This window comes from Microcaecilia unicolor, chromosome 4, assembly GCF_901765095.1.
Source record: "Microcaecilia unicolor chromosome 4, aMicUni1.1, whole genome shotgun sequence".
NCBI classification, from domain to species: domain Eukaryota; kingdom Metazoa; phylum Chordata; class Amphibia; order Gymnophiona; family Siphonopidae; genus Microcaecilia; species Microcaecilia unicolor.
In genome coordinates, this window is record NC_044034.1 from 213,617,584 (window position 1) to 213,689,672 (window position 72,089).

Here is a 72,089-nt window from a genome sequence, read left to right on the forward strand (position 1 = left end):
GAACAGTGGGGCAGCCTATGGGGCACTGTAGTGGACTTCAGGTCCCAGGCACACATCTCACCATAACCCCCTTATTTTGTATAGTGAGCCCTCAAGGAAAAGAGAAAAACCTACTGTATCTTACTGTACACCACTACAATAACCCTCAAGTTTACAGGTGTCACCTATATGTAGGTACAGTACGTATTTAGTAGTTTTTGGAGTGCTTGTATGTTCCACCACAAGTGTACCAGCTAGAGTGGGATATGGGCCTGGGTCCCCTTCTCTACAATTCACTGCACCAACCACTAGGCTGCTCCTTGGACCTGCCTGCTGCTCTAACAAGAATAGCCATCATATCTGAAGCTGTCATAGAACCTGGTATGTACTTTCACTGTCACATCTTAAGAGGGGGGAGGGGGGGTCTGTGACTACTGGGGAAGTAAGGGGGGTTATGCCCTAATCCCTCCAGTGGTCATTTGGTCCTTTAGGGTACCTTTTGGTCACCTGCCCATGATTGAAACAGGCCTAGCCAAAAAGGTCTTCATTTTAGCCCTAAACATTTTCATTTTGTTTCATTATTGCAGAAAAACATCTATTTTTTGGTGCCATGTCCTGCCCAAAACATACCCCTAACACGTCCCCTTAAAATTTGGATGAACTGTGGAGAAAACATCTAAAATCTGAGTGATGAATATCGCAACTTAGTCATTTTTGAGAGAAAAAAGTCCATCTTCCACCTTATGATGTTTTTGGGTGGTTTTTTTGTTTTGTTTTGTTTTGAAGATGAGTCCCACAGAGTCACAACTACCAGTCCATGAATGCAGTAGGGGACGTCAGGATCTACTTGCCCTGAAAAGTTTGACCTTTAAACTACCTTCCAGAATGCACAAGCTTTTTCCTCCAAGTGTATTTCTGAACAGTGGCTGTAAAAATCCCATTCCATAGTAAGACTGCATCACACATGGCTAATCCTCAAATGAGAACAAACGGCCACAGCTCCCAATGACATCATTGTTTGTCTGAATGGAGGAAGAGAGGTTCAGGAAAACAAACTCAAATGATGTCACCTATGTGAAGGTTTGTTCTGTTACTTTTCAAATTAGATTTTGAACATATGTTACAAAAACATAAAAGAAAATGCTTACTCAATTAAAAGAAAATAATATAAAATATTGCAACTAGTCCACTTCAAGGAGGATACAACATAGATAAAGAAATACAACAAAAATCCCGGTGACATTATCTGAAGAGCTTTCTACCATCTATAATAACCCAACTCTACTATGGAACGTGGCCAAAGGCGCATGGTAGCAGGTGTGTGCCAGAAGGGGCATGACAAAAGAGGCAGGTCCTACCCCTTTGGAACCACTACTCTGCCTCAGTAAAAAATCTGGTTCAGCAAAATCATCTTTAGTGACAGGGCTAATGGATCAGCATGTGCATCATGTTTCCAATCTTCCCTCTATGAGTGTTGCAATATATCTTCCCACAGGCATCGCTATCATTGGGTGTCTGAAACACACTCCCCAACCTGTCTCTATATGGGAGTTAGTTGATCCCCTAGAGGAAGGGGTTGTCCTATCCCATCTTCCAGAAGTTCATACTTAAGGAGAGGCTTCTCCTGTTTCCCAAGATTTAATTGTAAACTCTGTACTTTTGCCTGCCCCGGTAAATTTACTGTTTGTTGCCTGCTTGAGTGACTTTGATTTAAATATGGCTTCTTCTGCTCCCACTGGAGATATTTCCCTGCTGTAATGAGAATGGAAAAAGGAATTTGATACAGTTGAGCAAGTTTACTGAGGATAGAACTGCAAAACTGACAGTTTGTTCTGACAGCACGAGTTCTGTGCTAGAGAGACACAAGTCCTGTAGTCTTACCCACCAAGACAATCCACCAATCATCTGTGATTCAATGGAAAAACCTTCTAATATTATTAGAAGATCAAATTTTAAAACACTGAGAGCAAGGAAAATAGGTGAAACAGAACAACAATTTAAAAAATACTTTAAAATAAACATTCAAAATACATTTTAAAGTATTTTTAAAATTGTTGTTCTGTTTCATCTATTTTCCTTGCTCTCACCCTTTACCTAACTCTTTCCACTTCCAGCCACAGAAACTGGTAAATTTTGTCTCAGGTAAGTCACTTACCCTCCATTGCCTCAGGGGTCCTTTACTAAGGTGCGTTAACTGATTTAGCACGCTCTAAGGAGCGCATGCTAAATGCTAAGAAACTCATAGGAATAAAATGGGCTTCTTAGCCTTTTGCGTAATCGTTAGTGCTTGTGAAATCCATTAGTGCACCGTGTTAAAAAGACCCCATAGACTGTAAGCCCCCAGGGACAGAAAAATACTTACTGTACTTGAATGTAACTCACCTTGCGCTACAACTGATAAATGGTGTGAGCCAAATCCAAAATCTCTTCCCTTTCCTCCTCTTGCACAGCTCAGCTTCTTCAGCTCACAATATTCTTGTGTCCTGCTCAGGAAAGTACTAGAGTAGGAGGCCAGGGAGTTCTTTGGAGCCTCTGCAGTTAGGAAGCACTGCAGTCCTGCTGGCTGGGGAAGGAGGGAGCATTATTCCAGCCAAAGTGAAGGGGTTAGACAAGATGGTGCAGAGCAAAGTTCCTCAATCCAGTCCTTAGGGCAGTGGGTTTTCAGGATATCTACAATATGCAAATCTATCTCATGCATAATCATTGTGGCTACCCTGAAAACCTGACTGGATTGGTGTGCCCCGAGGACTGGTTTGCAAAGCACTGGTGTAGACTCCTGGCATGTATCATGCCAGTTTAAGCTCCAATCAACAAACTCAAAATTATTTGCAGCTAAATCTGCTGCATGTTACCCCAAAGCATAGAAAACTTTCGGTGTATTATTGCATGCTATCCCAAAGCATGTTCTGTCTTTTGGAGACCCTCCTTGGAGCAGCCTCAAAACACAGTGGCTAAGTTCATCATTACAAGTGGTCATAGACAGCCTACACTACAGTGCCCTTGCTTTGTCAACGGTATCCGTTACCCATTAACCAACTGATGAATGTCAAATGATTTATTTCTTAATGCTGCCTAAAATCTCTGAATCTAAACACTGAGGATTGGTTGGGACATTAATTCCCAGATTGCTATTTTAGGTTTTGTCACAGAGCTCAGTCTTCACTTAGGCTTAAACCATCTGGGCCTGCAAACAGCGATTTCTGTGGAACCAGGCAAAGCAGAAATTTGAAATCACCAGTAGAACATACTAGCAACGCCTTCCACCTGCATGTAGAATAGAAATGTTCGCCCCGGGTATGCTGTGGAGCTGGTGTGCACCGCATGGGCCCAAAAAGTGAATAGCTGGTCAGATAATAAGCATCTTGGAACTAAAGCTACCTCTGAGCCACCTTGATGTGCCATCAGAGGTTACTGAGACTTCAAAAAAAAAAGTAGGTAAAAAAAAAGACAGAAAACAGAAATAAATAAAAAAGGTTTTTAAATAGTTCATTTGTCAATATCAAAAGGAACAGAGCTGGGCTCTCATGACTTCACCATACAGCAAACTTAATGACATCGGAGCTCATTTTTCTGCATTAATTTCTGAATACTCGTTGTTATCAATATGTAATGTGCTGGAGGTGGGGGAGGGAATAGTTGTGACAAACTGTGATTGGGTGATACTGGTTTATCACGATTCAAACAGGACAATAAAACTGCATGAGCATGTCAATAGCCAGCCCAGAACACAATTTGAGCACAAGGCCAGGCAGGTCCTTCTCTAAGTCCTACTTGTAGCCTGGGCAAATTAAAGAATAGGGCATGATCCTGAGACATGGCCACCACCAAATGGTAGGAGGTTGACCGGGTTGGCAGAGTGACTGTCCTTGCAACCGCTTCTCAGCGATGGCGATCGATGGCGCCTAAATGTCTGCCCAAATGGACTTTGGGCAACAAGCGAGAAAAAAAAACATTAACTTTGCCTGAATAGAGAAAAATTTCTGAGTAAGTAAGAAAATGTTTTGCACATGCCAAAGCTGAACTCTGTTGAAAGGACACCCATGAAATCACCAGTTCAGAAGATTTAAGAAAGTGCAGTTTATTAAAACCATGTACAGCAGCCAAAGTATGGTTTTACTAACTCGGGGTGAGCAATGCCACATGTCTGTGATGTAATGCTCTGGGTTTCTACAGAATCTGAAAAGTTCACTTAAAAACAGCTATGCCCTTTCTGTGTACTATGCAATATTGCAAAATCACCTACAGCAAGAGAGGTCACCCAGGAACCCTAAAAAATTCTACTACCCCTCTATGACTGGTTTAAAAAAAGACCCTAGAATGACACAAACTATATGATACAGGAATGGGATGGAATTATTGTAAGAGATGGTATTTAAAATAGCACAAGAAATATGGGCCAATCAGATCCAACCAGAGCCTAAGGCAATAATAAAAGATTATTTTACCAGCATGGCTACCTTTGAGATCTAGAAATGTATGGCAGCTCCTTCAATTTTTTTTAAATAATAATTATAAAATTTGAATTGATAACAGGATGCATATTGCTAACTGAAATACTGTGTAGTGTTTGGTTCTATAGGGTACTGCCGACCAACTGAAATCTGTCAAGATGTGGCTTTCCTTCTTCTAGCCCACCCATGGGTTAGGTGACTAGGAACAATTTCAGTACTAAGCCCTTCTCACCCCCGCGGTGGATGGCACCTATTTTTTTTACCTGAAGCTCAAACAAAGACCCGATCAAAGCACGGAGGCAGAACCAAAACAAGAAAACCTTTCTCCCTAAATTAATAGCATTTGGAATTTGAGACGAACTACTTGATTGAAAAGTTTGCTCCCCCCACCCCCCTTTGTACAAAACGAGGCGGGACCTTGAAGGCTCATCCTGCAAGGTGATTGGCTGGCTTGCTGAGCTTTTGGGTTAAAGTAGGAGGCTAGGGGGGGTTGTATAAAAGAAGAGACTGGGAGAGTTTTCAGCCTGTCTCCTTATAAGCGGAGCAGCTTATTGAGCTCACTGCTGTAGCTTGGGTGAGTGGAAGTGATTTTTTTTTTTTAAATTAGTTTTTGTATGTGTGTAATCCACCCCCTCAATTTACAACGCCAAGCAAGGAGGCAGCAGTAGCAGAAACAAAAAGGGAAAGGACAAGAAAAACCAAACCACACAGAACAATCCAACAACTATTCAAGGAATTTGTCAATTACAAAACGTACGAAAGAAAAGAAAATGGAACAGCAACAGAAGTGCACAAAAGAGAGGTGTAGAAGGTTATGCACAAGAGTTCCAGTATGCCGGCAGCACGGGACTAGCAGTTCAAAGGTAATTTATTTATTTATTTGTTACACTTGTATCCCACATTTTCCCACCTATTTGCAGGCTCAATGTGGCTTACATAGTACCGTAGAGGCGATCGCCACTATCGGTATGAACAAATACAGAGTGAGGTTCTGGTAGAGTAAAGTTCATGCGTGACAGACAGATTTATTTTTAACTCATTTCGGACCTGGGGATTGGAGGCGAAGGGGTGGCATTGTGGCAGTCTCTCTATTTACACCCTCAAAACATCTTCTGAAGATTTCCAGGGGTTCTTTTACTGGACAAGAGCCGATTATATTTTCTTTTAAATATCCATTTGTATTGAAAGCTCTCTGCAGTGTGAATTGTGTATTTTAAGTTCGGATCTGCTCGCTTTAAGGGAGATGTGAGAAAAAACAGCGGAGAAAGTGTCGCAAGTGCATAACCATTTGAGACTAGGCTTTTTCAGAACTGGTGACAAAAACAACCTTCCCCCTTCAATTCTCTGTATGTTACACTTCAGGGTAGGGATCGGTAACACGTGAAAGTTTGGGGGAAGAATATTCGGTGACTTTAAGATAGCGCTGAAAGCGTTCGATATTTTTAGAGAAAGCAGAAAAGGAGCATTTCTTATACATTTGCTTTTCAGCGTGCAATCAGTAGCCATGAAAAATAAGAAAGTTTTTTTTCCTTTAATCTCGGAGCATCTAAGCCCCCCCCATATCCCCCGAGCTTCTAGTAGAATAAGTAGTATTTATGCACAGCCGATGTAACAGCCTAAGTTTATTTTTACATGTTGTTTTTGGTTTGGCTTTTACATGTTGTTTCTTTTATTTGCATGTTTGTGTGAGAGTGAACCCTCTTCTACCACAGTTTGAATCCCTCCAACCGGCAAACTCCTCAGGAACCTCCGCCTTATGGCCGCTAGGGGGTGCTCAAATAACAGGCAAAAACGAAGTAACATTTCAGAAAAGCCTGAAACAGCAGATTTTGTTTTCGTGTTGTCAATGCTGCAGCCAGAAAAGCTAGCACAGGTTAGAAGAGAGAGATCAGCAGCAACACGAATATTACAAATTGTTGGGTTTTAAACTGCTGCTGATCGTTATATTAAAAAAAACAAGTTTTTTTTTAATTTTCTGGCAGGGCAGCCCGATCCTATATTTAAGCTCACCTGGTTATCAGCTTCATGAAGGTGTTTTTCACTCCTTTGAAGTCCAAAAAGATTGCTTGTGTGACGTGAGCATCCCGAGAGCAGAAAAGCAAAAGGCAGCTCGCGAGAGATCCCCTCCCCCTCCAGACTGCTGAATCTCCCCGATCGGAGAGCTGGTGCCACAACCGCTTCCTTCTCCCGCTCCTTGTGCACTCCTGTACATCAAGTCTTGCAATGTCAGAAAATCAAGATCGCAACCACCAGTACAAGCATAGGGCGAGAGACTGGGCGGTAGTAACTACCCGAGAGCCTCATGGCCTCGCTAGGAGGGCAATAGTGTTCAAAGCAGATTAAAAATGACTTTCTACCCTACAGGCACGGTAACCGAGGGAAGGGGAAGAACGAAGAAGCTAGTCAATATCCTCCGATCTGATGATGTGACCCTGCCTTGTTTGACAGAACTGGGCTTTCACAGGCCAGGACACACTCTGACGTCGTAAATGCTTTGGGCAGAACTTGAAAAGATCCAGTGCCAGTGCTTTTCCTTGCAGGGGTAGATTTTCATAAGTTTCATGGCCTCTGGCACTGTAAGTTAACAGCTAATAACCGCTGTCAGAGCATAACTAGGCTTGAAATCTTGGCAGTGACAGCATTGCTCTTCTATATTGTACTGTATTCGGAACAGGCGGGAAGCGCACATACACCGCACACCATTTATTGGGGTGGGGGGTGGGGTAAGGCATGCCTGTGGCTCCTTACCAATGCCAGAAGTCATTGATCATGCCCCCCGGGGAGCGCTAGGGACCCTGCGGTCCTTCTCAGCCGGCCGACACGTTAGATGTGGAGCACACCGGGTCGCTCATCCTCCTCCTCTTTTGAACTGCTTTCTGACCCTGTCCGCACATGGTACTAAGAGGGATGGAGTAATGTCTAACTAAGGTTAGCTGCACTAAAGGGCTGGGGGAGGGAATACATGATCTGGCTCTATTATCTATCCCAGCCATTACCCCCTTATCGGACGATCCTCCCTCCCAGTGTCCAGCCAAATCCGGATGGCCGGCGCATGGTTTTTATGTCTCTAGTTTGCGCTTTACTACTGTAAAGGGGCAAAAGTGAGCGAAAGCTGAGAACCCATTAACCACTGTCCCACAGGAAAAGAAGAGGGGGAAATAGCCGAGCATAGCGGAACGAGAGAGACGGCGCTTCTGTTACTTGCTGTTTCCTCTATTTTATTCTCATTTCGCCTTGCTTTTTCTCGGCAAGAGTTGTTTTTTTTTTAATTTTTTCATTTAGAGAAGGACTTGGAAACGATATTGGCACTGTACTGAGCATTAGGGAATTGGGGCATGTGAGAGGAGTAATAAGCCTTACAATCCATAACTTAACTGTACTAGCAGATGTTTCTGACTTTCTCTTTCATAATCCTGGGTCTGGCAGCAAGGCAGCTCTTGCAACCACTCCAGCATAAAAATACAGTTGACTTGGATGCGTTTCTTTATTAGTTTTTTTTCTTTTCTTTTTTTTTTTAAAGTCAGTGTTGCTGCTAAAGAAACATTTTTTTCAACTAATTCAGACACAGTTGTAAATTTGCAAAACATTGGGCTATCCCATGTTTATTATTTCAATTGATTTAATTCTTGAGAAGTTTCTGAAAACATGGCCCACCAGAAAAGTGGGGAGGGGGAGGGGTTGGGAGAGGAATGCATACACAGGCTACAATCACCCTATAAACACCAGGAAAACTGGAATCAAGCACCCGAGGTGTTTTTATACACAAGAAAGCAGGAGGTAGAACCACAAGGATAATGTGACTGCTTATATTCTATGAGCACCACCACATACATCTAAGATGAAAATTCTTTGCAGGAAGTGAGCAGGAAAACTTGGAATAAGAACAGAGGGAGGAACTGAGCCAAGGAGAGTTGATACTTTGATTGTTATGGGCAGTACTGCTTCTCTGATGCACAATGCTAACTAGATTGTTCTAGATACCCACTTGGCAGTCTTTGGCCCTGTTGCTTCCTAGTTTGATCATGATCCTAGACTTTCTTTTTTTTTTTTTCATTCTCTGTTGTTGTTGCTGCCCTTGTTTTAAAAATAAATAGGCCTGCACTTTCTAATTATGGTCATTCCTCCTGGATTTTTATAATCTCCTTTCCTCAGTCTATTCTCCAGTTGTCTGAGCTGGTTTCATACTTTATATGCATCGCTGTGATGTCTGCATGAGTTTGTAGAATGTGTTTACTTATTATGCTTTAAACCAGTACATTTCAACTTGACAGGTAATGGAAGTCGAGTACCATAAGTAATGTGCATAGGCCCCTTTGCATATTTGCGCTACCCCTTTATGGCGAGCATATGGATTGAGGGAACTATAGAATGGACTAAATCATTCTGGTATGGTACTGCTCCCCTCCAGGAGTGATCATGGTGGTACAGTCCAGGAATTGGTGGGTGTGTCCACAAGAGATTCTAGTGAGTCTGCTTGGGAGTTGGCTTGGGGTGAGAGAATAAGAAGGTTCTGCCTCTCAGCAGAGCTCTGGGATGGGGGTGAGAAGTACAGTCTCCTGTTCCTGATTGTCTTAAGGCTGCCTCTTCTGTCTGGTGGTTTGTGGTGGATGCATAGAACCATGCAGGGGAAACCTTGTGGTGGTGTTTGTAATCTTTCACTTGATGAAGCTGTTTCTAAAGTGTCCTAACTCAGAATGTGGAAAGGAGACATGGAGATAGCTACCCAATCGGTGCTTAATCCAGGAGTCCATGAAGGGAAAGGAGAAAGGGAGTGTGAAGAAGAGATACAAACGGAAGGAGTATCAGGTACCAAAAGGGCCCTTGGGGAGTCGGAGAGCTCAGTGAAGGCGCAGAGGGAACCCAAGTCCAAAGGAAAGGAAAGAGGGTATCACAGAGGTGTGTGGAGGAAAGGATCTGAAACCCTCTTCTGCATTCTGTACTTATATGCTGTGAATCTGCATTGAAACCTGCTGCCACTGACTGCTTACTTAAATTTATTCAGTAAAGACTCTTTTTTTTTTTTGTAACAGCATACTCTGATCTGAAGTGACTCCTTTAACATATGTATGCCTTGAAATAGAGAATTTCTGCTCTACCCTTCCTCTCTGGTCAGAGAATCCATGCCAGGTCTTATCGTGCTCAAAAAAACCTTTTTCCAATGTACAGAATGGAAAAAGTCCTACAACAAGCAAAAGGGAATGCACCAAGTTCTACCCATCGCATCCTAACCAACATTTCTTACCATGTATTATGCTGACTTGTTCTGTGTATATTATTGCAAATAATTCCCATTCAGGAGCTAGATTCCCACACCACTGAGTGATACAGCGGTGAGTCGGGGGAGGGGGGTTGACTATGCATATAACTGGAGGTTAATATCTTGAATCCAAGTCTGTTGTTTCACACTTGCAGAGCATGGCATGTGAGGTAGCTGGGATAGAAATACATAGCTCAAAATGGTAGACCAGATAGCTAATATGCAAACCAGTTTGTTCCTTTTTTTTTCTTTTTTTATGGAGATGTAGGACTGAGTCAGGCACGAAAATGGGTGATATCACTGTACGTTACCAGAACGGAACACACACACACAGATGAGAGGGTTTTTTTCTAATGTCTTTAGTATTTCCGACCACACTAAACTAATTGCAAAACACTAAGGAGAGGTTGTGAACACAACTATACATGCACACGGCATATAGTATTTGAATTGTGAACCGAAGACAAGCACCCACAAGCTTATGCAAAGTACCACTGGATCTTAATGTAACTGATATAAGGAACAGGTGTATTGAAGTTTCTGAGAGATGAATGTGCTTTAAAAATCAACATTTTTTTTAAATTAGCAGATTGGGTCATAAGACCTAGGAGTAGTCTACCATAGAGGAACTTCCCATGTATTTGCCCAACCAGTTATCCCAGTTACAGAATATGTAACTTCCTCTTGAAGCCGTTTCTGCAGTTGCATTATGTGTACACATATCTTACCTAGATTTTAAGTGAAAGATAGAGTCTAACCGTTCTTTTCAGTCTTTACCTCTTTGTGCCCACTGATATTAACATAAGTACATAAGTATTGCCATACTGGGACAGACCGAAGGTCCAACAAGCCCAGCATCCTGTTTCCAACAGTGGCCAATCGAGGTCACAAGTACCCTAGCAAGATCCCCAAAAAGTACAAGATCCCAAATAAGTATAGTACATTTTATGCTGCTTATCCTAGAAATAAGCAGTAGATTTTCCCCCAAGTCCATTTTAATAATGGTCTATGGACTTTTCCTTTAGGAAGTCATTCAAACCTTTTTTTAAACTCCGCTAAGCTAACTGCTTTTACTACATTCTCTGACAACGAATTCCAGAGTTTAATTACACATTGAGTGAAGAAACATTTTCTCTGATTCCTTTTAAATTTACTACTTTGTAGCTTCATTGCATGCCCCCTAGTCCTAGTATTTTTGGAAAGAGTAAACAAGCAATTCGTATCTATCCGTTCCACTCCACTCCACTAATTTAGCTGTTTTTTGTTTTCTAGTTTAGTTTAAACATAACTGTTAGGATAAAGGGTGACACAAATGACAGTTTGTGACCTAGAAAGGATATGCATGGGTTTAATAACAAAGAAATTCTTAAAATATAGAATTTGCTCATATTGTTACTGAATAAATTTTCCATATGTCGGTAGGTTCAGGAGCTAAATACCAGTTATAAGAGGGCTCTGGGAATTAGGCTGGGGTAGTTTCACTATATCTCCACTGAAGGAGTAGAGTTCAGGGTCTCACGGCCTCCATATCGGCCTTTATATAAGTTGCATGCTCACAAGTGTACTGTGTCTTGACCGTAATTTTCCATCGATTGAGAAGATATGAACGTCAACCTGTAGATATTGTAGCTCAGCTGATGGCACTTAAGAATCTTTGAACTATGTCAGAGGAGGGGGGGTACAATATTTGAGTCTTGAATAAGATGTCTTGGGCATTTGGGGGGGGACATAATAACATAAGAATAGCCATACTGGCTCTGACCAATGGTCAATCTAGCCTAGTATCCTGCTTCCAGCAGTGGCCAATCCAGGTCACAAGTAACTGGCAGAAACCCAATTAGTAGCACCATCCCATGCTACTAATCCCGGGGTAAGAGTGGCTTCGCCTATGTCCATCTTAATAACAGACTATGGACTTTTCATCCAGGAACTTCTCCAAACCTTTTTTAAAACCCAAAGAGTTCCAGAGCTTAACTATTCTCTGAATGAAAAAATATGTTCCTCCTATATATATTTCCTATATATAGTACTGAAAAAATCAGTGCTGAAAAAAATCATGCTTAGTGCTATTCTATAAACCTCGCCTAAAGTTAGACGCAAATTATAGACCGGGTATGCCCATCCCCCTGACTAAAATGTAGGCACAGCCATTTACGCCAACTAAAATCTGGTGTAAATGTACATGCCTAAGTTAGGCATGGATCAGGCATATTGTGTAACACTGTGCATAATTTTTAGAAATGCTCATGCCCTCCCATGGCCATACTCCCTTTTGAGATCCATGCTTTGGAATTTATGTGCACAACTTTACAGAATACACTTAGAAAGTTGCATGCGGAAATCTAATTAGTGCCAATAATTGCTTGTTGTCACCCAATTATCGGTGCCAAGTGGCTTGTTAATCAATTTAAGTTGCATGTGCAGTTTGGCTGCAGTGCTAAATTTGTGTGTGCAACATTAGTCGCCGTATATAGAATTCTTTCCTTTGTGTTCCACGCTTAAATACGAAATCCCCAAATGTAGCACCTCTTTAGGTCAAGTTGCAGGCTATCAAGAGCACAGAAATCCTTTGCGCAGGCAACATCTTTGTGTTAAAGGCAGAAAAAAAAATAACCCAAAGCTTCATTTCATTTTACACATATTAATCCACTGAAATAGGGCAGTTAAAAATGTTTCCTACCTATACATGCTAGGGATGGGCAGCCAGAACATTTTTGTTTCATATTGTTTTCTGTGTCATTTTCAGGAATGTTTTATTCATTTTCGTTTGGTCATTTTTCATCACCAGAGCAAAGTTACCGAGTGTGCATTATTTTGAAAGAGGGTGCACTGGACAATATTCTATATATGGTGCTTGAAAAATTGCCACCGAAAATAGGCATATTCTGTAAATCACACCTAGATTTAGGTGTGGCTTATAGAATACACCTAGGTGGGTTTATCCAATACTCCTAGTGGCCATGCCTGCTCCTAACTCTAGGCGCGTCCATTTACAGAAAGCAAAACTTGGCATAAATACTGGTGCCTACGTTAGGCACGGATCAGGTGTATTGTATAATCCTGCATGTAGATTTTCAGAACGCCCACGGTCTGCCCAGTCCATGCCCGTAGCCATGCTCCCTTTTTGGCAGCACGCATTAGAATTTACATGCACCACTTTACAGAATAATAGCAGGTTGTGCACCTGAATTCTAATTAATGCCAGTGAGTATCAATAATTACTTGTTAAGTGGCAATTATCAGTGCTGATTGGATTGTTAAGTAATTAAATTGCATGCGCAAATCCAGAATATGACTGGATTTGCGCACACAATTCCAGTCAAGCTATATAGAAACTGGGGTTCTATGTGCAAAAAGGGCACACGCTTTCTGAAAGATTGAGCAGTGGTTGCGCATTCGTAATGGGTGCCCTCTTTGCAGAAAGTGTGCATTCTTCTGAACGAATAAGCACTATTACCGGCAAATGATAAAATATTAATTTTCATGTTTTTCTGCTTACTTTCATTTGAAAACATGGGCTATGTCGTTGACATTTTCTACATCGTTGCACATCCCTAATACATGGTACATATTTCTTTACAAGAAAACACAATATAAGCTCAATTTACTGCAATATTTCTTATGCTGGTCTGTCTTCCGTTCTGCTAAAGAAGCTTCAGTCTATACAAAATACTGCAGTCTGTCAGTTTCGGCCATATTACACCGCTTCTTAAACACATCACTGGTTACCTATCTCATATTGCACACAAACAAGATCTTTATCCTTAACTCATAAGATTCTTTTCTCCCAGATCCCATCTTATTTATCTGCTTTAATAGTTCCCTATATGCACTTTGCGTTCTTCTACCAGTCATCAACTGACCATTCCAGCGCTTTTCAACTGACTGGCCAGTCTGCCTTTTCATTTCTTAGCCCTTCTCTTTGGAATTCTCTCCCGTTTACTCTCTGTTCTGAGTTTTTCTATGAATGCTGTAAAACTGATTTGAAGATTCATTTGGTTATAAAGGCCTTTGCTGAAACCTTTTAGGGGTATAGGCATCCTGTCCTCTGCTCAGTGCAACTGAATCTCTGTATCTATTTCTATTACCTTTTGTTAATTTCTTCCTTTTCTATCACACTTTTTTATTTTCTTATTGGTTGTAGTTCCTTTTATTGTTATTTTTAATTGTAAACCGCTTTGTTTGTTGTAAAGTCGGTATATTAGATTGTAATAAACTAAACTAACTACACACTAAACAAATGTAACTTTTGAAAAGTACCTTTGGTGCCAGTTAAAAAGTGTGTAGTCCCTTAATTTTGAAATGAAACTGGTAGTGATTTTGATCCTACATTAATTCAGTAAGTACTACAGGGGATGCGAATGCACAGACACAATAATAGATTTTGTGTATGCAAACAGGTATATAGAAATACAGAAAATGCTGACTGAAAAGAACCACATGGTCTACTCAGTCTGTCAGCTGTACATGTGTACTGTGCTGTTCACAAGTCTTACGTGTCTGTTGTCCCCCATCTTTCACCTCCACGGCAGCCCTCCTCATAAATATGTCCTGTGTGCTTCAGTTCCGCCAGTGCCTTGGTTGCCACAACCTCCACTAGAAGAAGCCTCTGTACCAGGTGTCCACCACTCTTTTGATGGAAAAGCAATTTCTTGCACGCTTTTTGAGCTTCCCATCCTTTGATGTCTAATGATGACTCTTTGCCCTTGAATTTTGTACTGTATGGAAAATGCTACCTCTTGGTACTTTAGTGAAGCCTGTTTAGTTATTTAAACATTTCCATCATATTCAAGGTTTGAAACGTCCCAAGTTGCCTAGGTGCCTGAAATTTGGGGACTGGCACTTGATGGAGGAGATGCTGCTAGGGCAATGAAAAGCTCCAGGGCTGCCACTGGCAGGGCCTGGGCCACTGAGAATTGCAGGAGTTGCCACCAGCTGGGCTGATGCTATGGAGGTTCAGAATAGCTGCAGATGAGAAGCCCTATTGCTGGGCTGAGAAGTAGTTGAGGGAGGGTAACGGGAGAGAGTGCTTGACATCCATGGACAGATGGAAGAAGGAAAGAGTGACTGGAGGGGAAAAGACAACATAAAGTAAAAATAAAGCAAAAGAAACACCCACCCCCAGCAAAATATAAAAAAGAACAAAAAAAAGGAAACACAATTACCTGGCTCCTAAACATTTCAACTTTTTATATGGACACACACAAAGTAGAGAAGGGGGCTACATTTCCACTAGATTATTTGTTGACATTGAATTCCCATTATCACTGCACTATTCATGGAGCTCCCAGTCTACTTTCAACAATACATTTATCTCACTAATTTAATTTTGCATTACAATTCAATTATTAATCTGCTTTAATGCTGATGTGGGCTTTTATGTTTAGTTAGAGCAAGTAACAAATTTCAAGGTATTCAGTTGCGAATTCTGTTCTTCCAGGGGATTTAGACACTTGCTTCCTTCAGAAAGCATCATTTGTATATGGAATATCGTGAAACTGGGCACTCTGTCTTGCACATTACTTACTTAGGGCTCTGTTTAGTAAGCTGCGCTGTAGGTGCGCTAGCATTTTTAGCGTGTGCTAATGCTAGAGACACCCATAGGAATATATGGGTGCCTCTAGCTTTCACATGCTAAAAACGCTAGCACGTTTTATTAAACGGGGCTCATAGTGTGTATGTGTGCTTATGTTACACTGGATATATAAATCAAAGAGTGAGCAATAAACTGTTTCAAGCAGGTTTAGTCATTCCCCCTGACTTCCCTCCCTTCTCATTTCCAACACAATACATGCTGACTCTGATCTGGGATTACGCTTTGCCAATAATGTCCAGTTAGCACAGTTTTTTTATTTAGACTCTTGGCTTGGTTTGCTGATTGTGCTCCAGGTTGAAAAGCAGTTGGGAATAGAGGGGAATGGGTTGGAATAGAGGGGGCGGGGGTTCAATGTTTAACATACTGGACTTTCAGATTGTTCATAGCTCTGTCAGCTGGCCTCTACGACTCTTAAGCCAGATTTGTTTTCCTGCTCTTTTTTTTGTGCTTTGTAATAAATTTATGTCTACTTTCTAAGCTACTCTTCAAGTCTGTGGTTCTTCTGCCTGTTACCCCCCCTGTAGGAGCACCATTCCCTCAGTTGTTCCATGTTTCTTACTTCAGCTTTTCTGAGCTAGAGTAATTTCCCCCATAGAGAGCATCCCTATAGACACAATAATAAAATATATACCCTTAAGAAACAAAACATTGTTTTAGAGGAGATAAAAGGTATTTGCTGGATACATTCATAGTTTGCAAAGGAAACTGAACTTGCTGGCAAGACACTTTATGAAAATACATCACCCCCTGCTGTCTGCCTCCCTCACAGCCTTGCAGTGAGGCTTACATCCTGATTGTGATGTCCTGTGCATGTGACAGCACTCAGATGAACACTGACATCATTCACTTTTAAAGACAGAGAAAGCAAAAATGATCACTGAGATTTATTAATATGGAGACTGGTTTCCCTTTCTTTGTGAAGGAAGAGGCTCTGAGACTTTAACAACCTGGTGACTATCTTGTTGTGCATGGAGTGCCAGAAATTAAAGGTAATAGGCTTATCCATATTTGAGACCAGGAAGAGAGAGGATGAGTTTACAGGTATGGGAACAGACCAGTATGGGCTTCAGCTTTAACCCTTAAGCAGCCATTCTAAGCCCAGTCCTTGGGGTACACTTAATCCCATTGGGTTTTCAGGATATCCAAAATGAATATTCATGAGTTCAATTTGCATGCAATTGAGGCAGTGCATGCAAATCTATCTCATGTATATTCATTGTGTGATATCCTGAAAACCCAATAGGATAGGTGTGCCCTGAGAACTGTGTTGGGAATGTCTCTTTCTGGGGTCAGTATTCCCACCCCATGACAGGAATAAAGCCTGTTCCTCATTCTTAGACCAGGGTACGTTGGTACAATATCATTATCTCATGTATTCCTAGTGCCTTGTTCTTGCTTTGGGACAGACAAGGCATGTACTTTGCACTGACAACTGGCCACCCACCAGCTAGCTATGCTCCTGCTTGTTCCTGGGCAGGTATCCCACTTTGCAAGCTATTCCCTGGTAATCCAGGAGTTACATAGTTCCTGGAAATTCACCTATAGACTAAACACACACAAAGGTTGTTAGGATCATTGTCTAATCACGGACACAGGATCCCCTAATGAATTCTGGGCTAATTCCACGTGGCCAGAGTGTGAAGGAAGAAGTAGTCCTCTGTCCAATGACACTGTACATTTTCTCTTTTATTATGAACCGCATTGGATAAATGCGGAATATAAATGGTGAAATAAACTCCCAGTGGATACTGGGAATATACAGTGCTTCCCAGCCTTTCTGAGGACAGTGTTATAGCAACACTTACAGGCTAGCTTAAGAGAAAGGAAGTAGCCCGCCTTCCACCTGTCAGTTCAGGAAAAGAAATCTTACTGTGGAAACCTGTTTTTTTGTTGCAAGTCGAGAAATCTATGTGCCTATGTAGCCACTAAATGAAGACCGCAGGAGGCGTGGTTGGAGCAATGGGCTGGGAAACCAGAGCTCAAATCCCAATTTCCCCTCACTGACACTTTGAGATCTTAGGCAAGACTGATTTCTTTTCCCTCACCTGAATACTTACCTGCTGCTTCTCTAACAGGAAGCCTAAAGTTGCATTTGTGTGTACATGTTAATAGAATATGAATACGTTTGTGCATATACTCCCAGATAGGCAGCATGTTGCTGCTTGAGCCTGTGAGAGCTTGCTTCTCAACCTTGCGTCTGTGTGTGTTACCAGCGCAGCATGTGCTGCTTGTGTTAGTGTGGGTTCACCATTACCCCTGTGTTCACTGAATATTCCTAGGCAGTGTGTGGCTGCCTTGGTATTCTGCTTGTGAGTGAGACCTACACAACGTGTTGCTGTTTGTGTCTGAGTGGGCTTGCCCTTAGTTTTGGGTTTTGTGAGTGACCCTAGGCAGCGTGTTGCTGCCTGGCTCTGTGTGGGCTTGCCTTTAGCCTAGTGCTTGCTTCAGCCCACGTCTTGTATACTTTTCCTATGGGTGTCTTTAGCATTTAGCACACACTAAAAATTCTAGCGTGTCCTTAGCACAGCTTAGTAAACAGGGCCCCTTAGTGTGGAAATGCGAGGGGGCGTGCACATTGGTACAGCTCTTAAATCAGAGAGACCTTTGCAAGCCATGCATCTTCTTGTGCCTCATACACCAGTATTGCAAAGATAGCTGGAAAAAAGCAGTAAAGTGCATGGCCCATGTGCCAGCTGTAGGTTGCAATTTACCATGGAAGTGATGTAACATTCAATTAAAATGACTGTATATGGATTTTTTTTTACCCCTCACAGGCAATGATCACTGAATTATTGCACTACCAGATGTGCAGTAATGGTGATGTAACACCTCTCCTGACTTCTTTCTAATGCCCCACCATAGCCTAAACCTCCCATTAAGAAATGTCCTGCAGCATTTATTGCATCTTAAGTAATAATTGATAAAGATTTTGTTTTGCTTTGCACTCTTCTGGCTTAGCTGCTAATTTCCTAAAATGATATTCTGTAGGTGACATGGCACAGCATGAAAAGTCCATGTTAAGGAGGCAATACAAAGAAGGGAAAAGACACGAGACCATGGGATCTGAGGCCATGACATAAGGTTTAAAGGGAATAGATGGAGGGATACCATTAGAATATATTCATTCACAGGCAGGGAGCATGGAACAACCTTTCAGCAACAGAATTCAGGACAGCTTGGGGTAAAGGTGGAGGACCCTTAATAGCAAAGATGTATGCCGGAGAAAGGAAATTGGGCAGATTGGTTGGCCCTTATGAGGGAAATTCTATAAAATAAACATTGACATTTTACCCGCTGATTATGCAAGTAAATGTTTAGAATAATGGCATTAAATACCAAAAAACTGCCTAAGCACTATTTTGTAATTAATCGTGTATCTTAGAACATAAGCACTGTCATACTGGGAGAGACCAAAGGTCCATCAAGCCCAGTATCCTGTTTCCAACAGTTGCCAATCCAGGTCACAAGTACCTGACAAGATGCTAGAAGTAAGGAGTGGATTTTAATGGCTTATGGACTTTTCTTTTAGGAAATTATCCAAACCTTTTTTAAAACCTGCTAAGCTAATTGCTTTTACTACATTCTCTGGTAACAAATTCCAGAGTTTAATTACACGTTGAGTGAAGAAATATTTTCTCCAATTTCTTTTAAATTTAGTACTTAGTAGCTTCATTGTGTGCCCTCTAGTCCTAGCATTTTTGGAAACAATAAACAAGTGATTCACATCTACCCGTTCCATTCCATGCATTATTTTATAGACCACTGTCATATCTCCCCTCAGCTCTCTCTTCTCCAAGCTGAAGAGGCCTAGCCTCTTTAGCCTTTCTTCATAGGGAATCGTCCCATCCCTCTTATCAGTTTCGTTGCCCTTCTCTATCTTTTCTAATGCCGCTATATCTTTTTTGAAATGCGATGACTAGAAATGAACACAGTATTTGAGGTGCAGTTGTACCATGGAGAGTTACAAAGGCATTATAACATTCTCATTTTTGCTTTCCATTCCTTTCCTAATAATACCTAACATTCTATTTGCTTTCTTAGCCACCATTGCACACTGAGCAGAGGGTGTGAATGTATCATCAACGATAACACCTAGGTCCTTTCCTTGGGTGATGACTCCTAATGTGGAACCTTGCATCACGTACCTATGGTTTGGGTTCCTCTTTCCCACATGCATCACTTTGCACTTGTTCAGAGTAAATATCATCAGCCATTTGGATGCCCAATCTCCCAGTCTCTTAAGTTCCTCTTTCAATTTTTCACAATCCTCTTGTGATTAACAACTTTGAATAACTTTGTGTCATCAGCAAATTTAATTACCTCACTAGTTATTCCCATCTCTAGATCATTTATATTATGATAGAAAGCAGCGGTCCCAGCACAGACCCCTGGGGAACCCCACTATCTACCCTTCTCCATTAAGAATACTGACCATTTAACCCTACTCTCTGTTTTCTATCTTTTATCTAGTTTTTAATCCACAACAAGACACTACCTCCTATCCCTTACAGAGCTTGTACTTTACAAACAGGTGTACACAAAGGTGGAGTCTAGGTGCAATGTGGGCAGGATTCCCACACGCATAACTTATTTTATTCTATTTAGGTATGAGCACAGATTTGGGCACGGGCCAATTTAATGGCTTAAGGAGCTGATTAGTGCCAATAATTGGGCACTAATTGCTATTCTATAAAAATGTACTCGGGCATGGGCAGGTCAGGGGCATTTTTAGGACTTGTGCACAGTGTTGTAGAATTCAGGGGATTTGCACCTAATTTAGGTACAGGGATTTACACCAGGGTTCAGTTGGTATAAATCCTTGAGCCCAAAATTGAGTGTGGATCCTGGGCGCGAAGTGCCCAATCATTTATAGAATAGCACTTAGCGTATATATGTATATTTTTTGTTTGTTTGTTTTTTTGTTCCCATTTATAGAATTGAGTCCTTGGTGCCTCTTTCACCATAATGATTTAGTTTTTACATTCTCTTTGCTGCCCCATAATTTGTTTTCTAGATTGGGCTATATATTTATCTTTTAATCTCTAAATCTATGGTACAGAGCTGCCAGGGGGAGGGGCAAGATTCCTTAGGAGGCCCGGTGCCAGGGTCTGTCTCTCTCCTGCTCCTGTTTGTCGGGACCCGGGTGATTGCATTTCCTCCCCTCACCCTCCCCACTGACAGTTTGAACTTCGTGGGTGTGGCTTGGATCTCTTTCAGGGAGAGAAAACTAACAACTTATAGCAGCAGCTTCAGAGAGCATTTTCCATCTCACAGATAGGCTGCAGAGAATACCTTCTCCTGCTTTAGACTTAATCCTACCCACCCTACCCCTCTACCCACCCACCCCTAGAGTGACATGTCTTATATAACCTCCCTATCAACCCACTCATTACTTTACCTCACCCATTTCTATTCTTCTATCACCTTCTCCCACTACTCCAACCAGAGTTACACCTAATCACACTGACCACCCTTCAACATCTTCTGTCCTTCTGTGACTGTTCTCTTGTGCTTGACTGCTTAAATATTTTAAATTTAAATGCTTTACTTTTTGTCTATTAGATTGTAAGCTCTTTGAGCAGGGACTGTCTTTCTTCTGTGTTTGTACAGCGCTGCGTACACTTTGTAGCGCTCTAGAAATGTTAAATAGTAGTAGTAGTCAGGTTTTCAGAATATCCGCAATGAATATGCATGACATCGGTTTGCATACACTGCTTCCATTATATGCAAATTGATTTCATGCATATTCATTGTGAATTGTTTACCACATGTCCCCGTTTTATGCAGTGGAACCTAGTTACTAATGACTGCTTTGATATTAATGCATGCTAATGAGGTAGCACACTTTGTAAATGTGGGCTTGAAAGGTCAAATGGTACATATTATCCCATTTAATACTTGACCATTTATTTGACAATTCCTCTTGCTATGGGATTTTTTGATACCTGGGGTACCTATTCTCTGCTTTCTCAGGACACCAGTGTTGAGCTGAATCAAGGGATTATCATTATGGGCATGGGGTGTGCCATTACTAGTTACTGCCTGTAAAGCTTAATAATCAAATACCATTAATGCAGAAATGTTTATTTGAAACAGACTCCTGTTCAATCTTTCCAGATGTCTTTTATGAATACCACAAAGCAGAGTAGAGCTCCTCAGCTCCCTGCCCCCCTAGTGGGAGCAATTTTGGTAGCTGCTGGGTCCCCTTTCTTCACTGTTAAGGGAAAAAGGGGTCCAGCTGAGTAAGAGGTTATTTTTAAAAGGGTAGAGAAGTCCTTCCCACCCATTTCGATTTAGATCGTAAAGTGATTTTGTTATATCTCAGAAGCAGTTCCCTGTTGGACATTTAACATCAGTGGCAGCAGGACTGCGTGATGGCATCAGCAGAAGTGGACAGGAGGACAATGACTAATATACAGGGCAAATTCAGATTTCATAAAACCACAGTGGCAGGGATGAACAAAAGCCCAATTATATGGCACCAGGTGTTTAGTGAAGGTGATGGTGGCTCATTAGACTATGTAGAAGATTAAATGTGAAGTTCAACCTCCTTTCTAATTAAGGTGTCCTAAAGAAGATGCACATTGCCACTGAAACATTTTGGTTTCTCTTGGCACCTCCCTGCCAGCCTCTTTTAATGATTTGCTTGTTTGCTGGTCTTGTCCCAGGTCAGGATTTAAATTGTGGTGTTAGAAGGGTGAGAGGCTGTCTTAATGATTAGATGGCAACACTAGTAATTGGGAAGAAAAGCAAGTGCTGGGCAGACTTCTATAGTCTGTGCCCCAATTGTGGCTGGACAGATTTGGAAGGGCTGGAGTGGGACTTCAATAACAACTTCAGACGTTTTAGAACAAGGACAGTGCTGGGCAGACTACTATGGTCTATGCCTTGAAAATGGCAAGAACAAATCAAGATCAGGTATACATATAAAGTATCACATCATACCTTTATGCTATGAGTTTCTTGTTGGGCAGACTGGATGGACTGTATAGGTCTTTATCTGCTGTCATCTACTATGTTACTATGTTATATATTATTATACAGGACTTAATTTGTAGACAAAAAGGAAGTCATACATAATACTTCAGTTGTGGATTAATAGGAAGTTGGTATTTATACATACGTGGAGGGGAATAATCGAACGGCGCTGGCGAAATACATGGCCGGTGATGTATTTTGGCGGCGCCGCAAACAGCTGGCCAGACCCATATTTTCGAAAAAGATGGCCAGCCATCTTTTGTTTTGATAATACGGTTCCGGCCAGCCAAATGTCTTGAATTTGGCCGGGGTTTGAGATGGCCGGCGTCGTTTTTTAGCGATAATGGAAAGTTATGTCAGCCATCTCAAACCCCGGCAAAATTCAAGACATTTGGCCATGGGAGGAGCCAGCATTTTTAGTGCACTGGTCCCCCTCACATGCCAAGACACCAACCGGGCACCCTAGGGGGCACTGCAGTGGACTTCAAAAATTGCTCCCAGGTGCATACCTTACTTTCCAGCTTATAATCAAAAGAGAAAAATGCTTATATTTCGAATTGGGAGATGGGCGTTTTTCTCGCAAAGGCGCCCAAATTGGAATAATCGAAAGCCGATTTTGGGCATTTCCAACTGCTCTCTGTCGTGGAAACGAATAAAGTTGACGGGTGTGTCGGAGGCGGGACTGGGGCGTGGTTATCAGCTGAGGAGAGATTGGGCGTCTGTAGCTGATAATTGAAAAAAAAGGTGTTTTTACCGCGAATTTGGTTCATTTTTTTGGACCCTTTTTTTTCACGAACAAGTCCCAAAAAAGTGCTCCAACTGCCCAGATGACCACTGGAGGGAATCGGGGATGACGTCCCTGGACTCCCCCAGAGGTCACTAACCCCCTCCCACCAAAAAAAACCCCACTTTAAAAACTTTTTTCCCAGCCTGTATGCCAGCCTCAAATGCCGTACCCACCTCCATGACAGCAGAATGTGTTCGATCCTCTTACAGCCTTTCCCTGGGTCAGATGTGGCTCTCCGATGCACTACAGGGTCACATCAGCATTGCATTGTGGTGGGTGTAGGGTATTGGGCTCCGTGATTTCATTAGCTTGTGTTACAGTCTCACGATGTTGGTAGTTGGTAGGCTCTTCTCCCATGGTGCTTTTCCCCCTGCCTACTGGGTCAGAGTGTGCCCTGTTGTGTTTCCTGTTGCAGTCCATGTGGTAGTGGCCATTTTTGTTAGCCAGTTTTAGTTCCCTTTCCTGTGTTAGCCACGTTTAGACAACTTGGTTCTTACCTTGAATGTGGCTGAAAGAGGGCATTGTATAGCATTCTGCCAGCTCTGACCTACTGCTAATCTCAGTACCAGGGAGACTCGTTGCCAGTGGGGCACAACCTCTGCAGTTAACTGAGAGTAAACGTGCTTATTCCAATAAAGGACGTTTTCGGAGAGATTAATCTTCAGGTGTCAACTGGTGCGCCAATGTTATACAGCAGCAACACGTCCTAGAGGCCTGCGTGTATGCAGGTCCCTGGAGCACTTTTAGTGGGTACCGCAGTGCACTTCAGCCAGGTGGATCCAGGCCCATCCCCCCCCCCCCACCTGCAACACTTGTGCTGGTAAATGGGAGGCCTCCAAAACCCACTGTACCCACATGTAGGTGCCCCCTTCACCCCTAAGAGCTATGGTAGTGTTGTACATTTGTGGGTAGTGGGTTTTGGGGGAGGGGGGTTGGGAGCTCAGCACCTGTGGTAAGGGAGCTATGCATGTGGGAGCTTTTTCTGAAGTCCACCGCACTGACCTAGGGTGCCCAGTTGGTGTCCTGGCATATCAGGGGGGCCAGTGTACTACCAATCCTGGCCCCTCCCACGACCAAATGGCTCGGATTAGGATGTTTTTGAGCTGGGCGTTTTTAGTTTCCATTATCGCTAAAAAAAACAAATGCCCAGCTCAAAAACGTCCATTTTTTCGAAAATACGGTTCGGCCCGCCACTTCACGGACCCGTTCTCGGAGATAAATGCCTATGGAGATAGGCATTTGCGTTCGATTGTGCCCCTCTATGTGTGCTAAGCCCCCCAAATCCCCCCCAAAACTCACTCTCCACAACTGTGCACCATTACCATAACTCTTATGGGTGAAGGGGGGTACCTACATGTGGGTACAGTGGGTTTTCGGGGGGGGGGGGGGTTGGAGGGCTCCCATTTACCACCACAAGTGTAACAGGTAGGGGGGGGGATGGTGAAGTGAAGGGATAATAAAGGTGACACCGAAAGCTAGATGGATGCTTGGGTGCATAGGGAGAGGAATGGCCAGTAGGAAAAAGGAGGTGATGTCCCTGTATAAGAGGAGTCTGGTGAGATCTTATTTAGAACGTTGTGCACAATTCTGGAGACCGTACCTTCAAAAAGATATAACAGGATGGAGTTGGTTGAGAGGGCAGCTATTAAAATGGTCAATGGTCTTCATCATAAAGTGTATGGGAACAGGCTTAAACATCTCAATATGAATACTTTGGAATAAAGGCAGGAAAGGGGAAATATGATAGACATTTAAACACCTATGCAGCATAAATGCACAAGAGGCAAGTCTTTCAATTGAAAGGAATGGAACGAGGGGGCATAAGATGAAGGTGAAAGGGGATGGACTCAGAAGTAGAGAGCTGCACGGCTTCCGTCCCCGCGGGAATCCCGCGGAACCCGCAGGATTCCCGCGGGGACGGAGGCAGTTCCTGTGGGGTTCCCGCAGGGATGGAACCAGTTCTGCGGGGTTCCCGCGGGGACGGAGGCAGTTCCTGCGGGGTTCCCGCGGGGATGGAACCAGTTCTGTGGGCTTCCCGTGGAAGTGTAAGCTGCACCTGCACCAGCCTCTCATCTACCAAATACCAATTTATTTGAGTGCTGTCTCCTCCTCCTCCTCTTCTTCCTTGCTTTAACAGCATAAATGTGGAAAGTCTTCCATTAAGGAGGTGGTAGAGTCACAAATGATGACGGAATTCAAAAAGGCGTGGGATGAACACAGAGGATCTCTAATTAGAAAATGGAAGTTATATAAAAGCTAACCTTAAATGGCTGCATGTGTGTGGCTATGTCAAGTGACACTTAGATGGCAACTCTGGCTGTGATGAACTAGAGCTGATACCTGGCAGACTTGTATGGTCTGTGTCTCATACATGGCAATCTGGTGTAGGATGGGCTGGAAAGGGCTTAGACAGCAACTTCAGTGGCTGGAACATGAGGACAGTGCTGGACAGACTTTTACGGTCTGTGTCCCACAAATGAGAACATGAATAGGCTGGAGTGGGCTTCGATGGCAACTCCAGCAGTTGGAACATAAGGATGGGGCCAGATAGACTTCTGTGGTCTTTGTTCCAGAAACACGAAAGAAAGACCATAATCAAGTATATAATATCACACTCGTTGATTTAATGATGAATTGATCATGAGTGTGACTATTGGGCAGAGTGGATGGACCGTTCAGGTCTATTTGCTGTCACTTACTATGTTACTATTAATCCTCTTTGCTCCCAGGCTGGTGCACAGACTTCAGCTCTGACACAGGCACGAGAATCAGATGTCACCTGACCTACTGGCGCGTGCATGTGGCGGCCTCTCAGCACTCACTGCCAGTGAATCAGAGACAAATCTTACATGTGCGCACCAGAGTTCCAAGTTCAAACTTCCGTTCCTTTGCTTGCCTACAGTGCTGTGGCTCAAATCCAGAAAGAGACTGAGGGAGCTGACTGGAACTTTCTATGTACTATTAAATTCTTACCGGGATGGGTGGGGATGGGTTAAATTCTTACGGGGATGGGTGGGGATGGGTTAAATTCTTGTGGGGACGGGTTGGGATGATTTAAATTTTTGCGGGGATGGGTGGGGATGGGTAAGATTCCAGTGGGGATGGGTGGGGACGGGTAAGATTCCAGCAGGGACGGGCGGGGATGGGTAAGATTTTTGTCCCCGTGCAACTCTCTACTCAGAAGTAACTTGAGGAAATATTTCTTCACAGAAAGGGTGGTGAACTCTCCCAGTGGAAACAGTGGAAATGAAAACAGTATCTGAATTCAAGAGAGCTTGGGACAAGTACATAGGATCTCTAAGGGAGTGCTAGAGAGAGTAGATGGCATGGATGGGCAGACTTGATAGGCCATATGGTCTTGTGGGAGCCTATTTGACAGGGATGCATAGTTGTCCATGTTCCCTGCATAAAACAGATGCGTTCTTAAGAAATATTTTTAAGGTTCCTGTCATAAAATTGTGCCTGTATAGCTACCTAGCTAGTTAGCTTGAAAGATGACTTTTAACCTTTGTTTGATTGGCTCCCTAAGGGCTCCTTGGAGTTGTAGGGCAGCAGTTCAATGGTTCATCTATCATTTTAATTGTTAGACTGACTATTTACGGACTTTGTACCATGTAAGATGACAACAGTTTCAGTAGTTCTCAAGCTTGTCCTCAAGACAGAGTCCTCCTCTCAATCCCATCAGGTTTTCAGGAATTCAAAATGAATATGCATTAGATCAGTTTGCACATACTGGATCTCAGCTGCATACACATTGAAATCATGCATATTCATTGTTAGATATTCTGAAAACCCAACTGCCCCTGGAATACTAAATGCAAGTTTGAGAAGTTCTGTTTTAAAGAGAAATTGCTGACTGGAGTTTTCAAGAAAGGTGGTCTTGAATTAGCCATAATCTCCTGTTCTTTGCCTCTCATGCTATTCAGTTATGGTACACTTGGTTCGGTAGTTAGTATTATGTGACTTTCTACTTTAATCTACTAAGAGTATCTGCATTAAATCCAGTATTCATAAGAAAGCATATGGACCACTGTTGCCTCTACGCTGAGTGGGAGTCCTCCAACTTCACTGCTGTCAGTGGAGAATGGTGCTTCGATATTGTGTCTTCAATTGCTAGGGACAGGCTAGTTCCCCAGAGTCTTGCAGAGCTTACCTGTCCCTCGCTATTGAAAATGTGATAGTGAAACAGCAACCCCCCACCCCCACCACTACTGGCAAGACTATAGATGGAGGACTCCCGCTTAGCTTAAAGGGAACAGTGATATGGACATAATCAAAATTCATTTATTGTAAGTTATTTTTTTCAGTTGCTGATTTTTAAGAGAATTGTTTAATTCTTTTATTGCAGTATTGAGGTATCTTTAGAACATTGTACTACTCACTTCATAATAAAGATAATTTAAAGTGTAGAATTCTAGCAGTTGTATTCACTGTGCCTTCAAAGCTGAGCAGGAGACCTCCAAATGCATTGCTGCCAGTAGGGGGTGCTGATTCAATATTGTGCTTTCGATCACTAGACACAGCCAAGTTCCTGGGAGTCCTACAGAGTTTTTCTCTCCCTCACTATAAAAAATGTTATAGTGAAACATTGACCCCCACTGGCTGGTATATATATAGAGGAATCCCACGCAGATTATAGGAAACAGTGATTGTATTGGTCCTGGGAAAATTGGATTCTTGATGGACTGATCTAGTCTACTGGATCATCAGAAGAATGATCAAATGCCAGTGCAGTGCATGAACTTATGGAGTTCACAGCATATCTGTAGAAGGAATCTGTGTGGTCTCACAAACTCATTTTTGGACCATTTTCATAACCTACAAATAGCCCATTTTGAAAAGGGACTGAAGAGGTATTTTGAGATACTCTCTTGAATACGTAGTATAATGAAAACAAAGATGATGAGGTTTTCTGCTGATTAGCCAAACTTGACTTGCACATTGGTATCATTTTCATGCAATAAAACTGTTTAAGCAGGTTGAAATGTAAATTTATGCATTTATAGTTCTGAAAATAATCAGATATTGTCTGAAATTTACCAGGGTGCTGTGGTACTTTTAAAAACATACAGACTTTTTTTTCACACAATGCATAGTTAAGCTCTGGAACAGAGAATGACACGGAGGCAAAGTGGGTTCTGTCTCCATTCCCACCCCGTACCCTTGGGCTCTGTCCTCATCTGCAGAAGCCTCAAACACTTATGATTTTATATTTAAATCTTTTTATTAAAGTATAAATTTTATTAAAGTATAAAAAGGAACAATATTCTGTGCAACTGTTCCTTTTTATACTTTAATAAAACGATTTAAATATAAAATATTCTGTGCAACTGTTGTGTATAAATTACAAATACATAAGTACATAAGTATTGCCATACTGGGAAAGACCAAAGGTCCATCAAGCCCAGCATCCTGTTTCCAACAGTGGCTAATCCAGATCACGAATACCTAGCTGCTCGTTGGAGGGTGGCCAATGAAACGCCGATTTTTAAAAAAGGTTCCAGAGGAGATCCGTGTAATTAAACTTCGTCACCCTTCTCTGCACCTTTTCTAATTCTAAGTCATCAACAATCTCAGAATTCAATCTAGCTCTCAAGTCTTCCACAGTCCTTCCTGCAATAGAAGATGTCTTCTTAGAAGATGAGGTGGTTGCAGGATGTACATGATCCCCCATGCAGATTTTGCTAGTTGTGGCCAGCATGTTTGTTTCCCCCCCCCCCCCCCCCAAAATCAAAATATCGTTGTAGGCATCACTCAAACATAAATAACAGTCCAGTTCATTAACAGGCTTCAGAGTAGAAAATGACATGGGATAAAGTTTGTCCTCATCTCCATGGCTCTGTCCCCGCCGCATCCCCTTGGGATCTGTCCCCATCTCGTCCCTGCAGGAGCCGTCCCTGTTCCCATCCCCGTGGTTACCACGGGTCCCCGTGTCATTCTCTACTCTGGAACTCATTGCTGGAGGATGTGGTAAAAGCAGTTAATATAGCTGAGTTTTGAAAGGTTTGAACAAATTCCTGGAGGAAAAGTCCAAAAATTGTTATTGAGTTAGACCCGGGGAAATCCACTACTTATTCCTGGGGTCAGTAGCATGACATCTTGCTACTTCTTGGGACTGCCAGATATTTGTGACCTGGATTGGCTGCTGCTGGTGGCAGGATACTGGGATAGATGCACCTTTGGTCTGACACAGAATTGCAGCTCTTATGTTCTTATGAGGTTTTCTATGTAGTTGCTACATGCTATAAACACAGGGCTTTAGAGTCAGTGACAAAGCTGACAGGAGAAGCTTGTAAAGACCTGAAGATCTCATTCCAAAGTGGCTCTCCTCACCAGTAGAGTTCTTTAAATCAACCATACCTCCTTTAAAGCACAGCTGAAATTCCCCGTCAGGCCCTCGGAAGTTCCATAGCCTTCATCTGTAGCTTTCCCTGTTAAGAATTTTAGAATGGCCCTAAACTGTAACTGCATTCAATTTTTTCATTTCTGTTCAGTGTATCTTTCACCGTTTCTACACCCTTCCTGGTCAGTCAATAGAAACTCACATGCTACACTGCAGAAAAGATGTGTGACTGTACATTGGAGAAAGTTGAGAAGTGTAGTGGTCATATTTACATGGCATCCTTAAATTGTCAGAATGATTTTAGTCCCATTTACTTAGACTTACAAAGTTTCATAGTAACCTAAGGAATTTTGTAAATCTGAGTGCTTTGAAAATGAGATCCTTTGTCTCTCAAATTTCAGCATTAATCAGTATTTGGGCATTGCTGTAACAAAACATAATTTTTTTAAAATATGTTTCCCTTTGCTCCTTATTCCTCTTCTATTGTATTTTGTGCCTGGGTGATCTAGGGTTTGTAAACTATTTTCCAGCATATTGTGCCTACATTTGCATAGAAAACAGGGATGGTCAGGGTCAGTGAAGAGCAGACAGAAGCTTGTAAAGAGTACAATTTCATGTGAAGTTGCTGATAACTTCTACCCTCATGAAACAATCTTATCAAACTGTTTTGTTTTTTTCCTGGAACTTGTGCAAGAACACTAGATAAAAGTCTGAGATTGGAGCCCTGGTGTGGTGGTAGGTTTCTGCTAAACAGGCCATTAAGCAGTAACTGTGGCAAAATGGCCTGTTAAAGAGGCGTTAACCACTAGTTTGTTAATGAATTGACTCTCCACACCCCTCCACCCTGCTTTAGGATGAGGCAGAGGTTATTTGGAGAGGATTAGAGTCTTTTCCAACAAACCACTCTAACTTGGTATTGAAGTGCATCTGAGGCTGTCAAGTTGAGTCACTTTGCACCCTTCTGTAGACCTAAAGCAGAGGAAAGATAGACACAGAAAGCCAGTGGTAGAGCTGCCTGCCGATGGCTGAACACATAGCTTCTACCATAAAATTAGCCAGAAAATATTCTGTGGCAATGCAATAAGCTAATGAAATGCAAATTCAGAACTTGTGCGCTTTACAGGAAAAGCCTGCTGGATACAGGTGCACAAAGACCCCAATCCTGAGAAGCAAACGCAGGCACAAGAGTCCATTAGCGCCGGACTAGCGCCTGCATATTCAGAGGCATTAGCATGGGAAGCAATGAGCGTGCCAACTATTAGCACAAATAGCATGCTAATGTAGTCAAACAGATATTAATGAAGCCTTTTCCTATTCCCTTCCGACGCGCAGAGAACAGCGCACAAAATAAAGCTACCCTTACTGCCAGCTCAGAGCAGGCATTACGGTGTTTGAAGAGAGGATTTCTCATGATTCTTTCTTTTAAAATCTGCCTGTTCTTCTTTCATTTTGAAGCAGAAGGAAACCCATGCAAGCCTGTAAGCACCAGTAGTGAGAAACAAATGTGCCTGAGTCTGAGCAAATCCGAAAGTGAAAGCACATATTGGTGCCTGTTTCCTGCCTTTAAATATAAGCCTTTCAAGTTAAAAAAAAATGCAAAGCTTATATTTAAAGGTGCAGAAAACAGAACCAATGTGTGCACATTCGGGTTTGCCTGGTGCATGTGCACAGGAGCTGGGCTTACTGTGAAACTCTTCTGCACATGCACTATGGATGTTCCCCCTTCCTTGCTTTCACTTTAACAGCGTGCATATAATTTGCATACCATTTCCTTTGAGCATTGGTGACCTAATTTTCTGCACTGTTCTGGCTGTATTGTTTCTGCACTGTTGGTTAACCACAGGAATTCTGAGCATTGGGGCCAAAGGTTCTGCAGTGAGGGCGGCTTCAATGTGTGCATGCTCAAAAGAAAATGAAGTGCCAGCACGTATATGTACACAAATATCAGCCTCATAAAATTTCTTGCACATAAAATTTCCATGAGGCAAATATTTAGCACAGAACAGCACATATGAATGGGTGCTGGGGCTTTTGTTTTCTTTGGTCATATGCACAGTGAAATGCTGTTATGTCGACACAACAGTTACTTATAAATGCTAATAGTAGTAGTAGTAGTAGTACTTCTGAACTGTCTTTTAAAGTTGCAGGTATATATAACTATAGAAAGAAAAGGCAGTAAATTCCCAATAAATCCTCTACACTGCCACGAACCTGGCGCTGTGAGTGCTTTACAATTTCCTATTAACTGCTTTGCATTGCAGAGAAATGTCTAATGGCCTCATTACCATTCATTTAAATATACTGTGGCTAATATTCAGAGTAATTTAAATGGGAAGGAGAGGCTCTGGCCTGCTTAAATTGTGGTGAGGTGCCCAACTGCCGATATTCAGCGAAACTAAATTAGGTAGTGTTGCTGAATTTTGGCTCTGACTGCCCGTGTTAAAAGTGGGCAGGTCAGGGGCGGTATAAGGGGCACCACTGGGGAGGAGCCAGCAGTCATGCGGGTGCTGGCAATATTCAGTGCTGGGATCTGCATATCTAACCTGGTTAAGTTAGGACAGTTTATAAGCTATCCTAACTTAACCAGGTTAGGTTTGCAGGTCGCAACCCTGAATATTGGCTGGGACTCACATAACTTATTTATCTTTGATGCCCCCCTCCTTTTTTTCTCCCTCCCCCCAGACTGTGTGGGACACAATCCCCCTCCCCCAGAACTGCCCCAACCCCCTCAAACCAGGTAGGCCCACCCCCTAGGCCTACTTGATATCCTTGGTGGTCCAAGTGGGGGCAATGGGAGCAGGAGCAAAGCCTACTTGCTCCTGTACTTTGTGGCTGCTAAAAGAAAATGGCTGTTGCAATCTCTCGCAGCAGCCTCACGGTACTACACAAGTCCTCCATATATATATGCCTACCAGTGTGTGTGTGGGGGGGGGGGGCTGTTTCAGTATCACATTGTCAATTGTGAGGGATAATTATGTTCTTTAGGACTCCAGAGGACCTATCTCTACCTAGCAACTGAAAACTCAGTATTGATGCACCATCCCCTACTGGCAGCAATGTAGTTGGAGGACTCCTGCACAGATTAGAGGGAACATTGCTCCCCTTCCCATAATAATGTTGCCTATTTATAGAAGCAATCATGATTGTGATGTGCTACCCCTGATGTAGCCTGAGGGTGAAACATGGCCATGTTGGGTTTTACTTCAGGATACACTTTTAAAGACTCCTTTTTTGGTGTTGCAAGCCCTGTCATTGGTCGTAGAACTCCCAGCATTGCTCAGCCTCTTTGTTTTTCCTTCGGCTTCAATCTAGGCATGATTTCTGCCACTATGCCTACAGTATTTTATAAAATAACCACAAAATAAGGCACCTACCTGGCCTTCACACAGAGGAGACATCTATATATATAAAACTCACCCTCAACGTTCTATTGTCTGATGACGTCACTGAAGCCAAGGTTCGTAAGTTTGAAGCTCTGAAGCCAACAAAATCACAGTCTCGGGGCCCCGCCCTCACGTCAAACGTTATGACGTTGAGGGCGGAGGCGGAGCAAGTCACTCACATCGACGACGGCCAGGGCGCCGCAATGGGCCACCCACTGACGACGAAGGTGCGTTGGGTGGGGGGGGGGCCACAGTCACACATCGACGGCGGCCACGGCGGCGCAATGCCCTCACTAACAACCAAGGTGCATTCGGGGGGGGGGGGGGCACAGGAAAGCCTTGCTAGCGCCCGTTTCATTCGCTCCAGAAACGGGCCTTTTTTACTAGTGTTATAATATTACCCTCCATGTCAGGAAAGACAAGTTATTCTTAAGATTCTTCTCATAGACCGGGGAGGGTAAGCCCTTGGGCTGCAGCCAAGTTGGTGCTGCCAAACCCAGGCTAGGACCAGAGCTGGCCAAGTCTAGAGGTGCACCTGGAGAATAAGGGGTACTGTAACGGAGGCCACAGCAGGTGAGCTGGTCCAGAAACCAACAATGGTACTGAAGAGGCTCAAGAAATTCCAACAATCCCAGGAGCCAGGGCAGGCAATGTTCATGGCACATTCAGGCAAGAAGCAGTCAGGACAGGCGGCGGGCCAGAGGATTTGAGGAGACAACCCAGGGTCAAAGCCAGGAAGTCAGTCCAAGGAAGGGAGCAGGAACAAGTGTAGGTTGGCAGGAGGCACGGAAAAAGGGCAGGCTGGCTTGAGGCATGGAGTGGAACAAGGGCTGGCAGGTTGAAGAGACGAACTAGAACAAGGGCAGGCAGGCAGGCAGACTGGAGAGACATGCAGCAGAGGCGGGCGGGCGGACAGGCTGGCAGGAGAGACATACTGAAACCAGGACAGGCATAGCAACACACACCAGGCCAAAGCTGGGAGACCTGTGCAAAGGCAAAACAGAAGAGACTCCTTCTATGGACCCCAACAAGATATCATTGGTCGCTCAAGTGGTCCGTTGGCCCTTTAAGACTGGGCTCAAAGTGCATGTGCGCGACCAGGGGAGGTGGCTTTGGTCTGTGCTAGAGGAACTGCAAGGGAGCGGCCTGCTTGAGCAGCAATGCAGCCCAGAGCTCCAGACTGAACCATAAAACCCGGCCCCACTGATACAAGGTAAGCCGGGGCACGGCCATGGCTGTGACAATTCTGTTCTCACTTTAATATAGATAATTTTAGTAGCAGCAATAAATCTAAATTTCACTGTAATTCTTCCTTACCACCGTATATTTCACTTTATTTCACAATTTTGAATGATGGTGTACTTTGTACATTTGCAAATAAAGCATGAGTTCAAAGTGAAGTTTAAAGTGATGGTTTCAGTAAAACAAACTGTTCCTCAGAGAGATGGCTTGTTGATAAAAGGGGAGTTTGTTGTCATAAGAGAAAGAACCAGAAAGAAGATGATTATGACATTGCAAGAATCACATTATATACTTATTCTCCAAGTGTATATAATGCAGGGGCACTTTCTCTCCCACCTCCTAAAATAACCCCTGTAACAAATGATTTAGAAAGAATATGGACAAACATTTCTGCAATCACAGCAGTGTATTCTGGTTAATTGTCCATAGCAGTCCAGTTATAAAAATTGGTTTGGTGCTCGGACACAGACCCTAGTCCCAAATGTATAACAGGCCTCTGATATGAATCACAAAAATAAGGCTGGCCCTGAAGCCAGCAATGAATGTTGAGGAAAAAAGGTTTTCGGGGGATATACATAGTTTAAAAATCAACTTCAGAGAATACATTGCTAAGGAGAGCAAGGTAGTTAACACACGTGTGTTACTGCCCTAATGCATGTTCTTTGCCTCTTAACGTGCTAAGGGACAGTAATGAATGTTATGTCACTGTAATACACATTAAAATTAAATAAGGGTGGGCAATGATTAAAAATTTTAATTGCACAATTAATCACACTTAATCACAGCATGCACTTTGGACACATGCTTTTCAATTTTTTTTTAACGTTGGCCCAGACATCCTTTTAAACAAATGCTCAGTGTGGCTGATTTTCCTTCACAACACGTTATTCAATTAGGGGTAAGGAACGCTAAAAATCTTTAATCAAAATTAATCGTGGTATTAAAAATTTTAATTACATGATTAGTCGCACCTCTGGGCTAGATGACTTGGTACTAGTAAAGTCCCACTACACGGAAATTGTTTAAACCTGCTGGATATAATGATAAGTTACATACACACACTTCCTTCCCACAGCACATTGTTCCCCTTCCCTTCCATACAGGTACCTATCTTTCTCCTTTCCTGCTGCATCCTTCCCCTGTACATACACCCAAGTGGCTCCCCTTCTGTTGTTAAACCTGTTGCCCCTGACCCACAGACATGCATTTCTCTCCTGCTGCTGATGCTGAACCCCCGCCCCCAGCACTCAAGTCCAGCACCACCCCCCCCTTCGCATTTAACTTTTTTTTTTTTTAACAAATTTGTATTTAATATATATGAAATACATTCATAATATGCCCATTACAACTAAGCACAATTGGTCTGTCAAACATACAATGAAGATATTGAAATGTTGAACCACAACAACTTTGAGTTACCCAACCACCCACCCCTGAACAGTTACCTCGCATTTATCTTAACACTTACCTTGCTCTTCATTGGGTCTCTGGCAATGATTCCAAAATGCTACCTACAACTGACACAGATGCCTCCCCTCTGCTATGTTTATGCCAAGGTGAAATAGGATAGGCAGGGGAGACAAAGCAATGCTGGACAACAGTCAGAAGTAAAAAATCTAGATTACTCTTAAAAAATGTAATTGCAGCAAAATTTTTTAAAGAAATTAATCGCATTAATAGTGCATTAAATGTCCACCCTTAATATTAAATACTGTTGTATACATAGTAATGAGATGCAAAGCACACAAATGAATGCAAAATAGCTTATTACTATGTAAACAAAATAATACAGCTTGCAATGAACATAACAAGCCAGCAGTATTTTTCTGTACTGGGAGCATCAGGCCACAAGGCCGCAACCTGATGCTCCTGGCTGCTTCTTAAACTGGGCAAAAAACTACCAAAACACTCCTCACTCTCCTATAGGCCTCCCCAGGGTCTTACCTTTAGTAATCCCTTGTGTCTAGGGGAACTCCCTAGTTTCTCCTGCCCATTGCTGGCACCAAGTTCAAAATGGCACCAGTAGTGCCATTTTGTAGTCCTGTAGACCTTGCCTTATATGGCAGCTTGACCCCTAGTAGTAGTTATGGTGATACTACCCCTAGGGATTGCCAGCACCATTTTAAACCCAGTGCCAGCAAAGGGCAGGACCAACGGGGAATTGCTCCTGCCCCTATCTCTTTAAACATCAGGGATTATTAAAGAGAGATTTTGGGAAGCCAACAGGAGGATGGGGGATGCATTGAGTGATAGGGAGGGCTTTGGAGTGAGGGAGCATCAAGAAAGAGTTGTATTGGGGCATCAGGAGGGAATGTCTATAAGGGGTTATAGTCTGAGAGGCATCAAGAAGAGGGTTATATTTGGGGAGGGCATCTGTTAGGTGTTTACGGGGTAGGGGCTTTCAGGAGGTGGGTTGCATTTGGGGGGACATTAGGAGAGGGTGTCTTCAAGGCAGGGAGGGCATTGGCACAGAGGTTGTTAAGGGGAATATCACTGGCAGTTTGACCATCCCTTTTTAAGATGAGGTTTGATACTACCGGGCTGTGCGAATAGCACTGGTTGTGAGTTTGATCACAGGTAGCGATACTTATACATCACAGGCATGACTAACCTGCAATTCTGAGCTACTTCAGGTTAGTCACTCCCATGGCAAATTAAGATGCGGTAAAACCTCAACTTTGATTGCACCTTAATAACTATCCTACTAAATGTTAAACTCATTGAAGCAATTTTTGTATACTGATTTGTACTCCAAAAATCCCAATTGAGATCTAAAACTGTCAGAATTGTATCCATTGACTAGATTTTTACCTTGCAAGTTCTCATATTTGATGTTTCGTTTTGTTGTTATTCTCTTTCTGGTAGATCTCTAAAAGATCAGGTTTAAATATATGGTTTATGTTAAAAAGACATGCAACATATGTGCCACATGCATGATTTTAATTAGTATAAAGTTGTGTTTATTTTGGCAGGAAGTTTAATTGCTTAACTTGGCTGGCTATTAGAAAGTTTTTAGATTGCTCTACAGCACTCAGGTACCTCCTGTGAACCGCATAAGAACTGCTATACTGGGTCAGACCAAAGAGCCATCTTCTAGGCCAACATCCTGTTTCTAGTAGTGGTCAATCCAACTGAGGTCAATACCAATTTATTATATCTCTAAAGAGGAACTGCAAATGCTCCGTCTCACAATCTGGATGGAGCTGAATTACTCCCTGTGGGTGTGTAATAGTTCACAGATATTTAGCATATAATCTTAGAAGGTGGAAACAACTTTTAAATTAAAAAGACAGTTATGGAAAGAGAGATTTATGGAATGAAGGGAAGCCTATAAAAATACAGCTGTGCAACTGGAGACACAGCTTCCAAAACTATTCCACTTAAAATAACTTTATTGCTCTTCTTATTCAGCCCAATTGCAAGAGTAACTCATGCTAGAATGGCTACCATTCAGACATAACATTAAACCATTTTACAGGACCTATTTCCCTCTTGTTTTCAGGCATATGAGGAAGGATATTGCTCCAGCAATAGGTGCCATAGTTAATGCCTGATTGAGGTCTTGTACGTTGCTGGAGCCCTGACAATTGAAACAGTCTACTACCCACTATTGAAAAGAATCTTTAGATCCTTCAGTTCCTTGTTATTACTGTCTGATTTGTTCTTTGCCCTCTGTAGCTACAGGTATTGAAAAAAAGCAGGCCTAACTCAGTTGAATAATTTTGTCAATCTTTGAGATTTTGGACACAGTTCAGTTAAGCTTTAGGAAAATACACCTGTTTTCCTCAATTAAGTGACTCATCAGGACCAGGATCATTGCTCACATTTCTTCTTGGTTTATTGGATATTTCAGCAGCCTTTGACACTATTGATCATAAGATTCTTCTTGCGTGGTTGAAATCATTTGGACTTGCGAATACTGTGCTGTGTTGGCTTACTACTTGTCACATAGAGCAAGCAAGGTGGAGATTCTTGTTCAGCTATTATGCCATTTATCGCTGGGCTCCTATATGTCTCATCCTTGTCTGCCCTATTTAATCTATATTTAGTATCTATATGTTTGAAATTTGGTGGTCTGAATGCTTACTACCACATTTACACACAAGATCCTCAAGTAACAAGAAATGCAGTCTGAGACCAAGAAAATGTGGCAGAAAGATACAGAAATATTTCCCATCATTTTGGGTGCCACATGCTTGATCCTAAAGAACTTCCAGGCACATCTGGATAGGTTTTCTATACCTGATATGAACTGCAGAAAGAAGCTGTCTTTGTTATAATGCAAGTACTATGGTGAGCGTTAGCAGTAAATCTGAGAGACTGAGATCATACTCCACATATCCTGACTTAGGAGTGAGGTTCATTCCTGTCATGGTATGAGCAATTCCAATGTCTACAGGTTACTATTTTTCCTCTGTGTGACCGCACCTTGGGTACTGTTTGCAGTTCTGGTTGCCACATTTCACAAAAGGTGTAGCGAAATTAGAAACAATATAGAGAAAGGTGACTAATATGATTAAGGCGATGGAATAACTCACATGAGGAAAGGCTAAAGAGGTTAGGGCTCTTCAGCTAGAAGAGATGGCTGAGGGGGAGTTATGATAGAGGTCTACAAAATCCTGAATGGAATTTATTTATTTGTTGCATTTGTATCCCACATTTTCCCACCTATTTGCAGGATCAATATGGCTTACAATGTTCCATCTTGGTATTCGCCATTCAAGAGTAAAGAAACAATTGGTATTAAATGAAGAACAAGTATAACATAATAGAGTTGGGCAATCCGGTATAAAGAAAACAGAGTAACAGGAAGTAGTGATGTGATAGAATTCCTATTACTGATCATTGTGGTATGCCTTATTGAAAAGATAAGTCTTTAGTAATTTTCTAAAGTTCAGTAGGTCGTAAATAGTTCTCAGGTCAAGTGGTAGTGCATTCCACACCTGTGTGCTCATGTAGGAAAAGCTGGACGCATGTGTTAGTCTATATTTTAGACCTTTACAGCTTGGGAAGTGAAGATTTAGGAATGTGCATGCTGATCTTTTAGCATTCCTGGGTGGCAGGTCAATAAGGTCTAACATGTAGGCCGGGCATCTACGTGAATAATTTTATGAACCAACGTGCAGACCTTGAACACAGTACGTTCTTTAACTGGAAGCCAGTGTAACCTTTCTCTTAGGGTTTAGCACTTTCGTATTTTGTCTTTCCAAATATGGGTCTGGCTGCAGTGGTTTGGGCTGTTTGAAGTTTCTTGATGATATTCTCTTTACAGCCAGCATATAGTGCATTGCAGTAGTCTAGATGACTTAGCACCATTGACTGTACTAGGTTGCGAAAAATGCTTCTAGGGAAGAAAGGTTTTAGTCTTTTGAGGTTTTTTTTTTGTTACATTTGTACCCTGCACTTTCCCACTCATGGCAGGCTCAATACAGCTTACATGGGGCAATGGAGAGTTAAATGACTTGCCCAGAGTCACAAGGAGCTGTCTGTGCCTGAAGTGGGAATTGAACTCAGTTCCTCATTTCCGCAGGACCAGAGTCCACCACCCTAACCACTAGGCCACTCCTCCACATTGAATGGAATATCTTCTTAGTTGTATTCTTCACATGGCTTTCAAGTGTGAGATTTCGATCAATGGTAACTCCAATGAATGAACTGGTTAGATGCAATTCAATTGTTTACTTTTTCAAAAAGTTCAAAAACTAGGGGGGCACACCATGAAGTTATGTAGTAGCTTATTTAAAACAAATAGGAGAAATATTTTTTCACTCAATATATAGTTAAGCTCTGAAATGTGTTGCCAGAGGATGTGGTAAAAGTAGTTAACATATCTGGTTTTTAAAAAAAGATTTGGACATATTGCTAGAGGTAACGTCCATAAAGACCTGGGGAAAGCTACTGCTTATCCCTAGTAATAAATAGCATGGAGTCTTGCTACATTTTGGGATTCTGCCAGGTTCTTGTGACTTGGATTAGACACTTTTCCTGGATTCTAGGCTGAAAATGAAATCACAGGTATTCAATCTCTTTTTAAGGCTGCTACTTGAGCAGATTGAAACCTGTGTGCCATATAAAGATTTAGGACTGTGTTGAGTCTTGTTTTGTCCAAGTTGGATTACTGTAATTCTCTTTATGTAGGGCTTTCACAAGCTAGCTGTTTATGGTCCTGACAAACACAGCAATATTTAGAAAACAGCTGAAAGCTAGTTTCTCACAGGCATTCTCTTAAAGTTTGGTACTTGCTATATTAAACCTGAAGGACAGTCTGATGGTGTTCACTAGCAGGGGCATTTTCGAAAGAGAAGGGCGATTAATACAGACAGAGGGTAATACAGTATAGAAAAAAAGCAACACTGGGCCTTCAAGACTAGGACAAGCTTTTTTTCTTTTCGAAAGAGAAGGGTGCCCATCTTCCGACACAAATGGGGATCCTCTCAGGATCGCCCAAATCAGCATGATCGAAAGACGATTTTGGGTGCCCTCAACTGCAGTCTGTCGCGGGGACAACCAAAGTTCACCGGGGCGTGTTGGAGGCGTAGCAAAGGCGGGACTGGGGCGTGCTTACAAGATGGGCGTCCTCGGCCACTAATGGAAAAAAGAAGGACATCCCTGATGAGCATTTGGTCGACTTGGTCCATTTTTTTTCATGACCAAGCCTCAAAAAGGTGCCTGAACTGACCAGATGACCACCGGAGGGAATCAGGGATGACCTCCCCTTACTCCCCCAGTGGTCACCAACCCCCTCCCACCCTAAAACAAAAAATTAAATTTTTTTTTGCCAGCCTCAAATGTCACACCCAGCTCCATGACAGCAGTATGCAGGTCCCTGGAGCAGTTTTAGTGAGTGCAGTGCACTTCAGGCAGGTGGACCCAGGCCAATCCCCCCCATACCTGTTACACTTGTGGTGGTAAATGTGAGCCCTTCAAAACCCACCCGAAACCCACAGTACCCACATGTAGGTGCCCCCCTTCACCCCTTAGGGCTATGGTAGTGGTGTGCAGTTGTGGGGAGTGGGTTTTGGGGGGTTGGGGGGCTCAGCACCCAAGGTAAGGGAGCTATGCACCTAGGAGCAATTTGTGGTCCACTGCAGTGCCCCCTATGGTGCCCGGTTGGTGTCCTGGCATGTCAGGGGGACCAGTGCACTACAAATGCTGGCTCCTCCCATGACCAAATGGCTTGGATTTGGTCGTTTTTTAGATGGGCGTCCTCGGTTTCCATTATCGCCGAAAACTGAGGACGACCATCTCTATGGTCGACCATCTCTAAGGTCGACCTAAATGTTGAGGTTTGGGCATCCCCGACCGTATTATTGAAACGAAAGATGGACGCCTATCTTGTTTCGATAATAGCGGTTTCCCCACCCCTTCACGGGGCCGTCCTGTGGGGGCGCCCTCAGGAAAACTTGGGCACCCCGTTCGATTATGCCACTCCACCTGACCCTAATACTATACTGAAATAAGACTATTCGTATTTGATTATTGGCCATATTAGCTCTAGCCAGTATTTTTCTGGCAGAATAATTTTTTTTTTTTTTTTTTGTAATTTGGGAACATGTGTGTTGCTTTTCATTTTTTGTCTTCTGCAGACTGATGTTTGTTGTTTGACTTTATTATCTATGTTTGAATTCATTATGTATATTTATACTGAATTTCATGATAGGCAGACTAGAAATACTTTAAATAAATAAGGGCCTCTTTTACTAAACCACGCTAGCGATTTCTGCATGGCAAATGTGACCCAGCCCATTCAAAATGATAGGGCTGTAGCGCATTTGCCGCACTGGGAATTGCTAATGTGGTTTATTAAAAGAAGCCCTAAGTTTGCTGGTCTGGAATAAAACACCAGTATTTTATGTAACTTGAAATAATTCCTGGAAAATCAGGACTACAACAGATTTTGGATTATACCATTGCATCCATCCTCTGATGCCTCAGTGAGAATAATTTTAGCACAGGTCACCTTAGCTAAAGAGGCACATAAATGCATATGTTATGCCTATTTCATAATGGCTCAACATAGAAAAAGGTCCAAAAACAGAGGTGAAAAGAAATACAGTGGGCCTGGATTTCAGCCGGCGGAAGTCCATGCCAGCTGTCTTACCGGATACTCAATGCCAGGCCATGTCTGGGCACCAGCATTAAAAATCTGGCTATACATTAGCTGCTGAAGCGTGCGTGGTTACAAGCAATATTCAGCCCTTCACTACATAAGCTGAACCACTTAAAGAGAGAACTGCTATTTATGTGGCCAAGGGCTGAATATCGGCACTTAACCTCATAAGTGTCGACTCCACCCCTGGAATGCCCACAAGTTCACCAGTTTTGGCTCAGGTGCTAGCCACAAATATTCAGTGGTGCTCACTGGTTAAGATGCACTGAATATTCGTGGTTAGGTGGCCCCAGGGCTGGAGCCTCTCCTGCCCACTTAAATCACTGTGAACATTGGCTGGATTATCTTCAAAATGCAACCTCACACCAACATCAAAATTAACGATATAACAGCATTATTTCTATACAAATAGCTAGAGGGACCATCAAGAACAGGGGTGAGGAAAATCACAATTCTGTTTCCTCAACTGATGAACCACATTCAAAAAGATATAACCAGGAAAGAGTTGGTCCAGAGGGTGGCTACTAATATGGTCAGTGGTCTTCATCATAAAGCATATAGAGACAGACACATAGAAATCAAAATGTATATCTTGGAAGAAAGATGAGAAAGAGAGGAGCTTTGATTGAGATATTTAAATATCTCCATGGCATAAATGCACAGGAGGCGGATCTCTTTCAATTGAAAGGAAGCTGTGGAATGAGAGAGTATAAGATGAAGTTGAAGAGGGATAGACTCAAAAGTAATCTACAAAACTACTTCTTTATGGAATGAATGGGACGCGTGAAACAATCTCTCAGTGGAGGTAGTGAAGCGAGGACTGGATCTGAATTCAAGAAAGCATGGGACAGGCATGTGGGATCTTTCAGGGGGATGAAAAGATAGTGGTTGATATAGATGGGTAGACTGGATGGACAATATGGGCTTTATTTGCTGTCATTTTCTATATTTCTATTCAATTATCAGTCCCAACAGCAACAAAAGTATCAATTGTGCAAATGCATTAAAAAAAAAAGCAAAAAACTTTTTTATACAGTCATTTTATATACAGAAAAAAAATTGCATTACTTGAGAGCCATCAGCAATAGATACCAAAGGGAGATGGGACTTGATATACTGCCTTTCTGTGGCATTTTGTGACTGCATTCAAAGCAGTTTATGTATATACAGGTACTTATTTTGTACCTGGGGCAATGGAGGGTTAAGTGACCTGCCCATAGTCACAAGGAGCTGCAGTGGGAATTGAACCCAGTTCCCCTGGATCAAAGTCTGCTGCACAAACCACTAGGCTACTCCTCCACTCCAAGCAAGCATGTTTTAGGCCCCAAGCTCTGCGTCACAACATAAGCCATACTGGGTCTGACCAGTGGTCCATCTAGCTCAGTATCCTGCTTCCAACAGTGGCCAATCCAGGTCACAAGTACTTTGCAGAAACCCAAATAGTAGCAACATCCCATGCTACCAATCCCAGGGCAAACAGGGGCTTCCCCCATATTTAACCAGATTATTATTATTAAAGAAGCTGTTTATTGAGTATCAGAAAACTGCAAAATACAAAGACAACTGTGTAAAAGCAACAAGATTTTAGCTTGTATATAGGACATAATTCACACCACTAACCAGTTAAGTAAGTAAAAAAGACTGTTCTAGATTATGCAAATAAATAGCATCTAGATAGAAATGCAAAGACAGTGCTTTCTGACCTAGGTTTAACTCCTAGACTCAGGTCCTACTCTGTTTCAGCATTTGTAGCCCCTGGGATGGAATTTTAACCCCTATGCAGCAGTGACACCTAAAGGCTAGTGTAAGAATGCAATGTTAAGCTCTGGAATGAAGGATGCCCTTAGGCCTCCTGACTACACGAGTGGGGGAAGGAGGAGATTTGGGACATGAAGACTCAAGGAGTCTTAGCCTAGTATGACCTGGTTCACACTGAACTGGAAGACAAAGAAGCAGAAGAAAGCACTTTGAAAAATACATATTAGTTACAGATATTGGACCAGACAGAACTTGAAAAAAAAGTGACATTTTAAACCAAGAAATAAATAAGACCAAAAAGCTGTGTAAGCTAAAGTATTAACAGAGGAAGAGCACTGCTGAACCAGTCCTGTGGTTGAAGCTGCAGTGCAGGGGGAGAGTAAGAAGAAATTCTTTGGCCATATGGTGGCATCCTTGGGCCAGTGAGGGTCACAGGCCACCTCGGATTTCTGTTTAGGAGAGGAAGTGAAGCTAGAGGGACAAAAAGTTAGTATTTCCCCTCTTCAAGAATATTAAAAGAAACTAAAAACCACTGTTTAACAAATATGAATGAGTGGGGAAAGGTTCAGGAGGGAAGGAGTCAGGAATCTAATAAGTACATCCTCTAGGGAGACACAGCATAGCTAACTAATAGCATTAAGAAGAAACAATTTTAGACAATGGCATAAAAGGGAGAAAGTAACAGAGTGGGAAACCAGGGTTTGAATCCTGTGCCTGCCACTGCTTGTTACCTCGGGCAAGTTACTATCTCCCAGGGATGGGCATTGATTTGCAACAATAGGAAAAATGTTAACGAGATAATAAGTAGGAAAAAAGAAACAGAAAAAGTCACATTTTATTGTTTGCTGCTAATAGTGTGTGCTCTTTTGAAGAGTGCAGTTATTTACAAAGAGACACCAATTGTGCATTCAGTAAACGGTGCCCACAGTTAGGTACCGGAATAATCAGTGCTAAACTAGTATTTTGCAAAAGGCACTCTGTGCTGAGCCCCCTGTATAGAATACTAGTGTAGGGCCAGGTTCTGAAAATGGTGTCTAAAATCTAGACACGTCCAAAAGTTAGACGTGGTGCACAGAATAGCACATAGGGCTGGGGAACGCACCTACATTTTGGTGCAGTCATTTACGCACGTGCATACGTTTGAGGTATACCTCTGACACGCCCACACTCCTTCCATGACTGCGCCCCATTGTCAGCTAGGCACGTTAGAATTTATGTGCGCCTCTTTTTAGAATACTCCTTAAAAGAAGCGCACAAATTCCAATTATTGTCAATTAGTGATGAATGGTTATCGGCCAATTATCATCACTGATTGGCTTGTTACTCAGTTAAGTACTGTGTGTAAATTGGGTGCATGCACAATTTGATGTGTGCTACTCACCGTGCTTTATATAGAATCTGGGGATTAGTGCACATTTCGCGCCTAACTTTGGGTGCCAGAGGTTATGCGTGCCAAAAGCTAGTGTAAAAGCTGGCACCCAACCTATGGCAGTTAGACATGCAAATGACAGTGCCTAAATTCTAGGAATGCCCCTGAGCCGCCCAAGCCCCTCCTATGGCCATGCACCCTTTGGAGTTGCACTTTATGAAAATTAGGCACCAATGTTATAGAAGAGGGTTAAAGGCAGATCCACATGTGAATCCTAATTAATGTCAATCAACGCCAATAATTGATATTGCCTTATTAGCTAATTAGTTTATGCTTGGATCTGTCATCCTCGCCCAAAATTACATGCCTAGCTTTTGACCTATATAAGAATCTGCCAGATAGTGCAACTTCTTGCAAGAGATACACTCAGTTTTACTCCCATAACAAAAAGTGACCAAATGAACATGAATAAACGTTCCGGCAAACATGGCAGACTACACGAACTGGAAAGTTTCTGGCCGTCCATCCCTACTATCTCCCATTATCTTAGATACCCACTGATTGTAAGCTCTTTGGAGCAGGGGAATATTATATGTGAATGCTTATAACCACTGTACAGTTCTACGTACATTCAATAATGCTATAAAATGAGAGGCCAGGAAGGAGCGGTTCCTTCCCAGTTAGCTCACACTGACCAGGTCCTGCCCAGATATTCAGTGGCATTTTATTGGCTACTGTCACTGAATATCTCCTCAGTCTGTTTTGACATTATCAGAGTCCTGCTGGAACATGCCCGGGGTGGAGTCCAGATGGAACCAGGACTTTTCAGTCCATTAACCAGGTAATTACATGGATAACCAGAGGACAGTAAAAAGGCTTTCCTAAAGTTATCTGAGTGCTGGTCTGAATACTGCTGGTATCCAGATAAATCTCAGTGACCACACATGAATATTCAGTATTGGTACCCGGGTACCGCTTGGCACTAATATTCTGGTATAAAATGTCTGCGGTGGCCAATGTTAAAGAAAAATAAAAAGCACTGGCTGCTATGGGCTAAATATTAGCCTGTAAAAGTATTATTACTATGAAGCACATAGAACATTTCAGAAGACAGAGAGAGGAAGACAGGCTGCTGGAGTACTAGATGTACTGGATATATAATGAATTAGATACTGAGGCTATGTCTACTAAAGAAGCTTGGAAATGGGCTTAGGGCTAGATTCAGGGGACCCCCACTGCAGGCTTACCAAGCGCCAATCCAGAACTACAAAAATATGTTCTATTTTTGTAGCTCTGGAACTTAACTGGTCGTAATCGGGCAACTTTGCGCGTTGCCCAGTTACCGTCAGGTTTGCATGGGAGCCCTTACCGCCATCTCAGTGAGTGGTAGTAAGGGCTCCCCCTTGCATGGCCATGCCTATTTTCAGCCTTTTTTACCTGCTGCGGTAAAAACGGCCCCCACTGCTAGTGCAGGGCGCACAGTGCGTCTGCCTCAGGAGGCTCAACTTCAGCTGGACTTGTAAATCCCTTGGATTGTTTAAAGACAGATATATGCACAACACCATCAAGCAGCCCCTCCTCCCTCACTGTGTTGGGTTGTGATGGCAAAATAAAAGCAGCTGCTAACAGTAGCGCAGCTGATAAACAACCTGAACAATTCATTTTGACAACAAAAACCAAAAGACCATGGAACTGTGGTTTAAATCAGTAAGAGGCCAGTTCCGTGGTATTTTGGTTTTTGTTGCCAAAACGAATTGTTCAGGTTGTTTTGTTTTTCCTCTTTTTCTACAGTGCACTAAAGCCAGTACAAAGGACAAACAAAGGCCTACTTTTGAACTGTTTGCAAACTAATTTTTTAACAAATTTGTTTTGCATGCCTTGTCTTGTGAATGAACTTGTGCTCCAGCTTGAATTGCTGCTGGGTAAAAGGAGGGAAGCCTACTGTTCAGAGCATACTTTACTACATTTTCCTCTTCATGATGCAGAGTAATGGTTTCCAAACCTATCCTGGGGACCCCCAGTCAGTCGGGTTTTCAGGATATCCAGTATGAATATGCATGACATAGACTTGCATGCAATGACGGCAGTGTATGTAGATCTCTCATATGCATATTTATTATGGATATCTTGATAATCTGACAGGCTGGGAGTCCCCCAAGACATGCTTGGGAACCAGAGGTTTAGAGAGCTGTGCTTCACATACACAAAAAACAAGATATATGATAAATGTGGTTTGATTATGCAGTATATCATATTCAATAAGTAATCAAATATTCTAAGGAATAGGCTGGATTATTCATGGCTATTTCCACACCTCTGTTTGCTCTGAAGCTTTCTTTGTGCTTGTAAGAGAAAAGGGATGGGATTTGATATGCCACCTTTCTGTGCTTACAATCAAAGTAGTTTACATATTATTTGGAGGTACTTATTTTATATCTGGGGCAACGGAAGGTTGAGTGACTTGCCCGAGGTCACAAAGAACTGCAGTGGGAACAGAACCCAGTTCTCCTGGTTCTCAGGCCACTGCTCTAACAATTAGGCTACTCCTCCACTTGAGGAGAAATAACTGAGTGCTAGAGGGGAATTTTAGTTTGCTTCCCGCATCCAGGCCCACCATAGCTCCCGTGATTCAGTGTTTTCAGTGGCTCTCAGGAGAGACTTTGATTCATTTACATACTCTCTTGGCTACACTGGAAGAGAAACATGGGGTTTCACTCAATGAGCACTAACCCTGGGCAGAGGTCTGTGCTTGTTTTCCCTCTTTAAAAACATGTGGTTTTGAAACTGAGAGGGATGAACATTTTGAAAAAAAGCCTAGGGTTGTGTTGTGATCAGTTCCTGTTGGAAGAGACTAGTCTTTGGGAACTGGAAATGGGAGTTAGGAACAATGCATGGAGCGTATACCCTAACTTAACTTCACTCTTTCCCCTTACAGGTGTCACAGCTGTCTACAGCACGGAGACTGCTGTTTCTTACCTTCACGTTCCTCGTCTATGCTGTGGACTCTGCCAAGGCTTATGGAACATCAGAGACGCTCTGTGGGGGAGAGCTTGTCGACACGCTGCAGTTTGTCTGTGGGGACCGAGGATTTTATTTTAGTAAGTAAGACTGGAACCACTTCATGTGTTCCGGCACTTGAATACCTTCTATGCTGAGCAGGAGTCCTGTAACTGCATTGCTGCCAGTGGAAGGTGATGCTTCAATATTGTGTTTTCAATTGCTAGGGACTGGCAGGTTCCCTGGAGTCCTGCAGAGCTTGCCTGTCCCTCAGTACTGAAAATGTTATAGTGAAATAGCCCCCCCCCCCCCCCCCCACTGGCAGGACTGTAGGTGGAGGACTCCCGCTCAGCATAGAGGGAACAGTGGTCCTCAGGGTCCACAACCAAATCATGTTTTCAGAATAATGGTGAATATGCAAACTAGTCACCATAGAAAACATGGAGGTAATTCCGTGACCGGGCACCTGAATTTAGGTGCCCGCTTTACATGGGCAGTGAGCCTATGCTGTCCTAGAATACTAACCTAAGTCACCACCAACACACTTAGATGTGATATTTACAGATGTAGTTTATATGCTTCTGTTAGTTAAGCTTGTAAATTTCAGCCTTGCCTCTGTCTTATTCATGCCCCTCCCCTGTGAACAACCTCCTTACAATTGTATGCTAAGCCATTTTATATCGTAAGTACAAAACAGTAGTTGAGTACACCACTGTCATTTACATAAGTGCACACTTATAAGTGTAGATGCTAATACTCTAAATTTAAGCATGCAACAGTGCTTAAATTTAAGCGACTTGTTATAGAATGAGGGGGCATATGCAAATAAGTCTTGCACATATTTATACAAGCTCTTTGTTGTACACTACCTTGGGTAAATATCTTTATAGAGGTGGGTAATAAATCTTAATAAATAAATAAAATAAGATGTTCTGCTATTTCCTGACAACAAGACAGGTTTGGGGTGCTTGAGGACTGGGTTGATACAGGCATAGAGTTAAACAGCTTAGCGAGCGAGGACCAGGATGTGTTTTTCTAAAAATGACTGAATGCTCCAGCAATTGAGGACAGCTAACTTGAGAAACGGCTACCAGATCCCAGGAAGGCCGCAGGCACGCAAATTACCCACTCCTGACGAAAAATAACAATATAGGACTCTTTCAAGGCCCTGTAGTTGGAATGAGCACACTTTAAATCCTTTAACGAGGATCCATTGGAGGTGAAGTCTGGTGCCAGCAGCCACGGTTATTCCAGCTCCAAAAGTGTATACAGTGGGGGAAATAAGTATTTGATCCCTTGCTGATTTTGTAAGTTTGCCCACTGACAAAGACATGAGCAGCCCATAATTGAAGGGTAGGTTATTGGTAACAGTGAGAGATAGCACATCACAAATTAAATCCGGAAAATCACATTGTGGAAAGTATATGAATTTATTTGCATTCTGCAGAGGGAAATAAGTATTTGATCCCCCACCAACCAGTAAGAGATCTGGCCCCTACAGACCAGGTAGATGCTCCAAATCAACTCGTTACCTGCATGACAGACAGCTGTCGGCAATGGTCACCTGTATGAAAGACACCTGTCCACAGACTCAGTGAATCAGTCAGACTCTAACCTCTACAAAATGGCCAAGAGCAAGGAGCTGTCTAAGGATGTCAGGGACAAGATCATACACCTGCACAAGGCTGGAATGGGCTACAAAACCATCAGTAAGACGCTGGGCGAGAAGGAGACAACTGTTGGTGCCATAGTAAGAAAATGGAAGAAGTACAAAATGACTGTCAATCGACAAAGATCTGGGGCTCCACGCAAAATCTCACCTCGTGGGGTATCCTTGATCATGAGGAAGGTTAGAAATCAGCCTACAACTACAAGGGGGGAACTTGTCAATGATCTCAAGGCAGCTGGGACCACTGTCACCACGAAAACCATTGGTAACACATTACGACATAACGGATTGCAATCCTGCAGTGCCCGCAAGGTCCCCCTGCTCCGGAAGGCACATGTGACGGCCCGTCTGAAGTTTGCCAGTGAACACCTGGATGATGCCGAGAGTGATTGGGAGAAGGTGCTGTGGTCAGATGAGACAAAAATTGAGCTCTTTGGCATGAACTCAACTCGCCGTGTTTGGAGGAAGAGAAATGCTGCCTATGACCCAAAGAACACCGTCCCCACTGTCAAGCATGGAGGTGGAAATGTTATGTTTTGGGGGTGTTTCTCTGCTAAGGGCACAGGACTACTTCACCGCATCAATGGGAGAATGGATGGGGCCATGTACCGTACAATTCTGAGTGACAACCTCCTTCCCTCCGCCAGGGCCTTAAAAATGGGTCGTGGCTGGGTCTTCCAGCACGACAATGACCCAAAACATACAGCCAAGGCAACAAAGGAGTGGCTCAGGAAGAAGCACATTAGGGTCATGGAGTGGCCTAGCCAGTCACCAGACCTTAATCCCATTGAAAACTTATGGAGGGAGCTGAAGCTGCGAGTTGCCAAGCGACAGCCCAGAACTCTTAATGATTTAGAGATGATCTGCAAAGAGGAGTGGACCAAAATTCCTCCTGACATGTGTGCAAACCTCATCATCAACTACAGAAGACATCTGACCGCTGTGCTTGCCAACAAGGGTTTTGCCACCAAGTATTAGGTCTTGTTTGCCAGAGGGATCAAATACTTATTTCCCTCTGCAGAATGCAAATAAATTCATATACTTTCCACAATGTGATTTTCCGGATTTAATTTGTGATGTGCTATCTCTCACTGTTACCAATAACCTACCCTTCAATTATGGGCTGCTCATGTCTTTGTCAGTGGGCAAACTTACAAAATCAGCAAGGGATCAAATACTTATTTCCCCCACTGTATAACAATTTAAGAAACAGCATCCCAGAATATATGATATAGGTCCAAGGGCCTTAAATGGACTATGTTTGTACACGTGCATTTTTTTAGTAACATACGCATGTACATTGTAACTGCATCTCCACTCCTCCCAATCTATGCATCTGGAAATGCCTTCACATAAAAGATGCGCTCTTCCCATGTGCATACTTTATACATGCAGCTTTATAAGTGCTCTTTTCCACATATAAACCAGGCTGTATACGTGGAAAAGCTTTTTAAAACTCCCCCAACACTGGCACTCAACCACATACGATAATTGACGCTAGCATTCCAAATGCAAACTGCCACGTATTTAAGGGAAAAAAAAACACAGGAGCAGAGGGTGACTTCCAGCCTGGGAGGAGATATTTGAAAGTTCTTTATTTATAAAGCACCAGTAGAATGACCTGACCTGGGTCCGTGTTTTGGGGGACACAGCTGCCTGTCTTGGAGGGTCAGAAGAAACCCCTATGTTCATATGGTGAAGCTTAGCAGAGATTGGGTGGCAGAGCCGGTGGTGGGAAGCGGAGCTGGTGGTTGGGAGGCAGGGCTAGTGCTGGGCAGACTTCTATGCTCTGTGCCCTGAAAATAGCAGATACAAATCAAGGTCAGGTATACACTTAAAATAGCACATATGAGTTTATCTTGTTGGGCAGACTGGATGGACCGTACAGGTCTTCCTCTGCCGTCATCTACTATGTTAAACCTGGTGCATCAGATGAATAAATACTCCAATTTAACAAACTGCTCTCGATGTACAATGTTACAGTCTCTCATGAAACAGCTTTGATGTCTCGTGGAGGGTGTGTCCTGCTTCTTCTTTCTTACACCATGTAGTTCTTTAAAGTATTTGATTTAATAGAGAAGGAAATTTTGACAATTTGTCAAAGACAGGCTCTTCTCCTTGCCATAGACATTCCACTGTAATAAATAAGTAGCACCAATATTCCTTACAGCAGGCTTGGCCAGTTCATTGAGGGCTGAATCAGGCCAGATTTTCAGGAAATCCCCAATGAATATTCATGCCCTCTATCTCCATTAAATGCAAATTTCTCTTACACACATTCAGTGGGGATATCTTGAACTTTGGCCTTTTTTGCAACCTTCTAGATCTGAACTTGGACAAGCCTGTGTGAAAAGTGGCCAAGGAGAGTGGTCATGGTAGACCATAGATCACTCAGGCCTGACAATGAATCTGAAGCAGACAGGAAAACCTGAGCCGGAATTGGTATGGAAAGAGGAAGGATCTAAAGTTCCAGCAAAACTATGTTTCCTGCTCCTGTTGCAGCAGCTGATAAAAGAGTTTGTGCTGACTAGGTGCATTCCTTCCCTGCATGTCCTTCTAAATAATACTAGCAGGGGAAAAGTAAGGAGAAGATACAGTAGAGGGAGGGAGAATGAGGATAAGAGCTGGTAGAGCAGACTTCACAAAGACCCTCTGTTCCTTTCCACATTCCTTGGGGGGAGGAGGTGGTAGGTTGTTTACACCAAATTTTTCCATTTGATCTGGTGGGTGATTGTTAAAGAATCCTACGGGAGAAGGACTTTGGGGTAAGGTAGTGAGGTTATTTGTAGGATCCTAACGTTTTGCATATAGTGATTGCTAGTGACTGCTGAATTAAGAGTGTGTGTGTTGTAAATTCACACCTTCTTCAATGCTCGTGGAAATTTGTGTGTAATCTGGGAAAATAGATGGCCATGCTGCCCAGAACAAGTTACCAGCAGCCGTCACCTGCTATGTGACAAGATAGTCTTTTCTATCCTTCTGCCTTCACATGACACTAGAAGTAGTAGAATTCCTTCAAAAAGACGGTAAATAAATCCTAATAAATATATAACACAAAATCAAGCTCATTGCTCCTGGAGCAGAAATAGAATAATATGGGAATAATCTAAGTTCCCATTTCTGTGTTTTGTACATGGAAAATAACTTTGATTGCTGCCCTCTGAAACTGATTTGCTAAGATCCATAATTATTTTTAAATATGGAAAATGTGCCTTCTTTCCTTCTTGTCCTATTTTCTTTCTGGGGGCTATTTGTTAATTTTAAAACCTTGCTACCTGGCTAATTTACCCCCAGGAACGTCTCCAAACCTTTTTTCAATTCCTCTATGTTGCTTTCCCTGACCACAAAAGATTCCATGACTTGTTTGCTGCATGAAAGTATTTCTTTTTCAATCTGTGTCTTCTCAGTAGCTAGTGCTAGAAGACAAATGTAAATCAGATAGCTGTTAATTAGTCTGGCTATTTCAACAAGATATTTTACTTAAGGCCAACAGTTATAGAGCCATCGAAGTGACTGTCTTAAAAGGATTATTTCTACGTGTGTTTTCTTGCAGGTCGACCCACGGGGAGATCAAGCCGCAAGGTTACCCGAGGCATTGTGGAAGAGTGTTGTTTCAAAAGCTGCGATCTAATGCTCTTGGAAACCTACTGTGCCAAACCGGCCAAGAATGAGCGTGACCTCTCTCCCACTTCCCTCACAGCCCTTCCTCCTCTGAGCAAGGTAGGTGGTATATTATCTCTGTGGAAAATCAGCTGCTTCTAAGCCTTCTCAGAGCCTAGAAGAAATGTACTATCCAATTAAGAATCTGCTGGTGAAGCAGTGAAAGCCAGCATATCAAGTTCTAGTACAGAGGACAAGAGAGGCAGCTTCAACAAAACAGAAATGGAAGGGAGGAGAAAAAAGAGGTGGAGAAAATGAGGCAAGAGCATTCAGGAAGGATGAGATACCTGAAGTGTCGTTCTTCTTGTCTTTCTTCTTGTTTCATTTTTTTTCTGTCAAATTCCTCCTGCTCCTTCTGAACTTCCAGCTCAGTTGACCCTTGAGCCTTCATTTGCAACCATCTGAGGAATTTGTCCCCCTCCCAAATGACTCTAGGCCAAGGATTCTCAACTGAATTTTCAGGACAAACCTAACCAATCAGGTTTTCAGGCTGACCACAATGAATATGCATCAGATTGTCTAGAATGGAGGTAGACCTGACTGGCTTGGTGTGTCCTAAGGACTGAGTTGAGAACCACTGATCTAATGCAATCATTGCTGTGAAGGCCCTCTTGATGAGCTCTAAATCTGGACACTATCCTTCTCGTTCTTGGATGTGCATTTGCATGGATAGATTATAGAATATTATCAGTTACATGTATAAGTTAACTGTAAATGGGCACTTTAACCAAACTGTGGTAAAAAGTGGTCTTAGCACATAATTATGTGGGTCATTTCTGCACATTAAGGCCATTTTTACCAGAGGGGTAAAATGGCCGATTCTTTCCATTTTCTGTGTTAATGGCCATGCGCTAATTAAAAAATCACAAAAACAAACAAAGCAAAGGTGGAAATAAGACTGTACCAAATAACCGAGGCAAACCACGGATAAAGCGTGTCCAAAAGTTTATTTGCCAGTGGTAAACCTGACCCAAAGAAAAGACCCAACGTGGGCCGTGTTTCATCTGAAGAAACTTCCTCAGGGGTCAAATCGGTTCAGATCAGTTAGCTTTACAAAATCATAAAATGTATAGAACGAAAGGACTCTCAAAGTCATGATATCACTGGTGGAAAGAGCGCATCTGCAAGCAAACTGAGCCGTCAGTGTTTTATGATTTTGTGAAGATGACTGATTTGAACCGATTTGACCCCTGAGGAAGGCTCTTCAGCCGAAACATGACCCGTGTTGTGTCTCTCCTTTAGGTCAGGTTTATCACTGGCAAATAAACTTTTGGATGCTCTTTATCTGTGGTTCGCCTTGGTTATTTGGTACAATCCCACTTCCACCTTTGCTTTGTTTTTTGACTTTTCCTGTGGAAAGGTGTGTGGATTCCATCTGTTCTTTCTCATGCTCTAATTTTGCCATTAGTGTGTGAGCCCCTACTGCCACCCATTATGTAGACAGTAAGGGCTCATGCGCTAACTACGCGCTAATTGGTTAGCCTGCAGCAATGTAGCTGCACTAACCAATTAACACAGAACACGCCTACTCTCTGCCCCAGACACGCCCCAATGCTAAATAATAAATGTAATTTTTTAGTGCATGGGTAGCACATGCAAACTGCAAAGTGCCTGAGTGCACCCCGCGGTAAGCCCTCTTTTTGCTGCGGTAAGCACATTAGAATGAGCATAACAAGCTATGTGCAATCTGTGCAAGCCTTCTTTGACACTCATGTTGCTTTTCCCTCTGTCCTCTCTCAGGATGCCTACCGGAAGCCGTTCCATGCTAAGTATTCCAAGTACGATGTGTGGCAAAAGAAGTCTGCACAGCGCCTGCGGAGAGGGATTCCTGCCATACTCCGCGCCAGAAAGTATCGATTGCAAATAGAGGGGCTTCAAGAATTTGAAGAGGCCAAGCATCATCGCCCCCTCATTATTCTGCCTACCCAGAAGCCCCATCTCCTGCAATTCCCTTTAAAGACATCAGATAACCAGAAATGAGCCATTACATGATTTGCACCTAGGATTCCAGTTTTCTTAATTCCTTTTTTTTTTTTTTTTAAACATTCTCCTGGAGACTTCCAAGAGGAGCAGGGGAGGCATTACCCAGCCATGAATCAAAGGGGCGCAACTGTGTTCCTCATTGCCCTTTGCTAAGAAGTGAGGGGGAACTGTAAATGCCACCCAAGCAGCTAATGCTAAGAACAAAATTGCAGAGTTTATGGTGGCAATAACTGTGGCATTGTGTCCTTTCATATACAGAGTTGATTTTTTTTGTTTTTAAAAAATGTTTGTTTGGGGGACGGGGTTTATTTTTTAGCAGTTTGGCTATACCTTCCTCTACTATTTCAAATTGCACTAACATATGTGTGTGTATGTGTGTGTATAAATATATATAAGTATTATATATCTAGACACATACTTGATGCTCTGTAAAGACAATTAAAGTAGTACCCAGACCTTATCTTGACCTACAGAAGAAAACAAAAACAATATGTAAATAGACATATTCCTAGAGCGGAGCGGTATGTTTAACGTTTTTTTTTCTTGCCCACTGTACCACTATTTTTAACCATTTTTATTTTTGTAATATCAAATCTCTGTGCACCTTTTCACTTAATGAAAAAAGATTCCAAGGAGGGCATCTTTCAGGTTGTTTTGTTTAATCCTTTTTCTAAATTTGAATAATTACAGAATTCCAAATCTATTTAGCACCTTTGATCAGTGAAAAGAGAGAGTGAGAGGAGGAGTAAGAGATGAAAAAAGTCCATTTGTAATGGAAGTAGCATCTGCATTGCACACTGTGCAACAGATTAATGTTGATGTTTTATATATCTATATCTAGATATAGATATATATCATATTATATATAATATATATTGTAGCTTTTTTTCTGGCAACAAGAGCACTATTTTTATGGGACAATTTTCATATAGTCGCAAAAAGAGGGATTGTAGTGTTAAGTGTATCATGTGCTATGGTGCTAAAGTAACTTGGGAGTCTTTTACAAAGGCACGCGTTTTTAACGTGCACTAATGATTAGCGTGTGCTAAATGCTAGAGACACCTAAAGGAATATATGGGCATCTCTAACATTTAGCGCGTGCCTGTTTTTCACGCTCACTAAAAACGCTAGTGCGCCTTTGAAAAAGGGGCCCTTGGAGCATAACAAAATATTCTCAGAATGGTGGAAGGAAGATGAAGGGAAGACAACAATATTGAACTTGAAAAATGTTGTAGCTTTTCGTTTTAGGAAAAGTGAGATAAATATATGTATTTTTTTGTTTCTGAAGCATAGAAAGGGGGATCGCAAGAGGTAGTAAGAAAAGGCAAAGGAGTTATCTGTGCCCACACACACACATAAATATATATCAGTCTGCACAATTTAGATCAAAAAGGATTAAAAAAGAAAAAAAACAAGGCAAAAATCAGAACATAATTCCAGCTAACTGTAGGTTTCAAAATGCTGGTGTAAGGAAGAATCTCATGCTTTGTACTCTGAAAAATCACCACCCATTTCTTATAAGGGATGTACTTTTCCATGATGGATCTTAGCTTTGTATTAATATGCCCTAGTAAATTACACTTTTTAAAAGAAAGGTTTGATTTCATGTGATGCCATGTTTGATCCTGGGCTGAGCTGATGAATGCATCCGCATACCCCATAATAAGCATGAGATGTATGGATTGAATGTCTGTCCACCTGTGCATTCCTGTTTAGGTGTAACCCAGCAGACCATGCAGAGAGGGCCAGATTCAGTAAATGGCACCTAATGATAGGCGCTGTTAAGATCCACACTAAACTAGTATTCTGTAAAGGGTGCTCTGCGCAGAGTGCTCTTTTCAGAATCTAGCTTTTCACACGAATGCGAGGACTTAACGCCTGCAAAAAGCTGGTGTAAATCCTTGCGCCCAACTTGTGGCAGTTGGTTGCGCACATTCAAGTATTCTATAACGCCGTACCTAATTTCTGGGAATGCTCTTCTAGAGTTGCACGCTATAAAATTTAGGCGCGCATGTTATAGAAAAGGGCGTAGGGCAGATGCATGCATAACTCCCAATTACTGCCAATTAACTCCAATAATTGATTGTTAGTGCCTAATTGACTTCTTAGTTTACGCATGCATCTGGGATCTGCGCCCGAATTTGGGTGGTCACCCATACAGAATTTAGGGGATGGTGTCTGGAGGAGTCAGGGAACAATATTGCCCAGGACCAAACACTGCACATGGACAGCTTTGTTTCTGAAACCAGTTAACAGAAATTGTCTTCGCAGTAGAAACTGAACTACAGATAAGCGCAATCCAGAAAAAGAAGACATCCAGAAAGAGAAGGGCATATCAAGTAAATGGAAATGCCCTTTCCCCAGGTTTCTTGCTTTCTGAGGATTGCAACCGTAACCATGAGACAGAAACCCTGTTGGTGGCTGTATCTAGTGATTTGTGAAAACTGGGTGGTGAAATTTTTCTTTAAAGGCTGACATAATTGTATCAATCTAGTAGAAAAAGGCAAGTGGAGAAAAGGAGCAAAATGTGTTAAGACTTTGCAGAGAGAAGTTCATAAGTGTATGAGAGAGGAAATATTTGCAAAAAATCTCCAGGTCTTGTCTAGCAGGGAGCACTTCTCACAGAGTAGTGGGAAGTGAGGGGATAGGGTGTCTGTGGGAAATATCCTTTCTCACTGTCAGTTGGTGGTGAGTAGAAGTGACAAAGCAGCGAAGGGGCCCTTTTACTAAGCCATGGTAAAATGTGGCGGCCCACGATAGTTTTTCGTGCACAAAATCTGCGTGTGCTGGGCCACTTTTTACCGCATCGGGAAAAAAGCTTTTTTTAAAATGAGGCAATAAATGGCGGTAGGGCCAATATTAAAATTAGCGTGTAATTATTTATTGCCTAAGCCCTTACTGCCACCTGTTTAGTAGGTGGTAAGGGCTCACGCGCTAAAACTGTGGTAATCGGGCAGTGTGCGGCAATGTGGCTGTGTTGCCGATTACTGCTAGGAACCCCCCCCCCCCCCCCACCCAGCAGAAAATAGAAAATTGTTTTTTTCCACGGGAAACGGCATGCGCCAACTTCAGAACTACTTCCGTCCTCCCACATTACCCCGGTGGTAGGGCCAATTTGGCGCATGCTAACCATGTGGTAGCCCTACTGCACCTTTGTAAAAGGGCCCCTAAGTGACACAAGAGGCATTGCCTGATCTAATTGGGTGTTTCATCCTTGGCAATTCCCAAAAAGGATCCTACAAGACTTTCTAAAAGTAATATATAAAAGTTGTAATCCACCGTTTGCTCATTTGTGGATGCTGCAATTATTAATAGGGATGTACATTAGTTACTGCACATTTGGTTCATTAGTGCATCTTAAAAATTTTAGGGACCCTTTTACAAAGGTGCGGTAGGGTTGCCACATGTGTAGCTTGTGGCAAAACAGCACTACTTCATAGTGCATCGCAGCACCTGCGTTGTTCTGTGTTTGCTGCGTGGCATTTCCCATGCAGAAAATATTTTTCTAGTTTCTGTCGCAGGGGGCGGGGAAGTAGGCATGCCCAGCGGTAATTGGCCATTGGCGCACACTGATTATCAGCGGGTTAGCATGTGAGCACAAACCGCCTACTAAACAGGGGGCCTTTTACTATGTCACAGTAGCATTTTTAGCTCGTGGTAGAAATCAGCTGGCGGTAGACACCCATAGGAATATAATGGGTGACTCGGATTTTACCACCAGCTGATTTTTACCGTGAGCTAAAAACGCTCACTCAGTAAATTGCTGGGCTCCAATATCTTTATTAGCAAACGTCCATTTACGATTTCCTTTTACAATAATGGAAATTCCTGCTGTTATCGGTGTGCAGCAATTTTCATGCCCCCACACTACCGAAGACCACTTTTTAATGCAGCTTTGTAAAAGGGCCTCTTAGTGCACAGAAAATTGATTTTATACATGTTAAGCTATGAACAATGTGTGTTTAACCTAATATGTGCATTAATTGTTTTATAAAAAGAAGGTGTGAAATGAACCGGGAAAAAAAGACATGATCTAAAAATCAAGCTGAAAAATTATTCCATGCCTATCTCTAATCATTAATTTAATGTGTAATTTGCTCTAGAATCTTTCTATTCAAGTCCAAGATTTTAGTGGAACGATGCCTAAATATCCAAAATGGTTACCGCTGTTCTGTAGCTACAGTAGATAGCTCCCTAAAGTTAAGAAACAGTAAGAATACAAACATTTAAGATTTAAACTTCTGCATACGACACCAGCAGAGAAAATTATTTTTAATGTTACAACTTTCCAGTGAGTTGACTTCCGATAGGGTTCCCAAGAGGAACAGATGTGGGAAGAAATGGGGAGAGGAAAATTGCCCCTCTTTTCAGTACTACAGCTTGAGAAGAGTCATTTCAATGTACACGAAGGGGACAATTCTACAACTGGGTGACTCCATTTAGGTGCCTCGAGGACAGTCTGTGGTATTCTATAATGGTACCTGGGCATCCAGGTACCAATAAAGAATATTAGCATAATGCAGCATTAGTGCATATAGGTGTCCTTTTGCTAAGCTGCGGTAAAAAAGGGCCTGCATGTGTTTTTGATGTGCGCTGAGGCCCCCTTTTATCACAGCAGGTAGAAGGCTATTGTGGAAAAGAAATGGCCATGATGTAAGTGAACCACTTGCCACATGGCCATTTCGGGGGAGAGCACATACCGCCACCCGTTGAGGTGGTGGTAAGGGCTCCCTCGCTAACCCACGGTAATAAAATCTTTTTTGTAATGCCGGAAATGGCACGTGCTGGGGGTGGGAACTACCACCAGGCTCCTGCAGTAGCCTGAAGCAGTTCTGGATTGGCGCGTGGCAAGCCTGTAGAAATCAGTTGGCAGTAAAAGCCAAGATGCCCATCTCGACATTTACCGCCAGCTGATTTCTACCGTTGAGCTAAAAATACTACCGCAGCTTGGCAAAAGACCTCCCTCAGTGTGTAAATACAAGGAGAAATATACATGCGCATAACATGAGCAGGGTTCCCAGTTATGCAGGTAGTTTACAGAATGCTATAAGTTATGCTCATCCCTGTCGCATTTATGACTCTGCAGTTACACCAAGGGCCCCATAATATTTATGTCCCCGCAGTTACACCTGGTGTAACTGCAGGGTTGTAAATGCGACAGGGATGAGCATAACTTACAGTCTTCTGTAAGTTACGTGCATAACTGGGAACCCTGCCCATGTTATGCGCATGTATATTTCCCCTTGTATTTACACACTGAGGGGGTCTTTTACTAAGCCACTGTAGAAATCAGCTGGCGGTAAATGTTGAGACGCCCATTGTATTCCTATGGGTGTCTCGGCGTTTACTGCCAGCTGATTTCGATTGCGAACTAAAACCGCTACCGTGGCTTAGTAAAAGACCCCCTATGCCACTTATGTGTGCCATTACAGAACAGCATTTGAGTGCCCTGCTGGCACTTTAGCCTAGGTGCTGGTTTTTCTAGACATTTGCACACACAGATAATGCAGGGGCCTGGATAATAGAATTGTCCTATAATTGACAGCCGCTACTGATAATGCAAGGGGCTTTTAAGAAAGAGTGTCATTTGATATTGTAACTGAGGAAACAGAAGTAAATGAGAGGTCATGCATTCTGACAGGCTGGAAACAAAATCCTCTACAAATTGTATGGAGGGAACGTAATTCCCAATTTTTAAATAGATTCTCATTCACTTTGCATTAAATTTTCTGTTGCTCTCTGAGAAAATTGCCTTTTGCTTTGCCACCTTGCTTACAAAATGTAACAAACAGGGAGACTACTTGAACTGTATATTATGTAGTGTTTTGCAGCAGACAAGGGAGGGAGGGATGTTTCTATTGTGTAATCCTTTTTTTTTGTATGTTAATGTTATTATCTTGCAATGTTGAGCCATGATGAAGCCTTTTTTAAGAGAAAAATATGGCACTGCAATATGATATAAAATTTTAATTTTTTTTAAAGCCTTATTTATTTTGTTATAAATATCTAGGAGAGAAAAGAGGGTGGAAATTGGTCAAAATGAGAAAGAATAAATGTAACTGAATAATAAGAGAGCAACTTTTTTTTTTTGGTCTTATTTTGTACTTAAGTTTTTACTTTTTTTCAAAAGAAAAAAGACTAAAAAAAAAGCTTTCATAAATGCTTTGTACCAAAAACAAATAAAAAAAAACATTAATGAGAAAAAAGAGAAAACATAAAAAAAACAAAAGGAAAAGCAGAATCTTCACTACAACCATTCAAAAGAACTTTTTTAAATGCAATTTTTTTGTTAAACTTTTCCCAATGAACGTGATAAGGTCCATGCTTACTTTCTAAAACCAGGAAACCCCCTAATCACTGACAGACCTGCATATGTGGATCTTGTTTTTCATAAACATCCTGGGAAAAATGTCTTCACTATAAATGGCCTCCTGTATTCCATTTTTCAGAAGTTTCCTTAAGCCAGACATATTTGGGGGAAGGGAGTTGCAGGAAAAGCTTTCTAATGCATATGACCTTTTGGTTTTTCTCAACCTACACCTCTCCTCAGTAGTTCCTGCTCCTCTCTCTTGCTATATAAGAAACATTGAAAAACACAGGGTCATTCTTTGACATCACTTCACTTGGCATTGTTGCTGCCCTTTTTTCAGGTGAACTCTAATAGGCAGCCATCCTCAGGGTAATTTGAGAGAGCAGGAACTGGTAGGAGAGGCAAGCAAGGTGAAATCAGCAGTAAGAACAAGAGCTGGTTTAAGAAGGAAAGGCAAAGCATATTAGCAACCATGGAACACCTAGCCGGAAAAATACACACATCTCTTGGAGATTTTTACTTGGAAAGGACTGGTTGATGACCATCACAGAGTGTCTGGAGAAAGTTTAACAAAAAATGTATGTAAGGTATTTAACAAACAAAATAAAACAAATCACTCAGTTAGGGAGGAAGCTTGTGTGGATATTTGAACATGCCCATTACGATCAAAGCTGGAAACCTTGGGTAACAGTAGATGTAGCAAAGGCTTACTCAATTCTCCAAGCTGCTATACAATTAAAAAAAAAAAAACCTCAATAGATTTCAAACCCTCAAACTAAAAGTGCTATATAAAGAATCATGGACTAGTACTGTCAAGAGATCCCCATAAAGCTTTTTTTTTTTCTTCAAATGACTTTATGGATATTCCGTTTCATGAGTGAGCTTTCCAGATTTATTGTAAACTTATTAGAACTGTGTGCTTTTGTTAAGCCTTTAGGAAGCAGAAACAATGGAGGAATGGGTGGGACACGAATCAGAACTTTCAACAGCAGATTCAAATGGTTCATTTCAAACCACTCATCCTTAAGAGTAACCAAATTGGCTAGAGGTCACTAAAGGGGTATTTTACTAAGCAGCGGTAAGTCCAACGCGGGCTTACCGTTCACTAAACCAGAAGTAACGCCAGGCTACCATTGCAGCCTGGCAGTACCCATCCCCAATGCACGCCATTTCCAGCGCTACAAAAATATATATTTTTTGTAGTGCTGGTGTTTACCCGGCGGTAAATGGGCAGTGCCGCGTGCTGCCTGGTTACCAGCAGGTTAGCGCAGGAGCCCTTACCATCACCTCAATGGGTGGTGGTAAGTGCGCCCCTCCCCTGAAATAGCTTAGCAAGTGCTTCACTTGCTGCATGGCCATTTCTTTTTTTTTTTTTTAAACAGCCTTTTACCTGCTGCGGTAAAAAGGGGCCTCAGCGTGCATTAAAAACACACACTGACACCAGCACAGTCCTGCTTTTGCCGCAGCTTAGTAAAAGGACCCCTAAGAAAAGGATGGCTAGCCTATTTTTAATCCCCCTCCTAAATCATTCTGCAGTATGCAGCAATGTTATTCCTTCAGAGGAAACATTACATTATTTGGGAGGCTGGGCATAGTGATCTATCACCATAGGAGATAGACCACCATCTATTCGACCTTCAGGCCTTAACAAAGAGTAAATGTTAATTGTTTCCTGTGGAAGGGCGTTCTCCACACAACTTCCATCTCGGCAACAGGAGTCTATACACCCAACAGCAAGTATACAACCAGGTTCAAAACTCCTTTCACACTTTAGAACAGTCAGAGCCAAACAGATTTGGTTCTAGCTCTCAAACCTGATTATCCATCAATAATGGAATGTTTGGGCTTGAGTTCTGTATTTGTGTATTTTTTTTTTATTATTTTGCCTGATCATATCAACTGCCATTTAGTCTCTGTAACCACAGTGTGTCACATCATTGTACCATACACTTTCTGCATCATGTACTGGAAAAAAAAACAAACCTGTATCTGAGCTGTAATCCAATATTTAACATTTTCTATGCAAGTAGCATTCAGGTCTTTGTGGGAAAGAGGACCTAAACATGGTTCCATGGTTTTTAACATTCAGCTGATTTTGTCCTTGAGGCCTATCTGAACTCAAAAGGCCTTTTTGTTCAATGGATGGAGCTAGCTGTTTCTGCACTATATGAAGGGAACTGTTGTGTTTTTATTTTTTGAGGTCTGGTAAACATTGTTTCTTCATTCTGTCATACTGATGTACAGTTTTACGGGAGGGGTGTCAGTGTATCTCAACTTATCTCATTGTGTGCACTCAGCCTAATATACAAGACTCAAAACTGCCCAGATTCTGCACCTATTGTACTTTTTTATTTGTAATGCAGTATCAGTATCAATAAAGCAAATTATCATTATGTTTTTTTGTGTCCTGTAGGTGTTTTCCTTAACACTGATCAGAATGTTTGTGTATTAGTTACCAGTGCAAAATTGACACCTTGCAACAATCAATGAGAGGGGAAGAAAGGGTAGAGAGCAGGCACCGGCAGAAGAAGAGAGACAGAGAAATGGTGGCTGGTGGAGGGAAAGGTGGAGGACCAAGGCTAGCCTTTGCCTCTCCTTTCATTGTACCATCTAGGCAATCATCTGTGTTGCCTTCTTAGCTAATGCTAGCCTATTCACTACTTATATAGTCAACAGCTATATCTCAATAAGACAACCAAAAGTTTCTTTGGCTGCAATGGGTACAGAGCAAACCCTGAAATACAAAGTTTGGAAACTTTATTACAAAGAGAAAACTACCACCCAGAACTAAAAACCCATTTTCAGGACTTGCATGTGTACACAGCCAAGTTCTATGCATATAGATGGATCTGTGCCCCCCCCCCCCCTCCCCAATCAGTCCTCATTTTTCCTCTGATGTCCTAAAAACTCAGTGTGGATAGGACAGCAAATATAAGTTACTAAGGAGACACTTCTTCAGAAAGTAATACAAAAAAACCATTTGATAAACCCCTTTATGGAAAGTTCAATAGATAGGGCTGCTGAATGTTTTGCGATCTGTACATTAGTAGTGTTATGATTCGTACAGCATATACTAGGTATTTATGCTGTGATAAGGGAGGCCATGAGTAGAGATGAGTGAGAGGGGCAGCCATCCAGGACATAAAGTCCCTTGGAAGCTAAAAATGCTCGCAGAAGATGAAAAGCCAGGAAACGTGTAGCACTAGAATGAGATGAATTTGTATCCATGCCATTCATTTCCAGTACCATTGAGGTCTGTATGGCTAGGCTAGGGTTGTTCAGGCCCCAATATTTTAAAAATTTTTGTTTTATTTAGTTTCCAATGTCATTTATGGATTTTTCATTTTTTTTGTTTGTTTCAAAGGCAATATCATCAATAGTACATGCTATTGCTTAAATAGTGTGGCCTATTGCCTAATAGTGGGCACTGTTCTTCAATACTGAGTCTACTGATAAATAGTGAATACTATTAGAAAGTTACTTTTCTGAAGTCCAAAAGGTATAAAAGAATAGAAACATCATCCAAAGATTAAAATATGGCTGAGACAGAGTCGGCACTATTTCAAAGTCCATTGCTGGCTATAGAGCCAAAGGGTCTGTACAGTGCATAATCAAGACAGAGAAAGGGGAAAGGGACTTGATATACCACCTTTTGGAGGGTTTTTTTTTTGCAACTACATTCAAAGCGGTTTACATATATTCAGGTATTTATTTTGTACCAGGGGCAATGGAGGGTTAAGTGACTTGCCCAGAGTCACAAGGAGCTGCAGTGGGAATCAAACTCAGTTCCCCAGGATCAAAGTCCACTGCACTAACCACTAGGCTACCCCTCCACCTGCAGCATTCCATGTAGAAGCCTGCCCTTGCAGATCAGCAATGCGGCCGCACAGACTTCTGTTTCTGTGAGTCTGACGTCCTGCACATACGTGCAGGACTTCAGACTCACAGAAACAGAAGCCTGCGCAGCCGCATTGCTGATCTGCAAGGGCAGGCTTCTACATGGAATGTTGCTAGTGGAATAGCAACATTCCATGTAGAATCTCAAATAGTAGCAGCATTCCATGTAGAATCTACAAATAGTTTCAACATTCCATGTAGAATCTCAAATAGTAGCAACATTCCATGTAGAATCTCAAATAGGGAAAGGGAACTGGGACTTGACATACCGTCTTTCTGAGGTTTTTGCAACTACATTGAAAGCGGTTTCCTTGCGGAAACAGGAAATGAGGGCGGGACTAGAGCTGAGAGACAGAGAAGGGAAAAGTGAACGAAGGACCGAGCCTGCACGCTTTTTACCGCTGCTGCCAGCCGACGTAACCCCAACGAGGTAAGTCAAGATGACTTTTAGAATTCGGAGGGAGGGGGCCTGGAACTCGAAGGGAGGGAGGAAGGGAGGGACGATAACCCTGGACCTCGGAGGGAGGGAAGACGACCATGGAACTGGGAGAGGGGGAGGGGACCCTGGAACTGGGAGGGGGATCCTGGAACAGGGAGGGAGGGGGGACCCTGGAACTGGGGGGGGGGGGGGAGGGGGAGGCCCCCGGCACTTGAAGGGAGGCCCCCTGGAACTGGGAGGGAAGGAGAGGGGGAGACCCTGGAACTGGGAGGGAGGGGGACCCTGGAACTGGGAGGAAGGGAGAGGACCCTGGAACACTTCCCTTAAAAACATTAATGGCAGAAGGTGATTACCTTGCTAGCGCCCGTTTCATTTCAATGAGAAACAGGCTTTTTTTTACTAGTAAGAACATAAGTGTTGCCATATTGTGAAAGACCAAAGGTCCATCAAGCCCAGTGTTTCCAACAATGGCCAATATCCAGGTTACATATCCTGTTTCCGACAGTGGCCAATCCAGATTTTATGCTGCTCCCCAAGTCCATCTTAATAATGGCTTATGGACTTTGCTTTTAGGAAATAATCCAAACCTTTTTTAAATCCCGCTAAGATAACTGCTTTTACATCATTCTCTGCAACGAATACCAGAGTTTAATTACATATTGAGTGAAAAAATATTTTCTACGATTTGTTTTAAATTTACTACTTAATAGCTTCATTGCATGCCCCCTAGTCCTAGTATTTTTGGAAACAGTAAACAAGTGATTCACATCCACCAATTCCACTCATTATTTTATAGACCTCTATCATATATCCCCTCAGCCATAAGCACATATATAAGCACATAAGCACCACCACACTGGGAAAAGACCCAAGGTCCATCAAGCCCAGCACTCCGTCTCCGACAGCGGCCAATCCAGGCACCAAGAACCTGGCAAAACCCAAACTTTAATAACGATCAATGGACTTTTCCTTCAGGAATCTATCCAGACCCCCTTTAAACTCAGCAAGGTCAGTTGCCGTCACTACCTTCTCCATCTCTTCTTCAAGCTCCAGACACTTTAGCCTTTCCTCATAGGGAAGTCATCCCATCCCCTTTATCATTTTCGTTGCACTTCATTGTACCTTTTCTAATTCCACTATATCTTTTTTGAGATGCTGTGACCAGAATTGCACACAGTATTCGAGGTGCAGTCACACCATGGAGCGATACAAAGGCATTATAACATTCTCACTTTTGCTTTTCATTCCTTTCCTAATAATACCTAACATTCTATTTGCTTCCTTAGCCACCACTGCACACTGAGCAGAAGGTTTCAAAGTATCATCAACGATGACATCTTGATCCTTTTCCTGGTTGGTGACTCCTAATGTGGAACTTTGCATCATGTAGCTATAGTTTGGTTTCCTCTTTCCCACATGCATCACTTTGCACTTGCTCATATTAAATGTCATCTACTATTTGGATGCCCAGTCTCCCTTGTAAGGTCCTCTTGTAATTTTTCGCAATCCTCTTGCAATTTAACAACTTTGAATAACTTTCTAACATCAGCAAATTGAATTACGTCACTAGTTATTTCTATCTCTAGATCATTTATCAATATGTTAAAAAGCAGTGGTCCCAGCACAGACCCCGTAGGAACCCCATTATCTACCTTTCTCCCTTGAGAATACTGACCATTTAACCCTACTCTATCTTTTAACCAGTTTCTAATTCACTATAGGACATTACCTCCTATCCCATGACTCTCTAATTTCCTCAGGAGTCTTTCATGAGTTACTTTGTCAAATGCCTTTTGAAAATCTAGATACACAACATCAACTGGTTCACCTTTATCCACATGTTTGTTCACCCCTTTAAGAACACCCCTCAACTGGAGCAGGCTATGTTCTGTCCTCAGCACCAGTTCTAGCAGCAGTGGCACCCAAAGAAGTAGAGAAGATGACCTGAAAAACAAAATCTGAGGGATGGAGGACCCTGTGGTTTTAAGAATCAACATTATGTAGAATGTAGGAATAACACCTTTCTGAGCTATGTTCAAGGGGCAGTGCTGATACTAGGCTGGACACTAATCTGCATTCAATATAGCAGTGGCTGGAAAACTATAGAAAATAGGAAATTCATTTTCCAAGCCTCTTTCCCCAGTGAAGTGGGAGACAAACAACCCTGATGGCCATCTCACCATGAAAGAGCATCCCTTTCCTGAGGCAAGTAACAGGTAGCACTGAAGGTGGTGATATAGTTCATCAAGGAAATAATTTCCCTGGATGACCAACTCCTGCAGATGTGGGGTTTAAGTAGCTAATACATTTCTTAATCTCCAGTTACCAAATGCCCTCCAGGACAACTTTTAATAGATGCATGATTCCAAGCCTATAAAGTCAGTGTCATACCTGGATGCAGGCATATCTGGCCAAGGCAGATGATAGTAGTATACATTTCACCAGTGACATTTAGACTAATCAGAGTGATACATATGTCTACCTTTCCTTGACAGCACACTGGTGGCAGTTGTACAAGGGAAGCAGGGCCTCATTAATCACCTAGGTTGCTCTGAGCAAACTTCTGTTGATACCCCCCCCTACCAATCCAGTAGCACCCTTTCTCCCATTCAACCCCTGTCAAGTGGGTCAGCTTCCTTAGCCCCCTGCCAGACAAGCTGCTTCCCAGTATTAAAAAAATGTGGAATAAAGGTGCAGAGCTACTGTCTTGGCCATGGATGTTGGTTCTGCCTCTCAGAAATAAGAAGCCCACATCATAAAGGGTGGGATTGGCAGAGCTATCAGCTTTGCGGCTTGGACAGCTCTATACTTTTATACTGCTCTTTTTTTTTTTTTTTGCTGGAAGCTGCAGTGCTGGTGGTGAGGTAGGGGAGGAGGTTAAGGAATCTGCTTGACCAGGGGAAGAGAGGGGAAAGAAGGAAGGTGCTGGACCTGAGTGTAGAGGTGCCAAGGATTGCCCATCCCAAAGAGTGAGATTGAAGGCCAATGAGTAAGGTTTTTTTTGTGGTGCATTCGGGATATAAATTTGGCAAAGCTGTGAAGGGACTAAAGTATGAGGAAGAGCAGCTGCATATCATGGTATGTTACATATTTTAAACTCAATTATTTCAAGCACTTACCAACACAAAACCACATACACATCTAAATACAGTTGAATTGTTTCTATAAAGACCCCTCAAGTGGCAGTGCCTCATAATTTAAACCTGATCACACACAAATCTGCTATAGACAACCTTCTCAACACACTTCAGATCTTGCAAATGCTCTAAAATCCCATCTGATGTTATGACAGACTAAAATTATATTAACGTTTTGATGTCATCTTAGTAAGACCAACACACTATCCCTCCACTACAAAACACTGTGCTACAAAACACTGTGCATAAACTTGTGCAAAACCACTCAGAATCTATCAACACTAACTCCCAGGACTCAAAAAGCCACAATCTTATCCATGAAAAGGCAACACTGTAAATATTAGACCTAGCCTTGCAACTCCAATACACCACCTAGTGAGAGAACAGAAGAAACGGGACTGCTACAGATCTCTACATAGAAACTACATGCTAGCACCTTGAACACATGCACAAAACAGAGATACACTGTCAACAAATATAAAACAAGGAACCACAAATCATTTAACAGATATTTGAAGGGGAAAAAATGAACTGGAACTTCAAGAAGGCAAACTCTGCATGTGCAGCAAAACTACAGAAATAGCATCTAAAATGCAAGGTATAAGAGAAGTGCATTTCCAAAAGCTGACATATTCCAATTAATAAATTCAAAATAAAATACTTTTTCTTCCTTTGTTGTCTAAGGATTTTATTTTTCCATTCCAGTGTCTCTTTTCTGCTTTGTTCTGTTTTTCTTATCCTTGCAGGATCTTCTGTCTATTTGTCATTTCTTCTCTCTTCATGTTTATAATCCATCTTCCCTCTGCATCCCTATCCATCTAGCATCTTACCTCTGTGTCCCTTTCCTTATCCTTCTCCCGTGTTCAGCATCTGCCCTCTCAGTGTCCCTATCTCACCCTTTTTCCAACATTGGCCCTCAGTGCTCTTCTTTCCCATCACTGCCACTCTGTGCTCCAATCTCTTCCTTTTTCAGCATTGTCCCTCTGTGCCCTTAATTCTTCCTTTTCCAGCATTGCCTCTCTGCGCCCTTATCTCTTCCTTTTCCAGCACTGTCCCTCTGTACCCCTAATGCTTCCTTTCCAGCATTGCCCTCTGTCCCCCTATTTCCCACTTTTCCAGCATTATCCCTATCCTCTTTCTGTATAGCACCCTCTCCTGCTTATAATCGAACGAGAAAAACGCCCAAGTTCCGACCTAAATCGGGAGATGGACGTTTATCTCACAAAAACGAATAACACGGTATAATCGAAAGCCGAACTTGGACGTTTTCAACTGCACTCCATCGCGGAAGCGTACAAAGTTGACGGGGGCATGTCGGAGGCATGGTGAAGGCGGGACTGGGGCATGGTTATCACCCGAACAGAGATGGGCGCCTTTCGCCGATAATGGAAAAAAAGTATGCGTTTGTAGCTAGAATTTAGGGCACTTTTCCTGGACCCTGTTTTTTCACGAATAAGGCCCCAAAAAGTGCCCTAAATGACCAGATTACCACCAGAGGGAATCGGGGATGACCTCCCCTTACTCCCCCAGTGGTAACTAACCCCCTCCCACCACAAAAAAATGATGTTTCACAACTTTTTATTTTCACCCTCAAATGTCATACCCACCTCCCTGGCAGCAGTATAAGTAATGCCATACTGGGAAAAGACCAAGGGTCCATCGAGCCCAGCATCTTGTCCACGACAGCGGCCAATCCAGGCCAAGGGCACCTGGCAAGCTTCCCAAACTTACAAACATTCTATACATGTTATTCCTGGGATTTTGGATTTTTCCAAGTCCGTTTAGTAGCGGTTTATGGACTTGTCCTTTAGGAAACCGTCCAACCCCTTTTTAAACTCTGCTAAGCTAACCGCCTTCACCACATTTTCCGGCAATGAATTCCAGAGTTTAATTACACGTTGGGTGAAGAAATATTTTCTCCGATTTGTTTTAAATTTACTACACTGTAGTTTAATCGCATGCCCCCTAGTCCTAGTATTTTTGGAAAGCATGAACAGACGCTTCACATCCACCTGTTCCACTCCACTCATTATTTTATATACCTCTATCATGTCACCCCTCAGCCGTCTCTTCTCCAAGCTGAATAGCCCTAGCCTCCTTAGTCTTTCTTCATAGGGAAGTCGTCCCATCCCTGCTATCATTTTAGTCGCCCTTCGCTGCACCTTTTCCAATTCTACTATATCTTTCTTGAGATGCGGCGACCAGAATTGAACACAATACTCAAGGTGCGGTCGCACCATCGAGCAATACAACGGCATTATAACATCCTCACACCTGTTTTCCATACCTTTCCTAATAATACCCAACATTCTATTCGCTTTCCTAGCCGCAGCAGCACACTGAGCAGAAGGTTTCAGTGTGTTATCGACGACGACACCCAGATCCCTTTCTTGGTCCGTAACTCCTAACGTGGAAGGACGTAGATATAATTTGGGTTCTTTTTTCCCACATGCATCACCTTGCACTTGCTCATATTAAACGTCATCTGCCATTTAGCCGCCCAGTCTCCCAGTCTCGTAAGGTCCTCTTGTAATTTTTCACAATCCTGTCGCAAGTTAACGAATTTGAATAACTTTGTGTCATCAGCAAATTTAATTACCTCGCTAGTTACTCCCATCTCTAAATCATTTATAAATATATTAAAAAGCAGCGGTCCTAGCACAGACCCCTGAGGAACCCCACTAACTACCCTTCTCCATTGTGAATACTGCCCATTTAACCCCACTCTCTGTTTCCTATCCTTC

At 42.4% G+C, this 72,089-nt stretch overlaps 1 protein-coding gene across 2 annotated transcripts; it reads left to right on the forward strand.

Moving 5' to 3' along the window:
• The first annotated feature begins 4,973 nt into the window (after window positions 1-4,973).
• Window positions 4,974-56,629, forward strand: IGF2 (insulin like growth factor 2). 2 transcript variants are annotated; one of them, XM_030201216.1, is made up of 4 exons: window positions 4,974-5,293; window positions 48,189-48,351; window positions 53,473-53,639; window positions 55,320-56,629. In XM_030201216.1, exons 1-4 carry the CDS (start codon window positions 5,201-5,203, stop codon window positions 55,557-55,559), a joined length of 663 nt encoding a protein of 220 aa, XP_030057076.1. In that variant the 5' UTR covers window positions 4,974-5,200; the 3' UTR covers window positions 55,560-56,629. The 2 variants fall into 2 exon arrangements, with proteins under 2 accessions (XP_030057076.1, XP_030057077.1); XM_030201217.1 differs by lacking the exon at window positions 4,974-5,293 and adding an exon at window positions 8,957-9,236.
• Window positions 56,630-72,089: the final 15,460 nt, after the last annotated feature.

Excerpts from the sequence above, each read along its gene's own strand:
- IGF2 (XM_030201216.1), top strand. The coding sequence starts at position 5,201 with ATGGAACAGCAACAGAAGTGCACAAAAGAGAGGTGTAGAAGGTTATGC. Across the intron at positions 5,294-48,188 it reads ACGGGACTAGCAGTTCAAAG|GTGTCACAGCTGTCTACAGC; the intron begins GTAATTTATTTA and ends TTCCCCTTACAG. Across the intron at positions 53,640-55,319 it reads CCCTTCCTCCTCTGAGCAAG|GATGCCTACCGGAAGCCGTT; the intron begins GTAGGTGGTATA and ends GTCCTCTCTCAG.